This window comes from Scyliorhinus torazame, chromosome 15 (assembly GCF_047496885.1).
Source record: "Scyliorhinus torazame isolate Kashiwa2021f chromosome 15, sScyTor2.1, whole genome shotgun sequence".
In the NCBI taxonomy this organism is placed as follows: Eukaryota; Metazoa; Chordata; class Chondrichthyes; order Carcharhiniformes; family Scyliorhinidae; genus Scyliorhinus; species Scyliorhinus torazame.
The window spans coordinates 32414120-32486208 of NC_092721.1; the positions used below are offsets into that span (position 1 = coordinate 32414120).

Here is a 72089-nt window from a genome sequence, read left to right on the forward strand (position 1 = left end):
GATTAACCCATGTTTAACCCTACTGAATACCTCACCAATGCGTTCCTTAAGCCACCATTACAAGGGTTTTTATTTTGTGTTTATCACATGCTGGGCCTTGAAATGATTTTATTTTGTGTTCAGCACATGTTGGAGCCTGGACTCGAGCTTCTGCACTCCATTGTATGATGCCAGAGTGGCTACTCGCTGCATTTAACACATGTTTCATGTGGGCTTACTGCATGTGTTCAAACATTCCAGAAAAAGCTTTGCACTGTATCCAACTCTTATGCTAACGGTCTCTGGGAGTGTTTGATTAGACGAGTAGAATCTGTGCTGAACAAGGACCTGGAACCCCTGATGTCCCTCCACCTATTGTCTCCTCATTCCGACATTGGAATAAACAAGATTCAGACCAGAAAAATTGTAATATCCCTTATTCACTGAAGGAAATCAGCTATTTCTGATAGGTAAAAGGCCACTTTAATGTAAATATTAAAGCCCAGTCTTTAATACCCATTTCAAAATAAGGATTTCAGTCTTCATAACCTGAGGTCATGACAAAACACATAACGTAAACAGAGGTACAAAGCTTGACACATTTACAAAGCAGTTGAAAATAAAAGCAACATTTCTACCGACAATATGAACGGACTATTGTTCTAATGAACAGATTTAAAAGTAAGTTTCATATTAAGAAATGAGTTGTACCAGTAATCAAGATCAAGGTCGAAATAAGCACCAAAGCAATATGAAGCCACCATTGTTCAGAATATGGATAAAATGAAAGTCAGCAGGAAACCAGTAAAAACCAGACTTGATTACAGCACAAAATCACATTCCATAGCACACACACAAATATTCAAACATGAAACATTTAAAACTTATGTTGCACATTGAGGATTGCCAGTCAACCATCGAATCAAATGTATTTGAAACTCACCCAAACCAATTAGGACGACATAGAGGTATGGACAGATGGCCTCAGACTGATAACATTTTCCTTAAACATGAGAGTTCAGACAGCCATTTTCTATCCAGGATCACTCTATACTTTGATCTAACTACTTGCTATCCTTATTTTCATATTTTCACTTTTCCACTCTAACTCATGAAGTTCACGCAAGCTGTTTTGCTTTAAGCAAGAAACCATTTCTGTATTTTTTTTTTAAGTTAAAATTGTTTTATAAATTACTTCTCTTTAAGCCTTTTGCTGGCAAGGCTTTATTGAGAATAGATTATAGTTTCAATTGTAATCAGTAGAGGCAATAAAAGATTCTTACTTGCATCCGAGAAGTGTAATTCAAATTTCTACCGAGTTTTAAAGTGTAAGCGAGACTGCACTTGAGCCGCATGGTAGATCTCTACAATTGGCGCAGTCGACAGGATGGGGAGGAGCACTGAGTCAGAGGAAATCGGAAGACCAAAGAAAGACCAAAAGGACGGAAGACACAGAGACATCTATCCGAAAAACGGCTAAGACTGGGGGAAGAAAATATCTTTTTCACCCATTAAAAGTCTTAAAGCCGCAACGTCTAGTGCTTTGACCCCTTAAGAAAGGACCTTTTCATAAAGCGTTATTCAATCGGGTGCCAGTCGTAGAAACTAAATAAAACGGGACTGAAGAATAAATAATCGCGGCGGTGTGATCGTCAGATTGCACATAATGTAGTTGACGACCAGAAAATTGGGTGTAAGGCTGAGTTTATGGCGGACAAAAATCCTAAAATGGATTCAGAACCTTCAAATGGTAGAGAACTACTTCCCACAACTTCTATGGGAGGGTGTGCAGTACCAGATGTCTCTGTTGACAATATATTGGGAGACCTTAGATCTTTGATTCATAGACATTTTGGATTGTCTAAAGTATCTACGCAAATTGAATCAAAATATGACATCCCTGAAGGACAGTGGTCCCTTGACGACATCAAAACAATTTGGGGAAAAACCACACGATTGACCAAAAAGAAACCTATGAAGTGGTCTTTTGCAGTAATGGCACAGCTCCATAAGCAACATGAAACAATCACAAACACAAAACACAATTGCGAACTTAAAACTGACAAAGAAAAACTAGTGGCAGTCATTGACCAATTGCGAGCTGGAAAATCTAACCTCGAGAAAACTGATCAAACTGAAACACTATTGGCAGACTCAAAATGCAGAACTCAGCTATTACTATTACAAATTGATGAACTCCAAAAGAGAAATACTGACTCAGAATCCAAACTTCAACAGTTAATATCAGAAAATGATGGTCTTAAACGTCAAAATTGCCAGTTACTTGAGGGAAAAAAGTATTTTGAAAAGTGAAATGTCATAAATTACTGACAGACAAATAAACAACTCAAAAGCCTTCAAATCTGTTTTTAAAACCTCAGTTCAATTCTCCAAAGCAAACAGTCCCACCAACGGGAAGAGTTGAAATGATGTGAACTAAGGCCCAAGGTGTACCAGCGGTAATTAGACCAAATCCTGCATTATTGCAAGCTGCTACTGACATGAAAACAATGAATACGCTGATCGGAATTCCACAAGGGGTGTCTGGCCAAATGGACTATCTGTCCGTTTCGGGTTCAAGGACCCATTTTCCCCAGAACAAACCATTATCTTACTCTGAAACCAACCAAGAAATGCTGCTGGCCCCGATCCAAAAGCCTCTCATGGAGCTTTAATAGACTGTGAGATTGTTAAACAAGAAAAGCCTATTCAGTTGAACAATGAGCCTAGTGGCAAACAAAGTGTAGTACAACTTAACCCATTAAGCACCAAACAGCTTGGAATTGAAGTGATAAAGACAACAGCCTGGGTTTTAAACCATTTAAAAGATCTATCATTTAAAACTCATTTTTTCACTGGTGTAAGACCAGAACTGTCTGCAGCTTTGAACTTGATCCTACCCAGACCTCAGTCCCAGTCCGAAACAGCAACTGCTAAAAATAGCACATCAATTGTTGCTTCTCCTCCTCTGTTAACAACAAATTCAACCCCTGTACTCACTCCAAAAAGGAATTCCAGAAAAGCTATGAAATTCCTTTCCCGTGTTGAAGACGGCCATTTTGTGAATTTCAGATTTCATGATTACTCCTACGATGAAGACCCATCTCCTGGCTACAGGGATACGCCCCAAGTCACGTATCGCCAAAACGTTGCCAAGAACTGTTAACTTGAAAAAACTGTCATTGTTTTGAATGTTGCTTTATTAATTTTAAGAAATTAACACATTTTGTTAGCTGTGTTTTCTTTAACAGCTGGCAAATTCATCTGTAGAAAACTAAGTTCATTCAGTGCAAGATTGATTCAGTCATACATTCAATAAGTTATTGTGTTTGATATTTTAAAATAAATGTTTAAAATTAGCTTGTAAATTAAAACTTCAGACAATCAGGAAGCTGTTTTTAAGAAAAAAAATGATTAAAAGCAAATCTATATTTCAGAACACACTGTTCTGAAGACAGTTGATAAGCAGTAATTTGGCAGCAATCCAACTTTTACTCCCAGTCCATTTGAGTGACATATATAAAAATGTTTAGAGATGCAGATGGCATCATTCCAAGTTATCCACCCACTATACGCCCTTTTTTGTTTCTGCAGGGAAATTAACCCTTTCAACAGGCTTTAGTGTATAATCCAGAAGATGTCAAAGACTTGGCAATACACATCCAATACAAAGTTCAAAAAAAAGTTGACCAACCCTTTCATTACACTCTTTGGGGTTGGCTTTCCGATGGTTAGGTGGCACAGGAATTAACATCATTCAGGGACTTTTCCTATTTTGCATATTTGGACTTATCATTTACATACTAATGTTGCTGATCAGATACTTTGGCTACTGCATGCCTACCCATAGTGCCCAACCAATCCACATGGTTCATATTAATTCATATGCACCACTAGCCAATAACATCAAAATGGAAAGTTTCTGTTGAACTATTATTTCCTGCATTGTTACTCATTCATTAGTGAATTATTGAAAATAATTTTATTACTGAATTACACAATCAATTTTGATAATCATTTTACTAATTATTACAAAATCATATACTCATCTTCAGTTATTTTGCTATATAATCATTTTGTTTGTATACATGAAATTATTATTATTAATTGTTTATTACTGAATTATGTAATTATGTAATTATGATATCAATTTTTAATCAGTATATCAATGTTTTAAGCAATTTCTCAATTTTTACTGAGTAATTTTCCTCATTTCCCTTCTCTATCAGGACTACCCGCTCAAAGAAATAAACATGCCCCTAGTGCACGAAACACAATCTATGCTAAAATTATTCCTTTTTATTGAGAAATGAGACTTGCCAACAAATTAAATAAAGTAACAGCTATCATACAAAACGTAGCTGATTACACCGCCACTGCACGAGATAAAATTTCTGATGAAATGCGAGCAATTCGAACCGTGGCATTACACAATCGAATGGCACTTGACTATGTGCTAGCCGAAAAAGGTGGTATCTGCACCCTGATTGGTGCGGAGTGTTGCACTTTTATTCCAGATAACTCAAAGGAAGTTAAAGATCTGGCAGCATACATTCAAAGGGAAGTCAGAAAACTTGATACACCCTCAGATAACTCTATCTGGGAGAAACTTTGTAGGTGTTTGGGACCCACAGGAATGTCCACAGTTAGAATAATCGGTTTCTTCTGTGTAGCAGGATTCATCATTTACATGACATTGTTGGTGATCAAATGCATTAGACAACGATTCACTAAACGCAAGGGCCCAACAGTCAGAACGATTCACACTAACTCCACTGCATCACCAATAGATGAAATAGAACTACAATATTATTGTTGAACTGTTACTAACCAATCAATTATTTGACTGTCTTACGAACATATTGCTAAAAGATTAATACTGAATCAGTAGAGTCAAATTCAATTAATTGATTAATTGTTATTTCATAATAATAACTCAAGATTCAAGGGCAGCACGGTAGCCTTGTGGATAGATAGCACAATTGCTTCACAGCTCCAGGGTCCCAGGTTCGATTCCAGCTTGGGTCACTGTCTGTGCGGAGTCTGCACATCCTCCCCGTGTGTGCGTGGGGTTCCTCCGGGTGCTCCGGTTTCCTCCCACAGTCCAAAGATGTGCAGGTTAGGTGGATTGGCCATGATAAATTGCCCTTAGTGTCCAAAATTGCCCTTAGTGTTGGATGGGGTTGCTGGGTTATGGGGATAGGGTGGCGGTGTTGACCTTGGGTAGGGTGCTCTTTCCAAGAGCTGGTGCAGACTCGATGGGCCGAATGGCCTCCTTCTGCACTGTAAATTCTATTAATTTTAATAATTTTTGCTGTAATGCTTGAAATGCAAAGCTTGCCCACTCTATAGTTGAAGATTGTTTTGAAACAAAGAAACTATCAATGACGATGTGAATGAGTTCCTCTTCATGCTTTTACCTATCCTTTCGCATTTACTCCTTTGTTTTATCTTATTATGATATATCTCACCATTGTAGAGATCTACCATGCGGTTCAAGTGCAGTCTCGCTTATACTTTAAAACCCGGTAGAAATTTGAGTTACACTTCTCTGATGCAAGTAGGAATCTTTTATTGCCTCTGCTGATTACAATTGAGAGAAACTTAAATCTATTCTCAATAAAGCCTTGCCAGCAAAAGGCTTAAAGAGAAGTAATTTATAAAACTATTTTAACTTTCAAAAATAATACAGAAATGGTTTCTTGCTGAAAGCAAATCAGCTTGGCGAACTTCAAGAGTTAGAGTGGAAAAGTGAAAATACGAAAATAAGGATAGCAAGTAGTTAGAAAATAGAGTGTTCCTGTATAGAAAATGGCTGTCTGAACACTCATGTTTAAGGAAAATGTTATCAGTCTGAGGCCATCTGTACATACCTCTATGTCGTCCTAATTGGTTTGGGTGAGTTTCAAATACATTTGATTCAATGGTCAACTGTCAATCCTCAATGTGCAACATAAGTTTTAAATGTTTCATGTTTGAATATTTCTGTGTACTATGGAATGTGATTTTGTGCTGTAATCAAGTCTGGTTTTCTGCTGACTTTCACTTTATCTATATTCTGAACAATGGTGGCTTCATATTGCTATGGTGCTTATTTCGACTTTGATCTTGATTAGTAGTACAGCTCATTTCTTAATATGAAACTTACTTTTAAATCTGTTCATTAGAACAATAGTCCGTTCATATTGTCAGTAGAAATGTTGCTTTTATTTTCAACTAGTTTGTGAATGTGTCAAGCTTTGTACCTCTGTTGTACCTATGTCTTGACCTAAGGTTATGAATACTGAAATCCTTATTTTAAAATGGGTATTAAAGACTGGGCTTTAATATTTACATTAAAGTGGCCTTTTACCTATCAGAAATAGCTGATTTCCTTCGCTCATTATAAAAAGAAACCTCAAATACATTCTCACCACCAGATTGGTAGGAAGAACACAAACTGACCAATATGAAAAAAGGTGATGCATTCTGGTGGATAAAAGTAAGAGGTAGATATTGGAGATATTTGATATTAGGAGCTCACATTTTAAAGGTGTAGGACTGGATTCTCTGATTTTGCGGTGAAGTGCCGACGTTGGCGTGGGAACTGCGGAGTCTTGCGACACCAAAATCGGCGTCGAACACCCACCGATTCCGGGACCGGTAAGGGGCTACCACTGGCACTGGGTAAAATGCCCGGCTCCCGCCCTAAATACAGGCAGACATGTCCATGGCCGCGCATGAGCACGCCGATGGCTTGCAGCGGTCGCACCATACAACATGACGCTGGCCGTGCGTGGACCCGCCCTGTCAAATATGGCCCCACAGGATAACCCCTTGCCACCTCCTGGTCACCCCCCCACCAGTCCCCCCAGCCCTCGTGGAAGCCCTACCCAGGCAGCAGCACGGCTCCCGGCCGACTCTGGCGGCGCTGGACACAGGCCGCGGCCGCCACGCCGGGTTCCCGACTGCTCAGAACACACGTCTACTGCGCAGTCGGGAACTTAGCCCAACAGGGGCGTAGCATCAGGGGAGTGCCTTCCGATGATGCACGAACGCCGTTGCAACAGTGTGCAGTGCGCAACACGATGACTCCATTTCAGGGGGGGGCAAAGACTCGGAAACTAGCGTCAAACCTGCGCCGCCCCCAATTTAGCATCGGAAGGGATTTTAGACTGCTTAAAGACTCAATACATGGGGAAGGGTTGAAGTTGGAACTAAATTAACAGTGTGCATTCATGCACAGATTGGTTGGGAACCCAGAGCAGAGCCCCCGGGTCATTTGACCATTTAATACATGGTGTGGGAGGGGTTTGTTCTGTTTTGATACATATTTCCTGGTTGGTATGTGATTGGCTGCTGGTTCCTTTGTGATGTCAGCTGTATGTATCCCCCAGTATCCCCTAGTTACACATCAATAAGAGGCAGTTACTGGGGGAGACGAGATGAAGTCAGCAGCTGACACTGAGTGACTTTCGTTCAAATAGAGATATTGTGAAAAAAAACAATTAAATATGAATATAATTTCACTCAATGTCATTAATTACAAATATATTTGAATTAAGTCTAACCTTCATTGTAACCTGACTGTGTTCCAGTTTAAGATTCAAAAACTAATATGAATCACTTTTACATTAAAGGATTCTTGGAGTGTATGTATCTCAAGAAAGTAGAGAGTGAAGTCGGATCATCATCAAACTGACAGACTTGAGAATGTTCGCAGGAATCGGTGATCTGGTGCCCACTCCTTCAGTTCTGTAGATGGGAAGAAACAGCAAGCTCGAAGAATATCATAAAAGGGGAACGGGCTTGGCTGAGATTCCCACCAGACCAGGATTTTACCAAGGTGAGCATCTTAACTAGCTACTAAAATCTCTTTTCACAACTGCTGTCGGGCATGGACTTTGATGTGACAAGATGAATGGAGTTTATCTCTTGTGTAACAGGAGAAAAAACCTCACCTAATCATTCCTGAAGCTGACATGTTGAGGTATTTTTATTTTGTATTCATCACATGTTGGACCTGAGCTGCCGGACCTCATTTTAAAGGACCTTCATGGGATTAGATCGGTTTCAGACCTTACTCCACAGTGTGAGGGTGAATTTAGTTCATACAGAGAAATGGAAAGAAAATATCAATTTAATATTAAAGCAATTCAACCAAGCATCATTCATTATGAATATATTCAAGGCAAATATAAAAGTAACAAAATTATTCTCATTATGTTACAGTTACTGATTGTGGAATTACTATTAAGCACGTTTATGTTCAAAGGTTCGCGGACTGTGAAGCTTTCTCAGCAAGCTGAAGAGTGAAGTTGAATTTCCAACACATGAACTGGAGAAAGGTCACTGGGTTCGCAGCAGATCTCGCGAGACAAGAACCTGACAATTCCCTGGGTGTAGAAGACAAGCTCGCTTCAATTCTTAAGGCGAGGCAATGTGAGTTCAGGACGCGGTGACCATGAGTGATTGGCTCAGCTTTTGGTGTAAAATGTCTATACTCACTTATTGGGGAACATTCAATGCTCACATGTCAAAGGATTTTTAATCTATGCACCTACCATGCTACAGTTAAGCTGCTGTGTTTCATTGGATACCCGTGATGTAGAGATGCCAGCGTTGGACTGGGGTGGGCACAGTAAGAAGTCTTACAACACCAGGTTAAAGTCCAACAGGTTTATTTGGAATCACTAGCTTTTGGAGCATAGCTCATTCATCAGGTTGTTCATCATGGTCACCACAGCAACCTGATAAAGGAGCTACGCTCTGAAAGCTGGTGACTCCAAATAAACTTGGTTGACTTTAACCTGGTGTTGTTAAACTTCTCATTGGATACTGCCACAGAGAATTGGTACACTGCATGTAACACATGAATTAACTGAGTTAGCTTTACTTGGTGCTGCAGTTATGAATGGGTCGCACTGCCAGGGTGTAAGGCTGGTAGTGCCAGGGTGCCACCCTGCTCAGAGACCAACCACCCGGGGGCCTTTGATCCCCTGGGAGACCCCTCCCCAAGTGCCGTTCCGGCTTGTCCCCTTTGTGGGGACCAGTACCGACGGTGCTCATCTAAGGTCTCCTAGGCGAAGGGGTTAGATGGCAATGCCTCGGGTAGATCAGTGGAGATTATTAGAATATTAATAGAATATTAGAATGAGACTTGCTACTCACTCTAATATGCAGATTTGCCAAATATTTATCCCGCCCACAATGGGCAGAATCTGGATCGCAACGTTTCGCGAGATCCCATTAGATCTCACGAGGCGTGGCGAGCCGGGTAAATCCCAGAAGAGGCCTGTCCCGGCATCTACCGGCTGCGCACCGTGGCTGGTAGATCGCACCCATAATTATTGTGGAAGCCTAAGGAATTTCCCAATGTTGGTCTTTTCAATTGTTTCGTTTCAGCTCGTCTTTCAACAGCCGGTGTCCTTCACACACCACGCGTTTCGTGACAGTGAATTTCCAAGCCTGTACAAGAGACAAGGGGCGCGATTCTCCGGAACAATTGCCAAGTGCTATAGCGAGCGGGAATTGCTGTGGGTTTCCTGGCGCTCGGCCCAGTGAGGCCAGCAACACTATTCAACATTAATTGTTCCACTTAACGAGACCTCACAGGCTTTCTGCCCAGAATGTCGGCTCGCCAGCTGATTCGCCGGGACCGCGCACGCCAACCGCCCCACTAACAACGTCAAGCAGCACATAGGTTGCACCTGCTCCGCCAACCCCAGCCAGCTCACAACAATGGCGCCAAGGAGAATGGCCCTAAGATTCAGGGATGCTGACCTGGGGAGGCTCCTGGATGTGGTGGAGACCAGGAGGAATGTCGTGTGCCCCCGTGTGACCTGGAGGGTGAGCTACAAGGCAGCCAGTGCTGCCTGGGACGAGGTGGCACTAGCGGTCAGCTCGGGTAGCATGACCAGGAGGACTGGCCTCCAGGAAGAAGGTCAGCGACCTAAACCCGGCAGCCAGAGTGAGTCGACACCAATGTCCCACCCCCCAACTTCCCAAGGGAGCATCCCCCCAGGCGACCCCCAACCCTCCCTCCATCCCCCTCCGCTTCCACATTTCCTCCACCCACCCCTCCACCACTCTCCCCACCCCAACCCATCCTCACACACCCATTCACAACTGTGAACCACACGTGTGGCTAATGATGCCGTCTCTGTGTCCCGCAGGAAAAGCTCTCCCATAATCGGCGGGAGAGGGCCCGGACTGGCAGTGGGGTGCCGGACATGGGAATCCTCACCTCCTCTGAGGAGTGGGCCCTGGAGGTGTCCGGTGTGGCCGAGGACAGGGCGGCAATCACGCGGAGGCTGACAGACACCACAGGAGGGAGGGACCACCAGGCTCCACCCGGAGGACTTGTCAGACAATAGTAGTGATTGCCTTACTTATAGACAAATCCCTCCCGCTGTCCATGGCGGGGAATCGCTGATCCCCTGCTGGGTCGGAGAATCGCCGGGGGGGGCCGCCGTCGACCTGCCCACTCTCCGGCGCCGATTCTCGGGCACCCACGGGATTGCCGCCGTGCCGGTCGGGGGCCATTGAAAGCGAAGTGCTGAGGTGGCTCAGCACTTCGCTTTACCGCAAGCCCACGGATAACTTCACGATGCTCCACTTCTCCAGCTTCTACTCCAAACACATTAAAGAAGGCATCCCCTATGGACAAGCCCTCCGTATACACAGGATCTGCTCAGACGAGGAGGAGCGTAACAGACATCAACAGACGCTGAAAGATGCCCTCGTATAAACGGGATATGGCACTAGACCCATTGATCGACAGTTCCAACGCGGCACAGCAAAACACCGCACCAGCCTCCTCAGAAGACGAACACGGGACACAACCGACAGAGTACCCTTCGTCGTCCAGTATTTCCCTGGAGTGGAGAAACTACGACATCTCCTTTGCAGCCTTCAACACGTCATCGATGAAGACAAACATCTTGCCAAGGTCATCCCCACACCCACTCCTTGCCTTCAAACAACCGCGCAACCTCAAACAGACCATTGTTTGCAGCAAACTACCCAGCCTTCAGAACAGTGACCACAACACCACACAACCCTGCCATGGCAATCTCTGCAAGACGTGCCAGATCATCGACATGGGTACCACCATTACACGTGAGAACACCACCCACCAGATATGCGGTGCATACGCGTGTGACTCGGCCAACGTTGTCTACTCATACGCTGCAGGAAAGGATGACCCGAAGCCTGGTACATTGGCGAGACCATGCAGACGCTACAGAGAATTTGTTTCCCTTCAGTCCGGATGAAATGATCAATCGAACTCCAAGTCACTTCAACATACGTTTATTCACGGCCGGGGCTGCACCACCGTATTTCGGAGAGGTACAGTAGCATGCCAAAGTTAATACATCCAACAGTCGCTGAAATACAATATATGACACTGTTTCTTTTCTGAGGGCAGCCCCCTTAGAGGAGGCCTAAATTACCGCATTCTGTTGCTCTCAGCTTAGTTATAGTTATCTTTAGAATTAGGAACCATTCCCAAGGCTGTACCTTGTTACTGCAAACTGTCTAGTGCCAAAGCAGAAGCGATTACAAAGCCGTGACATTCCAGTTTACACAAAGCTCTATTTGACATTCCATTTTCCCATCGAGCTATCTTGAGCCAAACTCTCACTGCGACAATGGATGAACGGACATCACGCGACATTCGCCAGGCAGGAATGTTCCCTTCCAGTCGGGGGACACTTCAGCAGTCAAAGGCATTCAGCCTCTGATCTCCGGGTAAGCATTCTCCAAGGCGGACTTCAGGATGCGCGACAACGCAGAATCGCCGAGCAGAAACTTATAGCAAAGTTATAAAGCGGCCTCAACCGGGACCTTGGCTTCATGTCGCATTACATTCATCCCCTACCATCTGGCCTGGGCTTGCGAAATCCAACTGTCCTGGTTTGAGACAATTCACACCTCTTTGACCTGGGATTACCCCTCTCTCTGGATCTGTAAAGACTTAATTACCTGCAAATGCTCGCACTCAAAGCATTGTGTTGCATCTTGGACTTTGTCGATATATATGTTTCTGGAACCTAACTCTTCATTCACCTGAGGAAGGAGCAGTGCTCCGAAAGCTAGTGATTTGAAACAAACCTGGTGGACTTTAACCTGGTGTTGTAAGACTCCTTACTGTGTAATAATTAAGTCACTGTGAAGCACTAATGCGCTGTGCCATGGACTGAGCAAGAAGATTAACATTTCCCACTGCTGTTTATGGAGTGGGTTGACCCCATTAGCTGTGATCCAACTTTCGAACGTCCAATTTTAATTCTGTTTATTGTCATTTTTCCTCTCGAGAGGATGGTGGCACTGACACGGGCTGGGGTAGACTGAAGGGGAAAATTATTCAAATCATTCTTATCTCCTCTCCATACTCGTTGGAGGAAATTTAAGTGGTACTTTTGGGATTCCTGCTCATGCTTGAACCCTCAATACCCTCTCCCCCTGAAATAATTAAATTGCATCTTATCACAGAGAGCTTCATCTGACTGATGTGAGGTCCAATCTCCAGCAGTTTGAGTCAGAGAAGGATCCATTCCAATGGCACCGATGCTGCCCTTGGGCTTTTTACAGCAAACAGTGGCAGAACATTCCTTTACCATCTCCTACATCAAAACAACTGCTTCACTTTAGTGCGCTTCCTTTGATTCCTTTTTTGTGACTGCAGGAAATTGTGCAAACTATTATTTTCTAATTGTCAACCCTGCGGCTGTACGAGCTGGGGATGCTCGAGGAGGAGGAGGAAGCTGCAGCAGTGGAGCGGGCAGCAGAGGGGCAGGTGGCAGCCGCACAGGCTGGAGGGCTGGCCGAGGAGGAGGAGGTGCCAAGGAGGTGCCGCATGAGGCCTCGTGTGTACCAGCACCGCCTGTCATTCGAGGACCTGTCGGACCGAGAATGCCGTCGGAGACTGCAGCAGAGCAGAGAGACAGTGCAACACATCTGCCAGATGATCGCACATCTGGCACCGCGGGAGTATGGGGAAGGACACCCGGTGTCCAGATATGTCATGGGGATCAGCAACTAAGCAGGGTCTCACTTCCTCGCCCTCCGCCGAACTCTGCCTCGCCGACCTCCCTTCCTCCAGGTCGCCGACCACGTCCAGTGCCCTCTGCTCTGGCATGGTGAGTAGCCACTGTTCTGGTTGTCTTCTCCCACTTCCGGCGGTTGTGCGCGGCCTTCTCCTTGAAGGGGGGAACACAAATAGCGAAACAGTTAGAGCCCTCATGCAGCCCAGGGGTTGGGTAGATGGTGGCCTCAGTGGCCAGGGCACCCGGCATGGGTGTTGGCATGTGGGAAGGGTGGGTGTTTAGCTCTCCCCGGAGTGAGGGTGGGTGCTGGGCTACGGGTGTGCGGGGGAGCGCAGCGTTACTGCCAGAGGCATGGAGCAGCCAACTCACCCTGGCCACCCTGAGAAGGTCGTGAAGTTTCTTCCGGTACTGCATGCCAATCCGGGCAACGTTGTCCACTGCGCTGGCAACCTCTGCCACCTGCACCCAGACACGGTGAACAGCTGCGCCTGGAGGCCATCTTCCCGGGCCGAGATGCACAGTCATCCTTCTCTCTTCCACGACATCCATGAGCGTGCCCAGCTCAGCGTCCCTGAACCATGGTGCTGCTCCCCTTCCAGCCACCTTGTTGACTGGGGCGCTGCGTGTGGGGGGGAAAGACCGTTTAAGTGCGGCTGCGGCATATGCTCCTCACGTGCGCCAATCAAGGAACTGGTGAATCTGGCGCCGTTTTGCCTGGAATTGATTGCGTTCCATGTGGAAATGGTGCTAGCCCATTTAAAGTAGCTGAATCGGTGCGGCTGTTGCGTCGTTTTTTCTGTTGTAAAATGCCATTTTTTCCACGCCGGCGTTGGCACTTAATCTCAATCCAGCCCTTAGTCTCAGAAACGGAGAATCCCGCCTCTTGTCTCTTGGAATATATAATACCCAGTCCTTATGTTGGTCAAGGCCGGTCTTTGGTGGCACAGTGGCAAAGTGGTTAGCACAGTTGTTTCACAGCTCCAGGGACCCGGGTTCGATTCCCGGCTTGCGTCTCTGTCTGTGCAGAGTCTGCACGTTCTCCCCGTGCCTGCATGGGTTTGCTCCGGGTGCTCCGGTTTCCTCCCACAGTCCAAAGCTTAGGTGGATTGGCCATGCTAAATTGCCCTTAGGTTAGGTGGGGTTACTGGGTTATGGGGATAGGGTGGAGGTGTGGGCTTAGGTGGGGTGCTCTTTCCAAGAGCAGGTGAATACTCAATGGGCTGAATGGCCTCCTTCTGCACTATAAATTTTATGATTCTTTTTTATCACCACAACATCCTATCCCCATTTGGCTATTTGCACTTGAAGCTCATCATCTTTCTTTACCACACTCCACGCATTCACATACCTGCGTAGTAAAATTAATTTAGACCTCATGACATTTCCTCAGGCCCTGGCTGTTAATACCTTCTTATTTCTGACTCGAGCACTGGCTGTTGCCCAATTTTCTAAGCACCTTGTTTTTTTCTCTCTAATATTACCATCTGGTTCCCACAACCCCTGCCACGTTAGGTTTTAACCTTCCTAATAGCACTAATAAAGCAAGGACATTGGCTCTGGCCCTGTTCAGACTACCAGCTTGTACTCGTCCCATGATCCCCAGAACTGGTCCCAGGAATCAAAAACTGGTCTCCAGTCATGCATTACACACTCATTTACCAATATATACCACAACTATTGGCTATTCACCCTCTCCCTCAGCGTCCTCTCAAGCCATTCAGTGATACCCTTTACCCAGGCAACAGGAGGGCAACATGCCATCCTTTGATTCACATCTATGACCTCAAAAATGCTAAATTCTGCTATCCATGACACTCAACCTCCCAGCTGTACCGCAGTGATGCTATTTGTTGTTTGAGCACCCGGTTTCAGATGGTTGATGACACTTCCTGCACTTCCTGTGGTTGTGCCGGACACAAAAAGTGTCGGAGTCAAAATTGGTTTTGTAATTCCTGAGGAAGCTTTTGAGTTTCATCTGCTTCAAAACCAGAAAAGACTCAAGTTGCTGAGAAAAATACTCATGTGTAGACATATGTAGAGGAGGCAAGTAGCAAACGTAAGCTTCAAGGCTGTTAACTGCATCGACGATACTCCAATTGAACAATCAATCGCGCTTACTTTTCAAAGTCACCCTTAAGAAAAAAGAAGCATTGACACTTTTCATTCATTTGAATTATTCCAACATTATGACTGACATCAGCTTCAATGACGGTTTCTATTCTGTTTCTTTTCCTTTGCTTTTTTTGAACTGCCCTCGAAGCAGTTCATTATTATTATCAGCCCAACTGCACTGCCCCGCTGATCTCTCCCCCACATAATTGCACAGTATTGCACACTGCTTCGGCCAACCCAACAGATCAGTACACTTCTAACTTCCACGCAAAATTCACAAAAAAGCTTCAATCCCCAGAGCTTTTCCTCACTCAAGGCTCCCTGTTGGACATTCCTTTTACCCAGTTTAAAACTTGCCTCAGAGTAAGATTCACCTGAATCCAATCTCCTTCCAAACACATAAGAGCAAGCGTTGTTTTCTTTTCCCCACAAAGGAGGAAGACAGTTGTCAATTCTGTTTTCAGGTCCTGAACCCGGCTATGGTGGGAAATTGGTTTAATTCATGGTTTCGTCAAAGAACTCCTGGTCCAACTCAGAGTGGTGAGTTGTGTCTTGAAGCTTGAGAGTCAACTGGAGGAGCCCTCCAGATGCGAGAGCTATCTCTTACAGATGATGGATGAAAGTTTGCTCCTTCAGCCGCTCAGCAGCAAGATTACCCAATATTAAGACACCATTTTACAAACCTTTCCTGCAGTCTCTGCTGCAGACTCCCACTCCTCAATGTTCTTCTGGGCTTCTCCTGCATTATTTCCCAACCTGCAGAACTATATGACAAGTGGCGAAAGTTCCTGCATGCCTGACATCGATGTGCAATATGTTGGAGAGAGTACAAGGTTTTGGGCTGGTTGAAGGCTCAGCCAGGTTGAAAGAGGCCATGGAATGCACCCACATGGTCATTAGAGTGCCTGCGGGCCAGGCCAACCAGAGAATATTGTCAATCACAACTGAAGGTTGCCTGTCATTCACCATACACTAGTTCCCAGCGGGGGGGTGGTAGGTGAGCTCAGTTTGCTGGACGGCTGGTTGATGATGCGAAGCGCCGCCAGCACCATGGATTTAATTCCCTTATCGGCTGAGGTTATTCATGAAGCGGGGGTCCAGCCTTCTCAAACGTGCCCCCTTGCCTGAGGGTGACCCTTTGATAAATCATCACCATTAAGCTCTCAAATGGAAGAGCAGCCGATGGTCCTCAGAGACTGTGATGACATTTAGTCCCCAGTCCATGCATTAACATTGAAGCACATATTATAACTGACTATTTCAATAAATTGCAAAGAAACAACACAGCACTCCGCTTTACACTTGCATCAAATACCAGTCGTAGCTCCTCCGTGTCGACAGTAATTTCCACGCTTGTTTACGGGTGCTACGTTGTAACGCTCCTCCTGTGGCAGGATCCTCCTCTGTCGCAGTGACATACTGAAACACTCAGTCATTGACAGAGGGGCAGAGGAAAGGCTGTCACTATCAGGAACATTGCCGAGAGCAGATCCAAGGTACAGGCAAGGTGAAGATTGTCTGACATAATGACTGGCACATCCTGCAGATGTGCGCTGCATGCTAGGAGTGGTCATAGAACAAAGAAATGTACAGCACAGGAACAGGCCCTACGGCCCTCCAAGCCCGTGCCGACCACGCTGCCCGACTAAACTACAATCTTCTACACTTCCTGGGTTCGTATTCCTCTATTCCCACCCTATTCATGTATTTGTCAAGACGCCCCTTAAATGTCACTATCGTCCCTGCTTCCACCACCTCCTCCGGTAGCGAGTTCCAGGCACCCACTACCCTCTGCGTAAAAAACTTGCCTCGTACATCTACTCTAAACCTTGCCGCTCTCACCTTAAACCTATGCCCCCTAGTAATTGACCCCTTTACCCTGGGGAAAAGCCTCTGACTATCCACTCTGTCTATGTCCCTCATAATTTTGTAGACCTCTATCAGGTCGCCCCTCAACCTCCGTCGTTCCAGTGAGAACAAACCGAGTTTATTCAACCGCTCCTCATAGCTAATGCCCTCCATACCAGGCAACATTCTGGTGAATCTCTTCTGCACCCTCTCTAAAGCCTCCACATCCTTCTGGTAGTGTGGCAACCAGAATTGAACACTATACTCCAAGTGTGGCCTAACTAAGGTTCTATACAGCTGCAACATGACTTGCCAATGCTTATACTCAATGCCCCGGCCAATGAAGGCAAGCATGCCATATGCCTTCTTGACTACCTTCTCCACCTGTGTTGCCCCTTTCAGTGACCTGTGGACCTATACTCCTAGATCTCTCTGACTTTCAATACTCTTGAGGGTTCTACCATTCACTGTATATTCCCTACCTGCATTAGACCTTCCAAAATGCATTACCTCACATTTGTCCGGATTAAACTCCATCTGCCATCTCTCCGCCCAAGTCTCCAAACAATCTAAATCCTGCTGTATCCTCTGACATTCCTCATCGCTATCCGCAATTCCACTAACCTTTGTGTCCTCTGCAAACTTACTAATCAGACCAGTTACATTTTCCTCCAAATCATTTATATATACTACAAACAGCAAAGGTCCTAGCACTGATCCCTGCGGAACACCACTGGTCACCGCCCTCCAATTAGAAAAGCATCCGTCCATTGCTACTCTCTGCCTTGTATGACCTATCGAGTTCTGTATCCACCTTGCCAGCTCACCCCACACCCCTCGTGTGACTTCACCTTTTGTACTAGTCTACCATGTCAAAGGCCTTACTGAAGTCCATGTAGACAACATCCACTGCCCTACCTGCATCAATCATCTTTGTGACCTCCTCGAAAAACTCTTATCAAGTTAGTGAGACACGACCTCCCCTTCACAAAGCCATGCTGCCTCTCACTAATACGTCCATTTGCTTCCAAATGGGAGTAGATCCTGTCTCGAAGAATTCTCTCCAGTAATTTCCCAACCACTGAAGCAAGGCTCACCGGCCTGTAGTTCCCTGGATTATACTTGCTACCCTTCTTAAACAGAGGAACAACATTGGCTATTCTCCAGTCCTCCGGGACATCAGCTAAAGACAGTGAGGATCCAAAGATTTCTGTCAAGGCCTCAGCAAGTTCCTCTCCAGCCTCCTTCAGTATTCAGGGTAGATCCCATCAGGCCCTGGGGACTTATCTACCTTAATATTTTTTAAGACGCCCAACACCTCGTCTTTTTGGACCTCAATGTGACCCAAGCTATCTACACACCCTTCTCCAGACTCAACATCTACCAATTCCTTCTCTTTGGTGAATACTGATGCAAAGTATTAATTTAGTACCTCGCCCATTTCCTCTGGCTCCACACATAGATTCCCTTGCCTACCCTTCAGTGGGCCAACCCTTTCCCTGGCTACCCTCTTGCTTTTTATGTACGTGTAAAAAGCCTTGGGATTTTCCTTAACCCTATTTGCCAATGAATTTTCGTGACCCCTTCTAGCCCTCCTGACTCCTTGCTTAAGTTCCTTCCTACTTTCCCTGTATTTCACACAGGCTTCGTCTGTTCCCAGCCTTTTAGCCCTGACAAATGCCTCCTTTTTCTTTTTGACGTGGCCTACAATATCTCTCGTTATCCAAGGTTCCCGAAAATTGCCGTATTTACCCTTCTTCCTCACAGGAACATGCCGGTCCTGAATTCCTTTCAAATGACACTTGAAAGCCTCCCACATGTCAGATGTTGATTTGCCCTCAAACATCCGCCCCCAATCTAGGTTCTTCAGTTCCCGCCTAATATTGTTATAATTAGCCTTCCCCCTATTTAGCACATTCACCCTAGGACCACTCTTATCCTTGTCCACCAGCACTTTAAAACTTACTGAATTGTGATCACTGTTCCCAAAATGCTCCCCTACTGAAACATCTACCACCTGGCCGGGCTCATTCCCCAATACCAGGTCCAGCACCTCCCCTTCCCTAGTTGGACTGTCTACATATTGTTTTAAGTAGCCCTCCTGGATGTTCCTTACAAACTCTGCCCCCTCTAAGCCCCTGGCACTAAGTGAGTCCCAGTCAATATTGGGGAAGTTGAAGTCTCCCATCACCACAACCCTGTTGTTTTTACTCTTTGCCAAAATTTGTCTACCTATCTGCACCTCTATCTCCCGCTGGCTGTTGGGAGGCCTGTAGTAAACTCCCAACATTGTGACTGCACCCTTCTTATTCCTGATCTCTACCCATCTCGCATCACTGCCCTCTGAGGTGTCCTCCCGTAGTACAGCTGTGATATTCTCCCTAACCAGTAGCGCAACTCCGCCACCCCTTTTACACCCCCCTCTATCCCGCCTGAAACATCTAAATCCTGGAACGTTTAGCTGCCAATCCTGCCTTTCCCTCAACCAGGTCTCTGTAATGGCAACAACATCATAGTTCCAAGTACTAATCCAAGCTCTAAGTTCATCTGCCTTACCCGTAATACTTCTTGCATTAAAACATATGCACTTCAGGCCACCAGACCCGCTGTGTTCAGCAACTTCTCCTTGTCTGCTCTGCCTCAGAGCCACACTGTCCCTATTCCCTAGTTCTCCCTCAATGCTCTCACCTTCTGACCTATTGCTCCGGTGCCCACCCCCCTGCCATACTAGTTTAAACCCTCCCGTGTGACACTAGCAAACCTCGCAGCCAGGATATTTATGCCTCTCCGGTTTAGATGCAACCCATCCTTCTTATATAGGTCACACCTGCCCTGGAAGAGCTCCCAGTGGTCCAGATGAAGGAAACCCTCCCTCCTACACCAGCTGTTTAGCCACGTGTTTAGCTGCTCTATCTTCCTATTTCTAGCCTCACTGGCACGTGGCACAGGGAGTAATCCCGAGATTACAACCCTAGAGGTCCTGTCTTTTAACTTTCTGCCTAGCTCCCTGAACTCCTGCTGCAGGACCTCATGCCCCTTGCTGCCTATGTCGTTAGTACCAATATGTACAACGACCTCTGCCTGTTTGCCCTCCCCCTTCAGGATGCCCTCTACCCGTTCGGAGACATCCTGGACCCTGCCACCAGGGAGGCAACAAACCATCCTGGGGTCTCTTTCACGACCACAGAAGTGCCTGTCTGTGCCCCTGACTATAGTGTCCTCTATTACTATTGCTCTTCTGCGCTTTGACCCTCCCTTCTGAACATCAGAGCCAGCTGTGGTGCCACTGCTCTGGCTGCTGCTGTTTTCCCGTGATAGGCTATCTCCCCCGACAGTATCCAAAGGGGTATACCTGTTCGAGAGGGGGACAACCACAGGGGATTCCTGCACTGACTGCCTGCCCTTTCTGGTGGTCACCCATTTCTCTGCCTGCACCTTGGGTGTGACCACATTTATATAACTGCTATCTATGACGCTTCCCGCCACCTGCATGCTCCTAAGTGCATCCAATTGCTGCTCCAACCGAACCATGTGGTCTGTGAGGAGCTCCAGTTGGGTGCACTTTCTGCAGATGAAGCCATCCGGGACGCTGGAAGCCTCCCGGACCTGCCACATCTCACAGTCAGAGCACTGCACCCCTCTAACTGACATTGCGTCAATTAATTAGCAAATTAAAGTTAAAAGTTAAAAACATTTTTTTAAAGTTACTGTTAACTATCTGTTTCCTAGCACTAGATTTCTCCTATAAATATGAAAGCTAAATGTAGTACTCTCCGATCTCTGGCTTAGATACCCCTCTAAATTATTATTAAGTAATTATGTTTAATTAGTTACCAATGCTTAATTTTTTTAATTTAGTGTAGTTTCCCACCCAGCCACTCAGGTCACAGCTTTTCTGTGATGTCACTTCAGTTTCCCCCCCCCACACACACAATTTGAAAAGGTAATAAAAGTAAAAATGAGTAAAAATCACTTACCTACCTTCTGAGGGTCTCAGATGTTCTCAGGTTCTCTCCCTGCCAGGGACTGCTCCTCCTCCTCCAAACGGCTCCCGAAACTAGGCCGCGATCTTTTAAAATCTCCGCTCCGACTCGCAGCTCCAGCGCTTTTTAAATTTCCGCCCCAACTCGCAGCTCCCGCGCTTTTTAAATCTCCGCTCCGACTCGCAGCTCCCGCGCTTTTTAAATCTCCGCTCCGACTCGCAGCCTCCGGACTTTTTAAATCTCCGCTCCGACTCGCAGCTCCCGCTCTTTTTAAATCTCTTCTCCGACTCGCAGCTCCCGCGCTTTTTAAATCTCTGCTCCGACTCGCAGTTCCCGCGCTTTTTAAATCTCCGCTCCGACTCGCAGCTCCCGCGCTTTTTAAATCTCTGCTCCGACTCGCAGCTCCCGCGCTTCTTAAATCTCCGCTCCGACTCGTAGCTCCTGCGCTTTTTAAATCTCCGCTCCGACTCGCAGCTCCCGCGCTTTTAAAATCTCCGCCCTGACTCGCAGCTCCCGCGCTTTTTAATCTCCGCTCCGACTCGCAGCTCCCGTGCTTTTAAAATCTCCGCCCTGACTCGCAGCTCCTGCGCTTTTTAAATCACTGCTCCGACTCGCAACTCCGGCGCTTTTTAAATCTCCGCTCCAACTCGCAGCTCCCGCTCTTTTTAAATCTCCGCTCCGACTCGCAGCTCCGGCGCTTTTTATATCTCTGCTCCGACTCGCATCTCCGCGCTTTTTAAATCATGATGTCATGATGTCTATTTGTTCGGACTCTCTGACCTAATGCCATAATTCTTTGTGGCTCATGCACAGCTGGATGGCAATTGATAATAAATCCACTATGATGAGGTGGCTAATGGCACAGAACAGGAACCACTGTCTCCAGTGACAGGAAAAAGGTTTACTGTCGGTCAGGGCACCACCAAGCGTGACCATTGAGAGAATATAGATCTGCTGAAAATGTTGTTCCATTGCTTTGATCACTCATACAGCGAATCCTGGAAAGTTGTCTATCCCTGATTGTGTTGCACACTGCGCAAACTGGCATTGGAAAGGGCGACAGCTTTGTGGGCAAGGAACACAAGGACCATCATGATTTCTCAGATGATGAGTTAAGCGATGATTTGGATGTTGAACAAGATGTAGAACATGACGCTGGCAAATCTCATGGGTGGGCATGAGTGAAAGCATGCCAAAAATTGCTAAGGCATCGATGTGCTCCTGCTAAAACACTGCATGGAGGCTACAATCACTATCTGTACTGGAATGTGCTCCAAATACTGAACACATTCGGAATGATTCTCCTCCAGTTACATCTGCAGCGAAGGCTGATGACCTGTATCCAAAGGTCTCATGGAACTATGCCTCTATGCACAAACACATGTCATGACTGATTAATAAAGTGCAAATTAACAAATCAATACTCTGCCATCCCACACCAGTGATAGTCCCTCTGTAACTACGATTTGACATTGCAAAGAGGTGAAGACCTTATGAACAAGATCATGAGGGCTGCCGTGACTCCTCAGATGATGTGTTGAGCGATGACACAGATACAGGCACAGAAGGTGTCTCTCGAAGACCACATAATGGGCATCAAGGAATGGATACCAAAGAAATGAGAGGAGCTTTCATTCAGAGCTATGGCACTGATGTGCCGAAAAAATGTTGAATGGGAAGGCTACAGTCATCTCCAAACACTGAACACATTCACCTGAGGAAGGAGCTATGCTCCAAAAGCTAGTGATTCAAAACAAACCCGTTGGACTTTAACCTGATGTTTTAACACTTCTTACTGTGCCCACCCCAGTCCAACGCCAGCATCTCCACATCACATTCACAATGATTCACCTCTAGCTACATCCGCTAGTACGGACGATCATCTTTATCAGAATATCTCTGATTTGCGACCCTATCATCGTATGTTAGTCCCCAGTCCACACATTAACATCTAGACAGATCATAACTGATTATTTTAATGAAATGTGAATGTAACAATCTGCTTTACACAGAACAACCAGCACTGACAGTTCCTCTGTATACACAATGATTTCCACTCCTGTCTGCAGTGCAATGCTGCAATGCTCCTGTGGCAGCTGCCTTCTTGGCCACAGTGACATCCTGAGGCGCTCAGTCACTGGCAGAGGGGCAGAGAAAAGGCTGCCACCATCAGGAGAATCCCCAAGAGCAACTCCCAGGTTCAGGCAGCATCCGTTCATCTGATGATGAGCACGTTTTCTGGCATAACCGTCAGCACATGCTGCATGTCTGGGCGGTACCCTGGGAGTGCTCATGTTTATATTGTCTGGCAATCCCTGCGAGAGCCACAGCTCTGTGTGTCTGCTGAACAGCAGGAAGGCAGTGACGGAATATCCATTGAAGATTTGCCAGGACAGGAACCCACCATCGTCTCCGACAGCAGAAAGGTTTAATGCTGGTCAGGCCACCTCCAGGTGTCCCTTAACACAACCCTTAAATAGCTGAAGAAGCTGTTCCCTTGCCTTCTCCTCTCTGCTCTCACAGTCATGAATCAGATGACTAACAAGTCTCAGAACCTGACCCTAGAATCCCACTTAGTGGGCATCGTAAAAGAAATGAGAGGTGCCTTTATTCAGATCTAAGGCATTGATGTGCTCCTAAAACACTGCATGGAGGCTACAATCATCATCTGCACTGAACACAGTCAGTCACCTTTATCGGAATGTCGCATGGAACTAAGCCTCGACGCAAACATTGAAACACATGTCAGAACTGACAATTTTAATAAAGTGCAAATTAAAAATACAACACATGCACCAAACAGCACTGACAGTTCCACTGTGTCTAAAGTAATTTCTACACTTGTTTACTGTGCAATGCTGCAATTGTCCTCCTGTGGCAGCGGCCTCCTCTGTCGCAGTGACATCCCGAAGTGTGCAGTCACTTGCAGAGGAGAGGGGCAGAGGTGTTACCGTCAGGATCACCCTCAAGAGCAGCTCCAAGGTACCAACAGCTTCTGTTCATCGGTCAAGATGCAGGATGTCAGACATCATCATGAGCACACCCTTAGAGGTGCGAATGACGCTGGGAAAGGCTTCTGCACAGTTGGGTAGTAGTTTATAATAAGTGCCCATTGAAAAGTGGCTAATGACGCAGGACAGGAATATACTGTCTCTGGCAACAGTAGAACGTCTTAATGTCGGTCAGGCCACCACTAGTGCGACCATCGAGAGAACTGTAGATCTGTGGCTTGTGCGCTTCCATTGCCTCGAACACTCTTACAGTGCATCCTGGAATGTGTCTCACTGATTATCATTGTGTGCTGTTTATTGCACAAATTGGCATTTGAAAGGGCTGATGACCTTGTGGGCACGGAACACAAGGGCCTACATGACTCATCGGATGATGAGTTGAGCGATGATTTGGATATTGATCAAGTTGTAGAACTTGATGCTGGCAACCCACATGGTGAGCATTAGGGAATGGATACCATAAAAATGAGAGGTACCTCTTTTCAGAGCAACAACAATGATATGCTCCTGCATAAATACTGCATGGAGACCTCAAATCCTCATGTGTACTGAAATGGACTCCAAACACTGAATACATCCACAATGATTGACCTCAAGCTAGTAGGGCCTTTGAACATTCTGAGAAGGTCTCATGGAATTAGGCCCCTATTATTGTACTTTATTCCCCAGTCCATGTATTAGCATTCAAACAGATACATTAAATAATGATTTTAATAAAGTGCAAATTAACAACACAACACTCTGCTTTATACATGCATCAAACCAGCACTGACAGTTCCTCTGTATCTGCAATGATTTCTGCACTGGTTTGCAGTGCAATGCTGCAATGCTCCTCCTGTAGCAGCAGCCTCCTCTGTAGTAACATCCTGAAGCGTGCAGTCACTGGCAGAGGGGCAAATGAAAGGCTACCACCATCAGGAGCATCCCCGAGAGCAGATCCCAGGTACAGGAGGATTCTGTTCGTCTGTCAAGGTGCAGGTTGTCTGACATCACGATTAGCACATCCTGCAGATGTGCGCTACACGCCAGGGGTGGTCATGATGTCTATTTGCTCGGGTTCTCCCAGCTAGTGCCACAGTTCATTGTGGCTCATGCACAGCTGGATGGCAGTTTACAATAAGTCCACTGTGAAGAGGTAGCTGATGACGCAGAACAGGAATCCACTGTCTCCAACGACAGTGGAAAGTTTTAATGCTGGTCAAGCCACCATCAGGACGGCGATCTAGAGAACCGTAGATTTACTGAAGATGTGCAGAGGGGCAGAGGAAAGGCTGCCACCATCAAGGGAATCCCCAAGAGCAACGCCCAGGTGCAGAAAGTTTCCGTTCAGCTGCCAATGAATGTGTTTTCTGACATAACCGTCAACACATGCTGCAAGTGTGGGCGATACCCTGGGAGTGCTCGTGTCTATATCGGCTGGTGTGCCCTCCGAGTGCCACAGCTCTTTGTGTCTGCTGAACAGCAGGAAGGCAGGTGACAAGAAAAATCCATTGAAGAGTTGGCAGAACAGGAACCCACCACCGGCTCCGACAGCAGAAAGGTTTAATGCTGGTCAGGTGTCCAGGTGCCCCTTAACACAACCCTTAAATAGCTGAAGAAGCTGTTCCCTTGCCTTCTCCTCTCTGCTCTCACAGTCATGAATCCGGTGACTAACGATTCTCAGAACATGACCCCGGAAACCCGCTTAATGGTCACCAAGGAATCGATGTAAAAGAAATGAGAAGTGCCTTTCTTCAGAGCTAAGGCATTGATGTGCTGCTAAAACACTGCATAGAGGCTACAATCATCATCTGTACTGGAATGTGCTCGCAACACTGAACACATTCACAATGATTGACCTCCAGCTGCGTCTGCTAGTAGGGCCAATGATCTTTATCAGAGGTCTCATGGAACTACGCCTCTAGCACAAACACTTAAACGCATATCATTACTGACGATTTTAATAAAGTGCAAATTAACACAGCACACGCATCAAACAGCACTGTCAGTTCCACTGTATCTAATGTGATCCCTACACCGGTTCGCGGTGCAATGCTGCAATGCTCCTTCTGTGGAAGCTGCTTTCTCTGTCGCAGTAACATCCTGAAACGCTCAGTCACTGGCAAAGGGGCAGAGGAAATGCTGCCACCATCAGGAACAACCCGAAGAGCAACGCCCAGGTGCAGAAAGTTTCCATTCAGCTGCCAATGAGCACAATTTCTAACGTAACCATCAGCACATCCTGCATGCGAGGGCGGTACCATAGGAGTGCTAATCAGTGCCACAGCTCTTTTATTCCTCTTGCACACCTGAATGGCAGGTGACAAGAAATATCCATTGAAGAAATGGAAGAACAGGAACCCCACTCCTCTGACAGAAGAAGGGTTTAATGCCATTTAGGCCACCACCAGGTGACTATGGAGATGACCTTTCATACTGAAGGAGTTGTTCCTTTGCCTTCTCATCTCTGCTCTCAGAGTATATCCTGGTCCATCTATCCAGGTTGGTTGTGCACTGCACAATCTGACACCATGAAGACGTGAAGACCTTATGAATGAGGAACCAGGGGCAGCCATGGCTCCTCAGATGTAAGTTATGGCAACACTCCATCCGTGCCAGTTAGGGCAACATTACCACAGAAATGCATTACTTACAGACATTTTAAAATAAGAAAGCTTTCTTGCAAATAGCCTGCAACAAAATGGCTGGAAGCAGCCAGACAGAGATATACACATCACAAAAATCATCCCCGAGAAGAACAAAGGGGACAATGGGCCAGGGCAGGGCCAACAGAAAAATTATGCCAGGTATGTGGATGGCTCAGAGTGAGCTGAGGAAGACAATGACTATGGAAACGAGTTTCTGCCCAAACCAGACAGATACCTATTCCACTAATGGCAAAATAATTAAACTGTACCAGTATCTCCTAGGAGCTATTTGCACGCAATCAGGCAAGCTCCGGAGACGTCATCAGCTATTGTGAAGAAACTGATCAGGTCCATTGAAACGTGCGCTTAAAGATACAGGAGACAGACAAGCGAGAGAGCGATCTGGGGTAGATTTTACTCAGAAGTTCCGATTGAGAGGTTTTGCACAGAAGTTTGGGCTGGAGGAAATTTGAGAACTAAGAAGAAGAAACTCTAAAAACCTAAGAAGCGACCACCACAAGGTAGAACTATGGGCCCAACAGGAGAAGCAAGTCTCCATGAACCAGGTGCAGAGGCAGACCGTAACGAACTAGGACCCAAGAAGCCAGAGGGGAGCCTGAAGATTGTGTGTGTTTTTAAACAGACCCATTCAGCTAGGAAGTGGTGAGTATATTTTGTCAGCTTACAGAAACCCCCAATTAGGCTAGGCTTGTTGAGGAGGGGTGGTAAGGGACAGTATATAACAACCTCTTGTAAAACATTGCTAAAACTGTTTAAAGTAAGGATTTTTCATTGTGCCGTTAGTCCTAGTTCTCATAGACATAATTGCAAGCGTGTGTGTGTAGATTTCAATTTGGGTTGTGGATTTCATAAACTGGACTTCCTTTTTCTTGAATAAATTAATTAATTTTAATTCACCTTGGTTGTGGGCTTGCCTGTTCCATTATCGCTCGCCCTGGCCAAGTCACACGTACGTGTCAGGACATAGTTCCGCTGTCGAGAATCTTTGAGGGGGTATGGGCGCCTCGAAACGCTCACCCTGGAGGAACCAGATGATTAGGGATAAACAGGTGAATCTCTCTCTCTTGTGAATCAGCCCTAGCGAGGCACTGACAGGGTGGTAGATTTTGCCACCGACAAGAGAGAAAGTCACACAGGTGTAGGTGGTGGTCAGGATAGCTGGTGTGTCATAAGGACAGGGCCACCGGTCAGGTATAAACGGTGAGCCTTGCTCACTCCCTTGCGAAGCGGTCGCAGTGTGACGCTTCCGGGTCTTTGATTTCAAAGCTTGCAGGGGAGAGACACCCACATTTATCTGTGACCCCCAATTCCAGCCTGTTGTGGGGTAAAAAGGAACACCCTTCTACACAGATCATGAGTTGAGTGGTGATTCAGATGAGGAAAAGGTTTCAGAACTTGATACCAGAATCCCACTAGGGAACAGATGTCAAAGAAATGAGCGGTGCCTTTATTCAGCGCTGAGGCACTCATGCACTCATGCGCTGCTAAAATGCTACATGGAGGCTACAATCATCATCTGTGTTGGAATGTGCTCCAATCAATGAACACATTCACTATGATTGACCTCTAGCTGCATCTGCTAGTAGGGCCTATTATCTTTATTGGAAGGTGTTGTGGAACTACGCCACTAATGTTGGTCCCTTCTCCACACATTAACGTTCAAGCACCTGTCACAACTGATGATTTTAATAAAGTGCAAATAAACAACACAATAAGCTGTCGTACATATGCAGTAAACACCAGTGATAGATCCTCAGTGTCGAATGTGATTTCTACACGTGTTTGCGGTGTTATGCTGTCATGCTTCTTCTGTTGCAGTGACATCCTGAAGCCCTCAGTCACTGGCAGAGGGGTTAAAGCAAGGCTGCCACCATCAGGAGCATCCTTGAGATCTGACCCCAGGTGCAGACAGCTTCTGTTCATTTGCCAAGGTGTGCAGGCTGTCTGAAATCACCATTAGCACATCTTGTGCATGTGTGTCGTCTGCTAGGATTTGTCATGATGACTATATCCTCAGGAGCTAATTCCACAGCACCTTGTGACCTTAGCCCAGCTGGATAGCAGTTTTCAAGGAATACCCGTTGATGACGTGGCCGACAAGAATCCACATTCACCAACAGTGTAAAGGTTTAGTTCAGGTCAATGCCCCACCAGGGTGACCATCTAGAGAACCATAGATCTGCTGATGATGTGGTTCCATTGCCTTGACCACTCTTACCGCGCATCCTAGACTTGGTATCACTGATCATCATTGTGTGGTGTGTACTGCAAAGAGGCATTGCAAAGAGGTAGAGACTTTATGGAGAAGGGTCCTCTGGTCCGTCGTGACTCCTCAGATGAATGAGCTGTGTGATGACTTGAGTGATGCACAAGACACATAACCCTTCTCTGGCAACTCACATGATGGACATCAGTGAATGGATGCAGAGAAATGAGATGTGCTATTATTATGAGCTAAGACATTGTTATTCTCCCACAAAAATACTGGATGGAGGCTACAATCACTGTTTACAAAACACTGAACATATCTGCAATGATTCACCGACAGCTATATCTACCATATCGGCCGATCTTGATCCAAATGTCTCATGGAAATACGCTTCTAAGCACCTAACATTCAAACACACATTTTAACTGACAGTTTTAATAAAGTGCAAATTATTAATATAACATTCTGCTTCACCCTGTGCATTGATGGTCAGTGATGGTCCCTCTGTGTTTCCAGTTATTTATTTGTCCACTTACGGTTGCTGTTGATGTGTTATGTACTCTGGGATAACACAGGCTGCAACTGGATGCAGCTTTAACCAAAAGATACTCCAGACTTTGAAGTTAGTTCAATCTGATTTATTGAACCAGTAGCACAGTTCTCTGTGAGTTTGACTCTCTGCTAACCTAAGTGTGCTTACTCTGTCTGACTGAACCTCATGCCTTATATAATGAGATATCACCCCTGAGTGTCCTGCCTGCTCATTGGTCATGTCCTGTTCTCTGTGTTCATTAGGTGCCTGTCTGTACATCATTATCTGCATGTCTGCATATCATGACAGCTATGACCATCACTGTCACCTGAATGGCCTGGGCAGTTACCCATTAATCTCTTGACGCTGTGGGGGCCCGACATTGGGATGGACTGTTGACCTGCGGCAGGAGCCTCCACTGTCACCGCGACAGTCTGAGACACTCAGATACTGGCAAAGGGGCATGAGAAAGGCTTTCACCATCTGGGGCGCCCCGAGAAGAGATCCCATGTGCAGGCAGCTTTTTTTCCATCTGCAATTGTGAGGTCTAAATGACCTCTCCCTGCGTAGTGGAAATCAAATCCAATGTGACTGCCACACCCAAGTGCCTTCCATCCCGTATACTAAGAATGCCTTGTCAAGGTCATCGGCCCTCTTGCGGGCATCAGGGGCCCTGTTGACACCTGCGAGTAAAAAGGCTAATCAACGAGTCACACATTCACCTGGATCAGCCCGCACTGGTAGGTCACCATTTTCTCATGACCTTCTGCAAAGCAGCATATTAGAGCACTTGGCCACTTGCTTAGTCACCGTCCCAGTGACTAAACTCCACCCGCAACAGTTGTTTGGCTGCAGGAAGATCAGTCGGTGCATTGCTCATACATCCACACCCCTAGTTACATCTCCAAGACCTGACACAAATGAGAGGTGCCCTTATTCTGAGCTAAGACCCTTCAGTGCTACTAATAAAATGGCGCATGGAGGCTACAGCCATCATCTGTACTGGCATAGGCTCCGAATGTTGAATAAACCTCTAGCTACACCTGCTGGAAGGGCCTAATCATCTTTAAATAAAGGTCTTGTGGGTCTGAGCCCTTAACATTGTAAATTAGTGCCCAATTCTCGCGTTAACATTCAGAAACATATTGTAACTGACAAATTTAACAAAGTGCAAATTAATAACACGACACCTCAGCCTTACACATGCATTGAACACCAGTAATGGTCTCTCAGTTTCTACTGTGATTTCTTCACTTGCTTACCGGTGCTATTCACATCACTGCCAGGTTGCTGAATCTCATACCTTGTTGGCCAGGATGACCTGCTTGGTTGCCACTGGTCTAGTGAAGCCTGTGAGGCCCATAGTTTTGTGCAGAGCCCCTGCCCAGTGGCAGGAGCCTCCTCATCCTGACATGCTCAGTCACTGGCAGAGGGTGGCAGATTAATGGCTGTCACCATCAGGAGTAAGTTATGTGTCTTGTGCATCATTCGAGTCATCAGACAGCACATTCACCTGAGGAGACACGGCGGACCAGAGGACCCTTCTCCATAAAGTTTCCACCTCTTTGCAATGCCTCTTTGCAGTACACACCACACAATGATGATCAGTGATACAAAGTCCAGGATGCACGGTAAGAGTGGTCAAGGCAATGGAACCGCATCTTCAGCAGGTTTATGGTTCTCTAGATGGTCGCCCTGGTGGGGCATTGACCTGAACTAAACTAAGTGCAGACAGCTGCTGTTCATCTTCAAACATGAGGTTTGAATGGCCCCTCTCTGCTAACCAGAGATGAATCAGAGCCTAACTGGGACACCCGTGACCTGCCTTTCTCTTACGCCAGCAATGAGGCCTATCAATCTTCCTGTGCCATTCAATAAGTTCATGTCAGATCTCATTGTGGTCAAAGCTCCATTTCCTGCACCCTCCTGACTCCACCCCCATCCCCCCTCCCCCCGCTCACCTCCACCACCCACTCATTCTACCACCCGCTTCCCACATACCCCCATATTTCTATTTTTACCTTTGCTCCAGATGTTCCTGTCTAGAATTCAAATCACTGTTTTATCTTCCATCTGTCTGTGCCTCTAGAATTATCATAGAATCATCATAGAATTTACAGTTCATAAGGAGGCCATTCAGCCCAGCAGGCCTGCACTAGCCCTTAGAAGGAGCACCCTACTTGAGCCCACACCTCCACCCTATCCCCGTAACCCAGTAACCCCACTTAACCTTTTTTTTGGACACTGAGGGTAATCTAGCATGGCCAATCCATGGGAACCTGGATTGTAGTTTTAGGGTAAGGGAGAATGAGAGTATAGAGGTCAGGAGCTCAGATTTGACGTCGGAGGAGGGGGCCAGTGTTCAGGTAGGTGGTTTGAAGTGTGTCTACTTCAATGCCAGGAGTATACGAAATAAGGTAGGGGAACTGGCAGCATGGGTTGGTACCTGGGACTTCGATGTTGTGGCCATTTCGGAGACGTGGATAGAGCAGGGACAGGAATGGATATTGCAGGTTCCGGGGTTTAGGTGTTTTAGTAAGCTCAGGGAAGGAGGCAAAAGAGGGGGAGGTGTGGCGCTGCTAGTCAAGAGCAGTATTACGGTGGCGGAGAGGATGCTAGATGGGGACTCATCTTCCGAGGTAGTATGGGCTGAGGTTAGAAACAGGAAAGGAGAGGTCACCCTGTTGGGAGTTTTCTATAGGCCTCCAAATAGTTCTAGGGATGTAGAGGAAAGGATGGCGAAGATGATCCTGGATATGAGCGAAAGTAACAGGGTAGTTATTATGGGAGACTTTAACTTTCCAAATATTGACTGGAAAAGATATAGTTCGAGTACATTAGATGGGTCGTTTTTTGTTCAGTGTGTGCAGGAGGGTTTCCTGACACAGTTTGTTGACAGGCCAACAAGAGGTGAGGCCACATTGGATTTGGTTTTGGGTAATGAACCAGGCCAGGTGTTGGATTTGGAGGTAGGTGAGCACTTTGGGGACAGTGACCACAATTCGGTGACGTTTACGTTAAGGATGGAAAGGGATAAGTATACACCGCAGGGCAAGAGTTATAGCTGGGGGAAGGGAAATTATGATGCCATTAGACGTGACTTGGGGGGGATAAGGTGGAGAAGTAGGCTGCAAGTTTTGGACACACTGGATAAGTGGAGCTTGTTCAAGGATCAGCTATTGCGTGTTCTTGATAAGTATGTACCGGTCAGGCAGGGAGGAAGGTGCCGAGCGAGGGAACCGTGGTTTACCAAAGAAGTGGAATCTCTTGTTAAGAGGAAGAAGGAGGCCTATGTGAAGATGAGGTGTGAAGTTTCAGTTGGGGCGATGGATAGTTACAAGGTAGCGAGGAAGGATCTAAAGAGAGAGCTAAGACGAGCAAGGAGGGGACATGAGAAGTATTTGGCAGGAAGGATCAAGGAAAACCCAAAAGCTTTCTATAGGTATGTCAGGAATAAGCGAATGACTAGGGACAGAGTAGGACCAGTCAAGGACAGGGATGGGAAGTTGTGTGTAGAGTCTGAAGAGATAGGCGAGATACTAAATGAATATTTTTCGTCAGTATTCACTCAGGAAAAAGATAATGTTGTGGAGGAGAATGCTGAGCTCCAGGTAAATAGATTAGATGGCATTGAGGTAAGTAGGGAAGAGGTGTTGGCAATTCTGGACAGGCTGAAAATAGATAAGTCCCCGGGGCCTGATGGGATTTATCCTAGGATTCTCTGGGAGGCCAGGGAAGAGATTGCTGGACCATTGGCTTTGATTTTTATGTCATCATTGGATACAGGAATAGTGCCAGAGGACTGGAGGATAGCAAATGTGGTCCCTTTGTTCAAAAAGGGGAGCAGAGACAACCCCGGCAACTATAGACCGGTGAGCCTCACGTCTGTAGTGGGTAAAGTCTTGGAGGGCATTATAAGAGACAAGATTTATAATCATCTAGATAGGAATAATATGATCAGGGATAGTCAGCATGGCTTTGTGAAGGGTAGGTCATGCCTCACAAACCTTATCGAGTTCTTTGAGAAGGTGACTGAACAGGTAGACGAGGGTAGAGCAGTTAATGTGGTGTATATGGATTTCAGCAAAGCGTTTGATAAGGTTCCCCACGGTAGGCTATTGCAGAAAATACGGAGGCTGGGGATTGAGGGTGATTTAGAGATGTGGATCAGAAATTGGCTAGCTGAAAGAAGACAGAGGGTGGTGGTTGATGGGAAATGTTCAGAATGGAGTTCTGTCACAAGTGGAGTACCACAAGGATCTGTTCTGGGGCCGTTGCTGTTTGTCATTTTTATCAATGACCTAGAGGAAGGCGCAGAAGGGTGGGTGAGTAAATTTGCAGACGATACTAAAGTCGGTGGTGTTGTCGATAGTGAGGAAGGAAGTAGCAGGTTACAGAGGGATATAGATAAGCTGCAGTGCTGGGCTGAGAGGTGGCAAATGGAGTTTAATGTAGAGAAGTGTGAGGTGATTCACTTTGGAAGGAAAAACAGGAATGTGGAATATGTGGCTAATGGAAAAGTTCTTGAAAGTGTGGATGAGCAGAGGGATCTAGGTGTCCATGTACATAGATCCCTGAAAGTTGCCACCCAGGTTGATAGGGTGGTGAAGAAGGCCTATGGAGTGTTGGCCTTTATTGGTAGAGGGATTGAGTTCCGGAGTCAGGAGGTCATGTTGCAGCTGTACAGAACTCTGGTCCGGCCGCATTTGGAGTATTGCGTACAGTTCTGGTCACCGCATTATAGGAAGGACGTGGAGGCTTTGGAGCGGGTGCAGAGGAGATTTACCAGGATGTTGCCTGGTATGGAGGGAAAATCTTATGAGGAAAGGCTGATGGACTTGAGGTTGTTTTCGTTAGAGAGAAGAAGGTTAAGAGGAGACTTAATAGAGGCATACAAAATGATCAGAGGGTTAGATAGGGTGGACAGTGAGAGCCTTCTCCCGCGGATGGAAATGGCGAGCACGAGGGGACATAGCCTTAAACTGAGGGGTAATAGATATAGGACAGAGGTCAGGGGTAGGTTCTTTACGCAAAGAGTAGTGAGGCCGTGGAATGCCCTACCTGCTACAGTAGTGAACTCGCCAACATTAAGGGCATTTAAAAGTTTATTGGATAAACATATGGATGATAATGGTATAGTGTAGGTTAGATGGCTTTTGTTTCGGTGCAACATCGTGGGCCGAAGGGCCTGTACTGCGCTGTATTGTTCTATGTTCTATGTTCTATGTTCTAACCTGCACATCTTTAGACCGTGGGAGGAGCACCCGGCGGAAACCCACGCAGCCACGGGGAGAAAGTGCAGACTCCGCACACAGTGACTCAGCGGGGAATCGTGCCTAGGACCCTGGCGATGAGAAGCAACAGTGCTAACCACTGTGCTATCATGCCACCCTAAGGCGTTTAATCTTTAATTTCTCAAGCAACAGTCTGCCCGTGTGGGCACTACACCAGGTGTGTGCTGAATTTCTCATTTCACGATTGGTCCTTTTCCTAATCTTTGCGTGAAAAACACTTGGTTAATTAAAGCCCAAGCCACAATTCCCCATCAATCACCCACCCCTCAGCTGTTTTTCCCCCCAGAGGGTGACACAAGCAGGATTAAAAATATAGTTCAGCAAAGGTTTCAGGATAGCAATGAAATTAAATAAGTGTACCGTATTTACCTGAGTTTTTGTTCATTATAATAATATAATGATCGTTATTGTCACAGGTAGGCTAACATTAACACTGCAATGAAATTACTGTGAAAATCCCCTCGTCGCCACATTCCGGCACCTGTTCGGGTACAAAGAGGGAGAATTCAGAATGCCCGAATTACCTAACAGCACGTCTTTCGGGCATTGTGGGAGGAAACGGGAATTCTCGAGGAATTAAGGGCTATGGAGAGAGAGCGGGTAAATGGAGTTGAAATCAGCCATGATTGAATGGTGGAATGGACTTGATGGGCCGAATGGCCTTACTTCCGCTCCTACGTCTTATGGTCTTATGGTCCTAAACCGAAGCACCCGGAGGAAACCCACGCAGACACAGGGAGAACATGCAGACTCCGCACAGATATTGACCCAAGCCTGAAATCGAACCTGGGACCCTGGAGCTGTGAAGCAACAGTGCTACCCTCTGTGCTACCGTGCTACCCTACAGAACAACCCAGTGTTGGGGTGTTTTTTTCCAAGATTATTACAAGATGCATCTACACTTCATGTAGATTGATGAGGACAAAAACAAAGTTAGTTCTCTCCCCACACATAATGGTTTCCTAACCACTGCCGTAATCCCAGTCTTGGAGCTACAACCTTCTAAACATGATCGGTTTGGTAACGGGTTATTTGGGGAACTGCTGCCTCACGGCGCCGATGTCCCAGGTTCGATCCCGGCTCTGGATCACTGTCCGTGTGAAGTTTGCACATTCTCCCCGTGTTTGCGTGTGTTTCGCCCCCACAACCCAAAGATGTGCAGGGTAGGTGGATTGACCATGCTAAATTGCCCCTTAATTGGAAAAAATGAATTGTGTACTCGAAATTCTTTTAAAAAAATTATTTGATTGTTTCAGTTAAGTTTCTGGATAATTGATATGACCCAATCAGTACATTGATGGTGGAGGTTCAATGACCATAATTTAACTATATGACATTGTCATGGGAGTGTACCTTTAAGAAAGGTTTTTGTCTTCTCACATGGCTTCAGTGATTTCATTTTGTGGGTGGAGCTGAGCTGTGGTTGTGATTTTTTTTGAGTGTCACTTTCAGCTTTAACTGCTGTGGACTGCAGACAGAGAAAAGGAGCCTTTTGGGCTGTCTTTGTCTATTTTCATTTTAAATGTCGGTTCCATTAAAAATCACCTTGGTGGTAGCTTTGGGTATATAATTTCTTTCTGGAAGGAGGTGGAATCTGCTGGTTGGAAATTGGATCATAATTTTAATAACAAGACCAGTCTCAGTCAAGTGAGAATACAGTGTGCTGGGCCACGCCCTTGAAAAGGGTGTTTTGGTTTATTGGATTTTGTTATTGAGTTGGAACAGTTAAGTGTTATACATAGATTACTGTAGCTGTGGGGTGGCTTTATGTTTGTTATTGATGAAAATTCTTGCTGTGTGTTTGTATGTATATATGTTAACTAAGTTCTTAGAATAAAGCTTGTTTTGATTAAAGTGTCCAGGGAGACTGGTGAATCTGAAGTGAAGGCTCTTGTGCTCACCCTAGCCAAATTCAACATAAAGGTTGTAGGTCAGGTGGACTTCATAATACACTTTGGAGTTTATAAACCGTGTCCCATAACAACATGAGGAGGTTAAACTCTCCTCTGTTGAAGGGTGGTCATTTGTTTACATTTGTGCAGTGTGAACTTTACTTACCACTTTTTGTGTACCAGAGGCATCAAATATCCAGTGATTTATTCACTCGCTTGCAGGTACTGGGCCGTGCTCCTTCCCATCGCTGCCAGCTGAAATGGGGCAGGCTGCAGACTGTGGGTAACCTGGCTGGTGGTCTACTGGTCCCCTGAGGCTGGGAAGGCCCTGAGTCACTGGCGGAGGGCAGAGGGGAGGCTGCAACATCGAGACGAGTTCCCAGGTGCAACAGCTGCTGTCCACTGGGAGGTTCAAATGGCCACCCTGCTTGCCAGAGATGAATCAGAACCTGACTGGGAAAAGTATTTCTTCCGCCTTTGACGCTGACAATTGATAGGTCAGTGAGTTGATCGTTCCTCTTTGCTAGCATCATGGGCCCTGTTCACCTGCGAGTAAAATAGTAGGTCACTGAATCACATATTCAACTGGGTCGGCCATAGACTGACAGGTTACCATTATTTCTTCCATTTCTGTAATGCACATCAGGTCACGGGATACATATATAGTTGGTCACCATCCGAGTGATTAAGTCCAAACCGCAATAGCTTTTAGGGTCAAATGCCCATATATCCACATCCCTGGCCCACATCATGCAACTGTTCAGGGGATCTTTGCAGCATTTCTCAATCGCCAGCCCAGCACTGTATCAAGGTTGTAATGGAAAGAACATTCAGGTAAGTGGAAACATTCATTTCATCACAGCTGCCGAGAGCCAGGTAGAGTAATGCAAGGAGATGGCAGGCTTTTTCCGATTCATGCCCACGGAGTTGGAGGAATGCTCTTCTGGCTCGTGAGGCTAGGGCGAGCTCCTTCTATGTTGCCAGGATCAGTCACGACAACAGAGGAGCAGAGGACAACCCGTTACCATCAGGAGCACCCCTAGAAGTCCCGGTGCAGCTGGTTTTGGCCTGCCAACTGGAAGTCCAAATGGCCCTCGCTGCTTTGTGGAGATGAATTAGATCCTGACTGGGGCACTAAGTGTCTTGTCCGTCCATCCTTGACAATGCTTTGAAGAGGTCATTGAGGTCACCGCTCTTGTGAATATGATAGGCCTTGTCCCACCTCCAGGTAAATCATATATCCATCTCGATCAGTCATTCTGACAGTTCACCATTATCTCTTCTTTTGCAATGAAAATCACACTGACCTCGTCACCCTCTTTGCGATTAGGCCCTGGCTCCAAGATTTTGCTGGGTGCATACAGTTCAGTTGGTGCACTCCCTTGACATTCAATTCACCTCCTGGATGGCACACCTCCCAGGCACTACATGCAATACCCTCTCATAGAAATGCCTGGATCCTCTCAGGAATTTGCAGGTGATGTGTGTGACATTAATCAATAGCCCAACATTGTATCAATAGAGATGATCTTCAGGAGAGTGGAAACATTCATTTATTTCAGAATAAATGATGAAAGCCAAGTGGAAAATGTATGATTCTTTGGGGAGATGGGGCCTACCCCCAGAGGGAAAATGCCACGGACTAAACCCGTGTGGTAATAAGGCACACCAGCAGGCCAACTAGGAGATTTTGTCAATCAGAAAGCTTTTCATCCTCAACATACGGGTTGTCTGGCATCACCGTCAGTGCATCCTGCCAATATGCACAGTACTCTGGGAGCAGTCATGATACCTATATCCTCCCGGCCACTCCCAGCAGGTGCCACAGTCCTTTGCTCCCCCTGCACAGCTGGATGGACGGTAGGTGACAAGGAATACCCGTTGAAGAGGTGGCTCATGACGCTGAACAGGAATTCACAGTCTCTGGCGGAAGATCTGCTGAAAATCCCATTCCATCGCCTCGGCCACTCTTACAGAACAGCCTGGGACATATCTCTCTGATCATTTGTGTGTTTTGTTCCACGGGAATTGCAAAGAGTTTGAAGACCTTGTGGACAGGAAACCCAAGTGCTGCTGCGCTTCCTCGGATGTTGAAAAAGATGCGGAACCACGACGCTGGCAACCCGCATGGTGGGCATCAGGATTGGGTGCTCCAAACATTGAATACACCCCCAGTGGCTCACCTCAAACTATATCTGCTGGAAGGATCTATGATCTTTATCAGACCGCCTCAAGGAACTGCACCTGTATAATTATAAATTAGTCCCCATTCCACGCAAAAACATTCAAACACATTATAACTGATGAATTTAATAAAGTGCAAATTAACAACTGAACACTCAGCCTTACACAGTGCCCCTCACAGGGATTAGGCCCCAGACCCCAACAGCTTTCAGGGAGAAGACAGTCCAGTTGGCATTGTGGAAGTGCAGTGCCCCATGCATCCACAAACTTGGTTGACACTTCTCATGCCCATTGCGCACACATCCTCTCACAGACACATCTCAGCCCTTCCAGGTCTAGCTGCAGGTTTCTCAATCAACAGCCCAACACTTGTATCATGGTTGTAATGGAGTCATTGTTCAGCAAAGTGTAAACATTGATTGGCTTCATGACGGTTGACAGGAGACAGGTAGGGAGAGTACAAGGCTTTGGGGAGATGGTGGACCTCCCTCAGACAAAAGTGGCCATGGCCGCCCATGGACCAAAGCAGGATTTTGTCCATCGGAAAGATTCTCACTCTCTGAACCTGCAAGGTTGCCTCATCACCATCAACGCGCAGCCTGCAGATGTGTGGGCGGTACACATGATGCCTATATTGTCTGGGGCTCCAGATGGTGCCACATGACCCTTTGTAACAGCAGCTGGATGGTAGTTTATAAGCAATACCTATGAAAAGAAAGCTCACGATACAGAACAGAAACCAACAGCATCCAGCGGAGAAATAAGAAGTGCCTCTATTCAGAGCGAAGGCCAGGCTGTGCTCCTGCCAAAATGCTGCATGGAGGCTACAACCATTATCTGTCCTAGAATATGCTCCAAGCACTGAATACATTCCCAGCAACTCACATCTGCGAGAAGGGTAGGGCCTATGTTCTTTAACACCTTGTCCCATGGCATCACCCCCCCCCCTCCCCCCCCCCCGCCTTACCATTTGGAAATGACTCCCCACTCCATGCATTAACAGTCAAATACATGTAACTGTCTGATGTGCAATCAATTACTCTCGAGACAAGGTGAGTCATAACTAATAGGCTTTAATCAGCTAGAACTGTTCCCAGCAGCTTCGATACAGAACGTGAAGGCTGCTGGGAAGGCATTGGTTCTTATACTCCACCTCTCAGGGCGGAGCTATGTACATTAGCCAATGGTAGACTCCTAGGTCTAGCCAATGGTCATCCACCTCTCAGGTACTGCAATACCTGGTATTACCACACTGACAAATTTAATAAAGTGCAAATTAACAACACAACACTCTGCCTTCTTACACATGCATCAAACACCAGTGATGGTCCTTCTCTGTCGATATTGATTTCTTCACTCAGTTATAGGAACTGTACCACATTTCTCCCACACAGCTGTCGTGAGCTGGTGGAATGTTGCTGTATCTGATGCCTCATTGGTTTGGATGACCTGGGTGGCCATCCTCTGGTGTCCTGAGGCAGTGAGGGTCCCAGCATTGTGAGGGTCTCTTGCCTTGTGGCAGGAGCCTTCTCTCTTCCCGCAACATCCTGAAGAGCTTAGACACTGGCAGATAGGCAGAGGGCAGCTGTTGCACAGAGAGGGGCTCTAGTTACCGCAGAACCTGGTTGGGAAATCAAGTGCTATCCCATCTATCACACTAACAATGCCCTGTCAAGGCAATTTGTAAGTCACTGAGGTAATTTAAACATTTTTAAAATAAATTTAGAGTACCCAATTAATTTTTTCCAATTAAGGGGCCATTTAGCGTGGCCAATCCACCTAGCTTGCACATCTTTGGGTTATGGGGGCGAAACTCACGCAAACACGGGGAGAATGTGCAAACTCCACACGGGCAGTGACCCAAAGCCAGGATCGAACCTGGGTCCTCGACGCCATGAGGCAGCAGGGCCAACCCACTGCGCCACCGTGCTGCCCCAGTCACTGAGGTAATTAATCATCTTGCGGGCAATATTGGCCCTGTTCACTTGCGAGTAAAATGGTTGATCAGGGAATCACACATTCATCGAGATCAACCTCACTGGCAGGTCACTTATCTCTTATCCTTCTGCAATGCATATCAGAGCATTGACTATCTAGTTGGCCACCCTCCCAACGATTAGGCTGCAGTCCCCAACAGCTTTCAATAGGGCAGACAGATCATGTAGTGCCCATGCATTGACATAAACATTCAAGCATGTATCATCATTACCCACGTTTTTAATAAGGTGCAAACAACACAACACTATGCCTTACACATGCATTGAAAACCCGTGATGACGTGAATGACCTGGGTAGTCATCCACTGTTCTCTGGCAGCCGCGAGGAACTCAACATTGTGAGGGACCCCATGTTGAGGTATTCCTGGTGCTGCTCTTGACCTGTTTATCCACAGTTCGCTTTAAACAATCATTAGCTGTCTGCTTTGGTAATAGTAGAGTGAGGGACAGACCAGACTATCTGGTTACATAGTGTGATTGAACATAATACTGTTGTTGCCAATGATGATGATGATGGCTCCCATGCCTCAGGGATGCCCAGTTGTAAAGTGCAAAATGGCTAGATGTGTTTGCTGGACCTTGCTGTTTATTCAGCTTGTGACAGTGTCACACAGCACAGTGGAGGGTTTGCATCCAGGAAGATTCTGTGGTGTAGTCACTTTAATGGACAAATGCAGCTATGACAAGATAGATTGGTGAGGACAAGAATCCCTCATTGGTTCCCTTACCTTCTGCCTATAAGCCCAGTTTGGCAGCTATGTGTCCATCAGGAATTGGTCAGATCAAGCACCGGTGGTCAGTGAAGATGCTGAGCTATTCTGTGCTCGCAAGCCACAGTGAGTGTGTGGGGGAAGGAGCCAATCTTTAAATTGGAGAATTGGCAGGTGATTAGGCAGGTGGGATTAAAATAGCAAATCAAAAAATGAGAGCCATGTAAGAATTATGTCAGTGGGATCAAGAAATTTATGAAAAAAGGAGAGATGAAGGTGGGAAAGTAAAACTTTAAAAAGGATGAAAAGACAGGAACATCAAATAGCAACAGAGGGAAATGAGCAGAGAGAAAAAGAAATACCAGATATAACACTAACCTTTTACATTTGTGCACCAATGGACAAGTAAAGTGATGCAGATTAATTAGGCTAATACTGACTGCTGCGGATGGGAGACTAAAAAACTGAATGATACTTTCAGAATGATACCTGTATGGGAGGAAATGTCATGTGACCCAGGCAGTTCCTGGAGGACACAGAGTTCAAAAGAACGGTGAACCCAAGTTATCTTTCTCTTCCCATGATGCTCTTTTGTCCTCTCTTTGTTTCCGATGCTTTCTCATTGCAGACGTTAAAGTATGGGGGGACCCCCACTCCATTAATGAAACCAACAAAGTGGGAACTTAAACATCTTTTTAATGTTACATTTCATTCTTCATGTCCAGCTTGTGGACACAATAAATACTTCCCTGTAAAAACCTGCTGCTTGCAGCAAATAAAAAAGTATGTATTTATCTATTTGTTGTAGTTTGATGTTTTAATTTCAATTGATTGTCTCATAAATCATAAGTAAGGAGCCTTGGGAGTCCAAGTGAGTGATGTTTTTGGTCCATGCATTCGACAGCAATGTCGCAGAGCTGTTTCCGCAGTTTTACTGAGGGTAATTTTCAATAAGTGTTACTTTAGAAGGTGATATCCACCGGCACATTGTTTTGTGCCCAAGGACATGTCTGAATTCATTCGGCTTGGTGACTCAACAAACCCGCTGAATCTCGCGGGCTGTTTCTTGTGGGATTCGCAACGCTCGAAGTGCCTCGCGAGATTCATCTGAACTTCGCGAGACATCGGGATCTGGATCTCGCCCTCGATGGGCGTGGACCAGGTGCGGGCGGCCCGGTAGCACAGTGGTCAATATTATAAATGTGTTGATTGAATTGCACCCCAAATCTTCATATATAAGTGTTTCATCCTGTTACGAGGGAAAGGGCAACTGAGGTATTATTTTTGTCACCTTCATTGTGGTTTTCTATCTTCAGCTAAGTAACCCTGAATCAGCAGCCCAGTGATTCAAAGCCTGGCGCCGTTCTCCTTGTGTTCCAGATTCCAGAATATTCCAGCAGTGTTTCCAGAGTCCATCACCCCACAGTATGTTTCCAGAATACAGGTTCATTCCCAAATGCTACAAATTCCTAGGTTCAGTCTTTCGTATTCCAATTTCCAAGATCATTGTGCAGCACTGCTAATGCTGAGGACTGCCTCTATTACCATCAGCAGTGCAGTACTGTACTCAAAGTTTGATCATTCTCAATACCTCTTCACACCATATAGTTAAACTACAACCATATACATAGACACATTTATAATATAAACAATATGAAGGACATTGGATTAATTGTAGGTTCACAGTATAGAATAATGTGAAGAGTTGTAAAATTAAATCCCTAAAGCACCAATAAAAAACATTCACAATTCAGTCTTTGTACATCAATTATCCTCATGTTACCTCACATGGTAATAAATACAACTTTATGTAAAAGACTAAATTCTCTCATTCACTCATCATGATCAATGTAAGTATGACGCATTTGCAAAAGTAATTTTCTGAATTAATGTGGACAATGATTTGTTTTTAATGAGAATGTGAGAAAATAAGACCAGAATACATTTCTCAAACAACACGTCCCTCAACCAACCAATACACTGACTGAAATCTGGCCAAACCTGAAGACTACAATTGACCTTGATTCCCTATGATTTTAATACCACGGGCAATTAACCCAATCTTCCTGTCCCTCCCCACCACAGGAATCGTCCCATGAAAGGCCCATTGACCTTGGTCCCCAGTCAGGTGGGTCCGAAGAGCTTTAAAGTAAATAAGCGATTGTCAAAGCATGCTGAAGATACCAGTCTACGTGGAACAACATAGTGTCAGGATGATGCCCAAACGGGTTCGCAAGCAAGATGGAAGGCACAGAAAATAAATCACTGGGAAGGGGGAGGTGGGCGAGGAGGGGAAATGAGGAAAGATATGAGAACAAGAATAAAGAAAAATTTACTTGAAATATTGCAATTCATAATCATTGGAGTCAAAGTGAGTGAAAATGCATAATGCTTTAAAAGGAGCCAATGCGATTTTGTGCTTAATATCAAGATATACTGGATAGAAAAGTAAGGAGGCCATGATGATTCTGCATAAAATGATGCTCAAGTCAGATCTGGACTGCTCTGCATTTTTCTGGGCCCCTAGGTATAGTCAGGATATTGATTTATAAGGGAATCAGGGGTTATGGGAGAAGGAAGGAGAATGGGGGTGAGAAACATATCAGCGAAGATTTAATGGCGGAGCAGACTCGATGCGCCAAAGGGCCTAATTCTGCTCCTATGTCTTATAGTCACCTATTATATGGAGAAAGTGCAATCCCGATCTACCAGGATTGATACTGGACAAATGGAGTCCAGGTGAAAGCTGAAAATCCAAGTGATAAGGTCTGTCAGTAAATTTCCAAGGGCCCCAACCCTTGGTCAATCATCATACGCTCCCATTGCAAAGGCTTCTCAACATACACTGACTGTGGGAGGTCTTGCAAAGGAGAAGATTGAACAGAGATTTGGTAGAAGGCTAATCAAGGGGATTTCCCAAGGTCAACACAGAAAGATTATTTCCATTCGTTGGTAAATTGGGTGGACACCTCTAATACAGTTTAGGCCCCCTAATATATGCAATTTAGGAGCCGAACCACTGTTGAAGAGCCTCTTGCTGAAAATAGTCACGGCTGAGCGAGGCAGGTGTTGAGCCAATTCATTTTTTGAATGGTTACTGTGGTGTTGGGAGAAACAAAATGGCTTCCCGACCCCACAGGAATTGTAATCATCTCCTCCATTGCCAGCTCAAATTTCCCCTCTCAGCTCCTACCCTCTCAGGTTTAATGTCAGCAAGACATTTTCAAACACAATTCTCTCATTACAAACAGAAAAGCTTACTGTTCCTAAACATAGCCAAAGAGCATTCTGATGGAGAATCCCATTAGTCATTGCCATGATTCGCACTAACGGGCTTATAAACAGCACGCACGCGCTGTGCCTGTGAGTCGCAGCAGCTACTGAATGCAAAAACAGAACAAATTGAGCACAGAATGTAATGAATGGCAGTTCTTCTTCATAATGTCCAATCGCACTATCTGCTGTCTCGTCTGTTAGGATATCAGTGATGTAGAGAACAGAAGGCTTGTTGTTCCTCAGTGGCCACACACACTTGCCAAAAAATCACTAAGTTGTGGGTTCTGATGGAATTTTGTGACACGGACTAAACAAACTTCCCTTGTGAGGAAAACATTACAACTAGAGCTTACTCGGCATTCAGAGAGAAAAAAGAACACTTCCTCCTTTAGATCGATATACAATATGCCTGTCTTTAAAATCGCAGCTTAAGACCTTCAAACAATATAGCAGATATATTATAAATCTATATTTAGACTTGCTGTCCAACCATAACTCTTGTCAAATCAATTAAGGGACGCGGGCGAGGATATGCAGATGAATATATAAAACTGTGGAAATCAGGTTTTTTTAATTCTAATTGTAGGTGACCTGAATATAAAACAACTTTAAAAGTAAAATAAAGAAAATTAAGAGGGGAATGAAATTACAACTTAAATGTGAATGCGTATTGTCGAACATACTAAGGAATTGATTATTATCCGTTAGCTTCACAAAGTATCCAACACAGAATTCCCAGGATGTTTGGACTGGACTGTCTCAGTGATTCCAAAGTAACGTAAAATTGGGGGCAGAATGTATACACGTGAAAAGATGCAGCAGCTTTATCAAAAAACTTGAAGTAAAAAAGCAACAGCATAGAAATGGCCGGCCATTATATATCACCAGAATTCAAGATTAAACCATAAAACCTCTGAGAGTGTTCAGCGATTTACTGGGGTGGCAGAACTTTAATCACAGCCAGACATCTTATCTGACTGTGACCCTGACTCCAAGCCTGGGACATTTCTAGCATGGACCAAGTGTTCATGCCGGTTGGGGGCAAAGGGGACATTCTCACTCAGGACACTGGTTTATCGGAATATTGGAAAGCTAAGGATGAGCTCAAAAGGAGCTCAAACTTGACGTCAAGTCAAACTTGAGAGGCAGCTTAATAGATCGAGAGGCTGCAAAGCTAACTTAAACAATCAACAAATGATCTCTCTGATAGTGTGACCATTCAGTCCCTCAGTGCTTTCGTTCACTTGTTTTCAGGATGCATCTGGTGGGATGAATACAGTAGCTGATAAAGTTCCAAGCGCACATCTAGAAACTGAGATCTTCGTAGAATCATAGAATTTACAATGCTGAAGGAGGCCATTCGGCCCATCGAGTCTGCACCATCCCTTGGAAAGAGCACCCCACTTAAGCCCACATCTCACCCCATCCCTGTAACCCAGGAAATCCACCTAATCTTTTGGACATGACAGGGCAATTTAGCAAAGCCAATCCACCTAACCTGCACATCTTTGGAACCAAAAGAAAAAGTGCTGGAAAATCGCAGTAGGTCTGGCAGCATCTGTAGTGAGAGAAAAGAGCTGATTTTTCGAGTTCAGATGACCTTTCAGCTTTTCTCACGCAACAGATGCTGCCAGACCTACTGAGATTTCCAGCGTTTTCTCTTTTGGTTTCAGATTCTAGCATCCGCAGTAATTTGCTTTTATTTCTGTTTTTTAATAAATTTAGAGTACCCATTTAATTTTTTCCAATTAAGGGGCAATTTAGTGTGGCCAATCCACCTAACCTGCACATCTTTGGGTTGTGGGGGCGAAACCCACGCAAACACGGGGAGAATGTGCAAACTCCACATGGACAGTGACCCAGAGCCGGGATCGAACCTGGGACCTCAGCGCCGTGAGGCAGCAGGGCTAACCCTCTGCGCCACCGTGCTGCCCTATTTGTTTTTATTTCTGCACATCTTTGGACTGTGGGAGGAAACCGGAGCACTCGGAGGAAACCCACGGAGACACGGGGAGAATGTACACAATCGACACAGTCACCCGAGACCGGAATTGAACCCAGGATCCTGGAGCTGTGAGGCAGCAGTGCTAACCACTGTACCACCGTGCCACCCTTGATGGGGGCAGAGTTGGGCATGGAATGGCAGAGCTGGGCCTGAATGAAGCCCAGAGGAGAGAGGGGTGAGATGCACATAGGTAAAGGAGGAGACAAGGGAAAGAGTTCTGGCTATTACTGAGGACCTGTGCTGATCAAGACTGCGACTCTCTGTCCGGGCAGATGGTCACAGGCAAATATGTCCTTTTCATTGCAAATCTCTGCTATATTTCAGAGGTGCTGCACATCAGTGTATCACGCGAGCGATAGATGCCCTCTGCCCCAAGGTTGGAAGGCCCATTAGATTCACAGGCTCAGAAGACACCAGAAAGCATCCACAGATATAAGTAGTCTGGGAGACAGTGGCATAGTGGTATTCTCACTGGACTAGTAAACCAGAGACCCAGAGTAATGTTCTGGGTACCCAGGTCAAATTCCGGCACTGCAGATGGTGAAATTTGAATTCAATAAATTTCTGGAATTAAAAAGTCTAATGATGATTGTGAAACCATTGTCGATTGTCATAAAAACCCAACTGATTCACTGATGTCCTTCAGGGAAGGAAATCTGCCATCCTTCCTTGGTCTGGCCTATATGTGACTCCAGGGCCATAGCAACATGGTTGACTCTTAACTGTCCCCTCAAGGGCAATTAGGGATGGGCAATAAATGCTGGTACAGCCTGCAATGCCCACATCCCATGAATGAATTTTTAAAAAGCTTTTGAGTATAACAAATGTACAAATTAAATCAAATCGAACAAACTAACACAACAAATAAAGGGAACAGTCCCTTAACGGGACACGAATAAAAAATAAAATTGTCATGATACATATGTTCATTGTCCAGAGTACCTTGTCAGTGGGGCTTAGCTTTAGATGTCTGTTGAAATTTCAATAACTCAATAGTTGAACGCAGTGCCAGTGAAGCTATTATACTGAGATGTCCTACTTTAGGTGCAGACCTTATGGTTGGTATCATGACCGGTACAGGCTTGGAGGGCCGAAGGGCCGGTTCCTGTGCTGTACTGTTCTGTTTTTTTTTGTTCTTTGTTCTTTGTTCTTATAATGGTCGAAGGTTCTGGGCTCTGCTGTAGCTCTTTAGATTTTGTGACATGAGTACTGAAAGATTATCACCTTCGACATTGAGCCAGTCTTACTACAAAATGTACAGAGCGAATCTGGTTGCAAACATTAAATCCCAGTGCACCTAATACGATGCTTAATGCACTATATATCCGAAAAGAACAAAAGTAGAAAAACAAAACAGATTAATTGTCTAGTGGGTAGATTTTGTGAGGGCCACAAAGAATCCAGCACGAGTTTCAAGGATACAAAGAAATAACATTTATTTACAATAACATAGATATACACAACAGCAGCAACCTCACTTGCTGCTTACTCCTTCCTGCTGGTTCCAAACTGGCCAGCTTTATTTATACAGGGAGTCTGCTAATGATTTCTCCGCCCCCCTCATTGGGGAAGCTCATACCCCCACAGGATTGTGGGATAGTCATTAGTCCCCAGCCAATGGTAAGCAGGCAGGTTGTAACATCCCTCCCCCACAAAGTCCAAGGAATCCACCGAAGACCCTGGCGAAGGAGGGCGTCGGACCCGTTTTGCCGTAGGCCGGACACGATTTGCACGAGGCGCTGGATCGGGCGGCGTGTAACGTGAGGGAGACCGCCGCTTCCGTGATGAACGGCGTAACGGTTGTACATCCACAGCCCGTGGACCCGAGGATTCCCCAAGTGATGCGTCCTGTGTCTCCATCTCGGAGTCAGAGTCTGCTGCCTCTGTCATCTCGGCGTCTCTATCTCCGCGCGGTTCTGTAACGACCTGTGCAGGCTTTGAGTGAGGCACCAGAGGAAGATTGTGAAGACTACTTTCTATTGTCTCTGGTCTCTGCGGCTGTAGAAATGAGCTCCGGGAGCGGGGACTCTTTGGAAGGGACAGTCTTCTGGACCGAATGTGGTCTACATGTTTGCGCTGGAGACGACCCTGAGCTTGCACCCGGTAAGATATAGGGCCCGTTTGGCGAAAGATTACGCCAGGGACCCACTGGGCACCACCAGCAAAATTGCGAACGAACACTTGGTCACCGGGCGCAAACAGCCGAATCGGCCGATGCAGAGAAAAACCCTGTCCCTGCCGTTCTTGTGTGCGGCGTACTTTTGCATCAATGTCCGGGAAAACCATACTAAGGCGGGTGCGAAGTTCTGGCCCATTAGGAGTTCTGCGGGAGCTACCCCAGTCACGGCATGGGGGTGGTCCTATACGAAAACAAAAAGCGAGCCAGTCTCGTGTCCATTGACCCGGAAGACTGCTTCTTTAGGCCTCGTTTGAATGTCTGCACTGCGTGCTCCGCCAACCCATTTGAAGCCGGGTGGTAAGGGGCAGTGCGGATTTGGCGTATGCCGTTCATCTTCATGAACCTCGCAAACTCCTCACTGGTGAATGGAGTGCCGTATCTGTGACCAGCACCTCGGGGAGGCCATGTGTGCTAAAAGACAAACGCATGTTCTCAATTGTTGCGCAGGACGTTGTGCCTAGCATCTTATGCATCTCTAGCCATTTAGACTGGGCGTCGATTAATAGAAGGAACATGGATCCTTGAAAAGGGCCTGCGAAATCTGCATGCAAGTGCGCCCAAGGCCACCCTGGCCATTCCCAGTGATGTAGGGGCACGGCTGGCGGAAGCTTTTGATGCTCCTGACAAATGGAGCAGTTTTGGGCCACCTTCTCAATGTCGGTGCCCGCAACCCGCCTGGGAGCTGTCTAAGCTACCCACCATTCAGGACTATGTGTCGAACCTTTGACAGGACTGGCTCCGTCTGGGTCCACTCACGGATCTGTGATGCCGTGACAGGCAAGGTGTCCATAAAATTTAGGGTTCCAACCACCTCACCAGTCGTGAGGGTTGACATGGGGCCGGTCGATAAAGGCAATCGGCTCAGTGCGTCGGCATTCGCTATCTGCGTTCCTGGTTTGTGCTCCAGAGAATACTCGTATGCAGTGAGCAACAAAGCCCAGCGCTGGATCCGTGCGGAAGCAATGGGCGGTATTTGCTTATCCTCTCTGAAAAGTCCCAGCAGAGGCTTATGATCAGTCATACAAAAAACAAAGAACAAAGAAATGTACAGCACAGGAACAGGCCCTTCGGCCCTCCAAGCCCGTGCCGACCATGCTGCCCGACTAAACTACAATCTTCTACACTTCCTGGGTTCGTATCCCTCTATTCCCATCCTATTCATGTATTTGTCAAGATGCCCCTTAAATGTCACTATTGTCCCTGCTTCCACCACCTCCTCCGGTAGCGAGTTCCAGGCACCCACTACCCTCTGCGTAAAAAACTTGCCTTGTACATCTACTCTAAACCTTGCCCCTCTCACCTTAAACCTATGCCCCCTAGTAATTGACCCCTCTACCCTGGGGAAAAGCCTGACTATCCACTCTGTCTATGCCCCTCATAATTTTGTATACCTCTATCAGGTCTCCCCTCAACCTCCTTCGTTCCAGTGAGAACAAACCGAGTTTATTCAACCGCTCCTCATAGCTAATGCACTCCATACTAGGCAACATTCTGGTAAATCTCTTCTGCACCCTCTCTAAAGCCTCCACATCCTTCTGGTAGTGTGGCGACCAGAATTGAACACTATACTCCAAGTGTGGCCTAACTAAGGTTCTATACAGCTGCAACATGACTTGCCAATGATAGTGAAGTGGCGGCCATACACGTACTGGTGGAAACTTTTCACCGCAAAGACCACTGCCAGGCCCTCCTTCTCGATCTGCACGTACTTTTTTTCCGCTGCAGTCAATGTGCGGGAGGCGAAAGCTATCGGACGCTCGGCCCCGTTCTCCATCTTGTGGGACAGGACGGCCCCAATACCATACGGGGATGCATCACATGTGACGAGCAAAGGCTTTCCAGGATCATAGTGGGTTAGTAACCCAGACGACGACAATTGTTGTTTTACCCGCCGGAAAGCGGTTTCTTGCGGCTGACCCCAAACCCAGGTGTGATTTTTCTTTAGCAGAAGATGCAACGGGGCCAGCGTAGTTGCCAGATTGGGGAGGAACTTCCCGTAATAGTTTACGAGGCCGAGAAAAGAACGAAGATGTGAAGTGTCAGTCGGGGCAGGGGCCTGTTGAATCGCGCGCACCTTCTCTGCGACGGGGTGCAAACCTTTGTGGTCCACCCGATAACCCAGGTAGACTACTTCCTTCGCCTGAAAAACGCACTTTGTGCGACGTAAATGGACTCCAGCCTCCGAAAAGCGTCTAAGGACAGCCTCCAGATTTTCCAAATGTTCCTGCTCCGACGTCCCTGTGATCAAAACGTCATCTAAGTAGACAGCAACATGCGGTAAACCTCTCAAAATGCCCTCCATAACGCGTTGAAAAATAGCGTAGGCAGAAGATACTCCAAAGGGCAAACGTGTATATTCATACGGGCCCAGGTGTGTATTAATTGTTCCATATGGTCGGGAGGCAGGGTCCAGCTCCAACTGTAGGTAGGCATGACTCATATCTAATTTTGTGAACGAGAGTCCACCTGCAAGCTTTGCGTAGAGATCCTCTATGTGAGGCATTGGATATCGGTCGAGTCGGGAAGCCGTATTCACTGTAAGTTTATAGTCGCCGCACAAGCGAACTGTGGCATCTGGCTTCATTACAGGTACAATTGGTGCTGCCCAGTCAGCAAAACGGACAGCCCTGATAATACCCAAAACTTCCAAATGAGTGAGCACCCCTTCTACCTTCTCGAGCAAGGCGTAAGACACAGGGCGTGCCCGGAAATAGCGCGGCGTGGCTCCTGGTTCGACTTGGATACGTGCTACGGCCCCTTTTATTTTTCCCAAACCTGGCTGGAATACATCTGGGTATCGTCCTAGCACCTCAGTCAACCCTCCAGAAACTGTTTGGAGGATGTGCTGCCTCTGCAACCGCAAATGGCGCAAGTGTAGGTGGCACAAAGCCCACTCCACAGCTTTAAATGACAAGATGCTGACCATAAGAATTCAGCTCAGTTGTGGCTCGTTCATCAATATCCACAATCCTGTACATCTTTGTATTATATGGAACTGTGAGCATTATTTTTTGGTTGAGATAAATGGTCTACGACTTGACGGGTTGTATCTTTATTTCCAAAACATAGCCTGAGTATATAAGTCAAATTTTAAAACTGAGTTCTTTGTTCATAATCAAATGATCTAGTGCAGTGTAGCTCCACTGGTCCATCCAGGTATTTTTATTTTTTTTGGTCGTTTTGCAACACAGTGCACATAAAACATAAATTTATGCATTTTGTGATGGGATGGGGTTTACAGAAGATATGTCCTCAATATCTAAGGCAATAGCTCTCAGCGCTGCATATAACAAAACTGAGTATTGAAAGGTACCTTCAGCACAAGGGGCTAATCTGTGTTCATATATCAGTCATATTTAATTCAAATTTTGTTGAAAGGTGTATTTGGCCTTCAAAGGGCCATTTTTAAAGACAATGGCCCATAAATTCCTTACGGGTCCCCAACATAAGTGGCTGGACCATCACTCACATGCTGCACAAACTGGAAGTGCGGACGCACGGGCATGCGGCTGGAAGTGCGCGACTTTCAAACTCCCGGTCTGCGTTTTTTTTGACAGACTGGGTGAAGCTCGGTAGCATTGTGGATAGCACAATTGCTTCACAGCTCCAGGGTCCCAGTTTCGATTCTGGCTGGGGTCACTGTCTGTGCGGAGTCTGCACATCCTCCCCGTGTGTGCGTGGGTTCCCTCTGGGTGCTCCGGTTTCCTCCCACAGTCCAAAGATGTGCAGGTTAGGTGGATTGGCCATGATAAATTGCCCTTAGTGTCCAAAATTGCCCTTCGTGTTGGGTGGGGTTACTGGGTTATGGGGATAGGGTGGAGGTGTTGACCTTTGGTAGGGTGCTCTTTCCAAGAGCCGGTGCAGACTCGATGGGCCAAATGGCCTCCTTTTGCACTGTAAATTCTATGAAAAGCGCTGCCCTGGATCGGCTGTGAATGCAAGTGAAAGGGACAATGTTAACTTTGTCGACTTTCCCTGATATTAGGTAGGTTTTTACATGTATTTATTTGCACTTTTTTACTAGATCTAGGATAATCCAGCAGAGGGCAGTAGTTTGGAGCTGCTGATTGGCTGTTGCTGGGGGAATTTGCATACGTCCGTGTGCTCATCCTAACTTGAAGGTGGTTTGTGGAGGAGCTGTTGTCAAGTGACACTTAAACCCAAAACAGTTCTTCAGTGTTTCCCTCCCTACCCCCTCCTCTGACCCCCAAAAACAACTGCTGTAAAGATCACGAGGAAGGCTCGAGGACAGGTAGAAGTTGAATGAAGTTGAACTGTGACATCACAGCCTGCAGGTAAGGGACTGGCTGGTGACTGGTAAGTAGTTTTCATTTTATTTTCCCTCAGGTGTTATCGTGTAGGGTGCAGAGGTTGCTGAGTGAGTGCTTGCTGAGAAGGGGAGTGAATAACAGGTAAGTTCTTTCTTTTTTTTCTTTTTTTATCTAGACGGGATGGCAGGGAAGGTAGTGCAATGTTCCTCCTGCAGAATGTTTGAGGTGAGGGACGCCGTCAGTGTCCCTGCTGGTTTCATCTGTGGGAAGTGCACCCATCTCCAGATCCTCAGAAACCGCGTTAGGGAACTGGAGCTGGATGAACTTCGGATCATTCGGGAGGCAGAGGTGGTCATAGATAGAAGCTTCAGGGATGTAGTTACTCCAAAGAATAAAGATAGATGGGTGACAATGAGAGGGGCTGGGAGGAAGCAGTCAACACAGGGATCCCCTGTGGTCATTCCCCTGAGTAACAAGTATACCGCTTTGGATACTGTTGCGGGGGGGGACTTACCAGGGTACAGGTCTCTGGCACAGAGTCTGTCCCTGTTGCTCAGAAGGGAAGGGGGGAGAGGAGTAGAGCATTAGTCATTGGAGACTCCATAGTTAGGTGGATAGATAGGAGATTCTGTGGGAATGAGAGAGACTCGCGGTTGGTGTGTTGCCTCCCAGGTGCCAGGGTGCGTGATGTCTCGGATCGTGTTTTTGGGATCCTTAAGGGGGAGGGGGAGCAGCCTCAAGTCATGGTCCACATAGGTACCAACGACATAGGTAGGAAAAGGGACAGGGGTGTAAGGCAGGAATTCAGGGAGCTAGGGTGGAAACTTAGATCTAGGACAAACAGATTTATTTTCTCTGGGTTGTTACCCGTGCCACGTGATAGCGAGACGAGGAATAGGAAGAGAGAGGAGTTGAACACGTGGCTACAGGGATGGTGCAGGAGGGATGGTTTCAGATTTCTGGATAATTCCCGTAACAGTCTCCCCGAATAGGCGCCGGAATGTGGTGACTAGGGGCTTTTCACAGTAACTTCATTTGAAGCTACTTGTGACAATAAGCAATTTTTATTTATTTTTTTCAATTTGTTTTTAATTGGGGCTCATTCTGGGATCGGTGGGACCTCTACAAACGGGATGATCTACACCTGGACCAGAGGGGTACCAATATCCTGGGGGGGAATTTTGCTAATGCTCTTCGGGAGGGTTTAAACTAGTTCAGCAGGGGCTTGGGAACCTAAATTGTAGCTCCAGTATATAGGAGGTTGAGAGTAGTGAGGTCATGAGTAAGGTTTCAAAGTTGCAGGAGTGTACCGGCAGGCAGGAAGGTGGTTTAAAGTGTATCTTCTTCAATGCGAGGAGCATCCGGAATAAGGTGGGTGAACTTGCGGCATGGGTTGGTACCTGGGACTTCGATGTTGTGGCCATTTCGGAGACATGGATAGGGCAGGGACAGGAATGGTTGTTGTAGGTGCCGGGGTTTAGATATTTCAGGAAGCACAGGGAACGTGGTAAAAGAGGGGGAGGGGTGGCATTGTTAGTCAAGGACAGTATTACAGTGGCAGAAAGGACGTTTGATGAGGACTCGTCTACTGAGTGGGCTGAGATTAGAAGCAGGAAAGGAGAGGTCACCCTGTTAGGGGTTTTCTATAGGCCTCCAAAAAGTTCCAGAGGTGTAGAGGAAAGGATTGCAAAGATGATTCTGGACAGGAGCGAAAGCAACAGGGTAGTTGTTATGGGGGACTTTAACTTTCAAATATTGACTGGAAACGCTATAGTTCGAGTACTTTAGGTGGGTCTGTTTTTGTCCAATGTGTGCAGGAGAGTTTCCTGACACAGTATGTAGATAGGCCAACGAGAGGCGAGGCCATATTGGATTTAGTACTGGGAAATGAACCAGGACAGGTGTTAGATTTAGAGGTAGGTGAGCACTTTGGTGATCGTGACCACAATACGATTACGTTTACTTTAGTGATGGAAAGGGATAGGTATATACCGCAGGGCAAGAGTTATATCTGGGGGAAAGGCAATTATGATGCGATTAGCCAAGACTTAGGATGCACCGGATGGAGAGGAAAACTGCAGGGGATGGGCACAATGGAAATGTGGAGCTTATTCAAGGATCAGCTACTGCGTGTCCTTGATAAGTATGTACCTGTCAGGCAGGGAGGAAGTGGTCGAGCAAGGGAACCGTGGTTTACTAAAGCAGTCGAAACACTTGTCAAGAGGAAGAAGGAGGCTTATGTAAAGATGAGATATGAAGGTTTAGTTAGGGCGCTCGATAGTTACAAGTTAGCTAGGAAAGACCTAAAGAAAGAGCTAAGAAGAGCCAGGAGGGGACATGAGAAGTCTTTGGCATGTAGGATCAAGGATAACCCTAAAGCTTTCTATAGATATGTCAGGAATAAACGAATGACTAGGTTAAGAGTAGGGCCAGTCAAGGACAGTAGTGGGAAGTTGTGCTTGGAGTCCGAGGAGATAGGAGAGGTGCTAAATGAATATTTTTCGTCAGTATTCACACAGGAAAAAGACAATGTTGTCGAGGAGAATACTGAGATTCAGGCTACTAGACTAGAAGGGCTTGAGTTTCATAAGGAGGAGGTGTTAGCAATTCTGGAAAGTGTGAAAATCGATAAGTCCCCTGGGCCGGATGGGATTTATCCTAGGATTCACTGGGAAGCTAGCGAGGAGATTGCTGAGCCTTTGGCTTTTATCTTTAAGTCATCTTTGTCAACAGGAATAGTGCCAGAAGACTGGAGGATAGCAAATGTTGTCCCCTTGTTCAAGAAGGGGAGTAGAGACAACCCCGGTAACTATAGACCAGTGAGCCTTACTTCTGTTGTGGGCAAAATCTTGGAAAGGTTTATAAGAGATAGGATGTATAATCATCTGGAAAGGAATAATTTGATTAGAGATAGTCAACACGGTTTTGTGAAGGGTAGGTCGTGCCTCACAAACCTTATTGAGTTCTTTGAGAAGGTGACCAAACAGGTGGATGAGGGCAAAGCAGTTGATGTGGTGTATATGGATTTCAGTAAAGCGTTTTATAAGGTTCCCCACGGTAGGCTACTGCAGAAAATACAGAGGCATGGGATTCAGGGTGATTTAGCAGTTTGGATCAGTAATTGGCTAGCTGGAAGAAGACAAAGGGTGGTGGTTGATGGGGAATGTTCAGACTGGAGTCCAGTTACTAGCGGTGTACCACAAGGATCTGTTTTGGGGCCACTGCTGTTTGTCATTTTTATAAATGACCTGGACGATGGCGTAGAAGGATGGGTGAGTAAATTTGCAGATGACACTAAAGTCGGTGGAGTTGTAGACAGTGCGGAAGGATGTTACAAGTTACAGAGGGACATAGATAAGCTGCAGCGCTGGGCTGAGAGGTGGCAAATGGAGTTTAATGCAGAAAAGTGTGAGGTGATTCATTTTGGAAGGATTAACAGGAAGACAAAATACTGGGCTAATGGTAAGATTATTGGCAGTGTAGATGAGCAGAGAGATCTCGGAGTCCATGTACATAGATCCCTGAAAGTTGCCACCCAGGTTGAGAGGGTTGTTAAGAAGGCGTACGATGTGTTAGCTTTTATTAGTAGAGGGATTGAGTTTCGGAGCCATGAGGTCATGTTGCAGCTGTACAAAACTCTGGTGCGGCCACATTTGGAATATTGTGTGCAATTATGGTCGCCGCATTATAGGAAGGATGTGGAAGCATTGGAAAGGGTGCAGAGGAGATTTACCAGAATGTTGCCTGTTATGGAGGGAAGATCTTGTGAAGAAAGGCTGAGGGACTTGAGGCTGTTTTTGTTGGAGAGAAGAAGGTTAAGAGGTGACTTAATTAAGGCATACAAGATGATCAGAGGATTAGATAGTGTGGACAGTGAGAGCCTTTTTCCTCGGATGGTGATGTCTTGCACGAGGGGACATAGCTTTAAATTAGGGGAGATAGATATCGAACAGATGTCAGAGGTAGGTTCTTTACTCAGAGAGTAGTAAGGGTGTGGAATGCCCTGCCTGAAAAAGTAGTGGACTCACCAACACTAAGGGCATTCAAATGGTCATTGGATAGACATATGGACGATAAGGGAATAGTGTCGATGGGCTTTAGAGTGGTTTCACAGGTCGGCGCAACATCATAGTGAACCAGATGGATTTTTACGACAATGGTTTGACTTCTAATTTCTGATTTTTTAAAAAATTCAAATTTCACCATCTGCCAATTGGGATTTGAACCCGGGTCCCCAGAGCATGACTCTGGGTTAACTAGTCCAGCGATAATACCAGTACTCAACTGTCTCCCCACTGCCTCTTCCATCGTGACACCTATTGCTCAATTGGTAATGCTCTCACCCCTGAATCACAAAGTTCTGCATTGAAGACCCACTCCAGGGCTTGAATACAAAAAAAAAAATCAAAGTTGACACTAGGCACTAAGGGGGAATGCTGTACGTTGGAGATGCTGTTGTTCAACTGAGGCCTCATTTACCTCTTCTGGTGGATGTAGAAGATCCTCTGGTACTGCTTTGAAGAAGAACAGAGGAGTTATCCCCAACATACATCCCAAAATCAATGAGACAAAAACAGATTACTATCACATCGATGTTTGTGGAGGTTTGCTGTGTGCAACTTGGCTGCCACATTTCCTACATCACTATAGTGACACTTCAAAAGTACTTCACTGGCTGCAATGCATTTGTGATAACCAATGGTCATGAAAAGCTTCATACAAATACAACTCTTCCACTTGTGTCTCCTTTTGTGAACCTCAGCAAGGACTTGTTTGCTCCTGTTAAGTGGTTGATCTCGGAAGAGGTCATTAAAATAAACAGTATTCGCAAAAATGACTTTAACAAGTGCTAGCAGGGAATTTGATTGTCAGTCAGAGGCTTTCCTCTGGGCTATACTTCTTAATGAAATAAATAAATCAGTATACCATTTTTAAAATAAAATCTTATCTCAAAGTTAATTTTAAATGTTTAAAAAGCCTTTAAAGCTATAATTAGAAACATATGTTTCTAAATCCAAAACGGTTCACCACAGGAATTAGTTGACAACAGACATTTGTCTTAACCTTTGACCCGGAAGCAGGAAAATGTGAACTTCTGCAAAGTTACAGAACTTTGTAATCTGTAATTACTTTTAAGAATGTTTGAAAAAGATTTTTTAAATAAATTTACCGTACCCAATTATTTTTTTTTCCAATTAAGGGGCAATTTAGCATGGCCAATCCACCTAACCTGCACATCTTTGGGTTGTGGGGGTGAAACTCACGCAGACATGGGGAGAACGTGCAAACTCCACACGGACAGTGATCCAGGGCCGGTATTCGAACTTGGGTCCTCAGCACGCAGTCCCAGTGCTAACCACTGCGCCACATGCCACCTTGTGAAAAAGATTTTTGAGAGGTTAGGGGCGCAATTTATCGGGTTCGCAGCACCCAGCTTGGTGTCAGAGCAAGGCCATTGGATCGAGAGAGAGTCCTTTCGTGAGATTTCCGACGCTCAAAAAGTCTTGCCAGGTTTAGAGGAGTCTCGAGAGAAACTCCCCAAGGCCAAAACAAACAGCAAGTGCATTAAATAGTGAGATGCTTCTCGGTTCTGCAGCCACCGAGTAACAACCTGCTAAAAGAGCCAAAAACTGGACATAGATTTTTTTTAACGGTTAATTGGAGCCCTCCATGACTTGGAAAGGGATCAATTGTAATCTTCCTGAATAATAAGAAACACTGTTCCATGTGATCTGGCAACCATTAACTTGGAAGCAATACCAACAGGAAGGTGGGTAAAAAATGACTTGAAGACACAAAGTGGAGTGCTGCAGCAATGGAGGAACAGTGAAGGCACATTTACAAGGAGCCGTTTTCAGTTAAAAAGGATAGAAATCAAAAGACTGCATTAGAGCAAGGTTTGTGAATTTGAAATACCATGACCATCCTTCAGTTTTGCCAAGGCAACCAGATTGCTTCGGGAGATTTATTGAAGGTGAGCTGAAGGAGTCTCTGTGGAATGTGCGCCATCAAGATATTGTGAACCTAGCTCAGGAGGTTCTGCAAGAGTATGTTCCTTTGGTGACAACTGTTGCTGAGGAACCCAGATAGAGTGGAGCTCCCATTCCAAGTAACTCAAGTAGCAAATCCATCGATTACAAAAAGTGAAAGATCCTACATTCCAGAGGCGGAGTTAGAAAGATTTTGAGATTTCATGTGGTACTACATTTGTGTGGGAAGTGATTGTAATCTCCTGAGATAGTCTTTGTTGCACTTTCTGTGCAATGAATAATTTTTACCAAATGTAAAATTTATATGTATTCTGACTCTTCTTAAAGTAAAAACTACAAAAAAGTGGAATCTTGTTGGTAATTTCTTCATGTGGGGTCATTCAGTAAATTTGGTTGGCTTGGATTACAGTTCCCCAAGGGCAATTGTCACACCTTTACAATTCCAACAATTGTTTTGCCTGGTGATTAAAAAAAAAAGAAATTAACTGCGAAATTTAGAGATTTCAAGGTCACACGGGAAAGTTACAATCCAACATGACTCTGACTATTAACAGACAGGTCCTTTGGATGAATAATGTTACAATCTGACAGATTGGAATGTAGAATATAAATTCATACTAATTATGCATTTAACAGAAGTCATCAGACATAACGCATGTAGTTGATGGGTTGAATACAGTGGACAATTCAGGCATAAGCATAATTACCTGTCAGTGTGCGACTAAAACGCAAATTTGCAGCTTTGCAGAAATGTTATAATATAGTTAACACATTTTTTTTTAATCATTAGAGCTTTGCCAGTAATTAATTAGAAAACATGTTGCCTTTCAGAATATATTTAGGGGCGGTACAATGGATGGCATTGCTGCCTCACAGCGCCAGGGACACAGGTTCGATTCCAGCCTTGGGAGACTGTCTGCGTGGAGTTTGCACATCTCCCCGTGTCTGCGTGGATTTCCTCCTGGTGCTCTGATGTGCTCCCACAGTCCAAAAATGTGCAGGTTAGGTAGATTGGCTACACGATATTGCCCCTTCAGAGTCCAACGGTTGGGTGGGGTTATGGGGATCGGATGGCGGAGTGGGCTCTTTCAGAGGATCAGTGCAAACTTGATGGGCAAAATGGCCTCCTTCAGGACTGTAGAAATTCTATAATATGTTGTTAGCAAAAGTTACTGTGAGCACGGCGGTTGAACAGTGCCTATAGTATTAGTCAAGTAAATGGCCTTTTGACAAAAGCGAAGTGGTTCGATGATGCAGCTGAGAAGTACAACCTCTAATTTAGCAGAAAAGCATTTCAAATTTGATTGATTTGTGGTGCGTTAAAAGTCTTGTGGAACTTCCATAAATCACACAAGTAAATAACTGTCTGAGACAAAGTATCAGAATGAAGGATATGCATATTTCTCAAACAATTAGCTAAATGACATGGATGAACCAGAATCAAAAACGAGTTTAGTGGTTTTGCATAAAGGCCAATAGTTCAAGGAGAAGCAGCTGTCGTATTTCACACAGCAAAAGCGAGTCCTTCTCGCTACTGCTTTCATGAACACCAGTCAATTAACCCAACATGACAGATACATTCGTAATCCAAAAACTGTAAGCGGACATCAAGGGAACTTATTTACAGTGGATTAGGATGAGTTTGTTCAGTCCACTCACCTAGTGAGGTCTGACTGCTTTAGTTCTCGGAGCCTGACTTATTTTTTGACCTTGGAATCCAAGTCGCAAAATCCCGATTGGTGGTCAAGTGCAAGGCTTTCCGCCCATGAAACTAAAAAAAAACAATATTATTAGCTGGAATGTATTTCTTGTATCCACTTCAAGGAACCAGACCATCACAGGAACAGTTTTGATTAACTTTTTTGTCTGAGAAATTGGAAGGCCACATGTAATTTTTTGCAACAGTATTCCCGATCTCAACCACGCATTTTGGGGTAATTTTCCAGTGCTCAGCTACCCCACTGCAATCAGAGTAATGCATAGAGTCACGGATGTTTACAGCATGGAAACAGAGCCTTCGGCCCAGCTTGTCTATGCCGCCCAGTTTCTATCTGAGGCAGTACTGTAGCACAGTAGTTAGCACAGTTGCTTCACAGCTCCAGGGTCCCAGGTTCGATTCCCGGCTTGGGTCACTGTCTGTGTGGAGTTTGCACGTTCTCCCGTGTCTGCGTGGGTTTCCTCCGGATGCTCCGGTTTCCTCCCACAGTCCAAAGATGTACAGATTAGGTGGATTGGCCATGCTAAATTGCCCAAATAGGGTTAGCTGGACTTACGGGGTTTGGGTGGATGTGTGGGTTTGGGTAGAAGAATGGGCTTAGGTAGGGTGCTCTTTCCAAGGGCCGGTTCAGACTCGATGGGCCGAATGGCCTCCTTCTACACTGTAGATTTTATGATTCTATTTTAAAGGACAAAATTGTACCAGCCTCTACCACTGCCTCTGGCAGCCCATTCCAGATGCTCACCACACTCTGTGTGAAGAAAGTTCCTCTCTGGCCTCTTTCGTTCTCTCCCCTTATACCTATGCCCTCCAGTTCTAGACTCCTCTACCTTTGGGAAAAGGTGTCGACTACCTACATTATCTAAGTTCCTCATTATTTTATAGACCTCCATCGGAGCACGCCTAAGCCTCCTACGCTCCAGGGAAAAAAGTCCCAGCCTATCCAGCCTCTCTTTACAACTCAGACCATCAAATCCCGGTAGCATCCTCGCAAATCTCTTCTGCACTCTTTTGAGTTTAACAATATCCTTCCTATAATAGGGTGACCGGAACTGAACACAGTATTCCATGTATGGTCTTACCAATGTCTTGTACAACTTCAACAAGACGTCCTAACTCCTGTTTTAAATATTCTGACCAATAAAACGTAGCATGCACTATTCTCTGTGCCACCAAACCTGGTGTCATCTGCAAACTTACTAGCAATGCCTCCTACATTCTCATCCAAATCATTTGTATATATCACAAATAACAGTGGACCCAGCCCTGATCCCTGAGGGACACCGCTGGTCACAGGCCTCCAGTTTGAAAAACAACCGTCCACAACCACCCTTTGGCTTTGGTCGCCAAGCCAATTTTGTATCCAATTGGCTACCTCACCCTGGATTCCATGAGATTTAATCTTTTGCAACAACCTATCATGCGGTACATTGTCAAAGGCTTTGCTAAAGTCCATGTGGACAATGTAGACCTCACTGCCCTCATCTACCTTCTTGGTTACCCCTTCATAAATCTCAATCAAATTCGTGAGACATGACTTTCCCCTTACAAAGAATGCTGATCTTCCCTAATTAGCTCTTGCCTGTCTAAATGCCTGCAGATCCTGTCCCTCAGAATACCTTCTAACAACTTACCGACTGCAGAAATAAGGCTCACCAGTCTGTAGTTCCCAGGCTTACCCCAAAAGTCGTTCTTAAACAAGGGCACAACATTTGCCACGCTCCAATCTTCAGGCACCTCTCCTGTGGCTGTCAATGATTCAAATATCTCTGCAAGGGGGCCTGCAATTTCCTCCCTAGACTTTCACAACATCCTGGGATACATTTCATCAGGTCCCGGGGATTTATCTATCTTGATGCACTTTAATACCGCCAGCACCTCCTTCTCTGTAATACTCCTCAAGACATCACTTTTTATTTCCCCAATTTCCCTAACATTTGTGCCTTTCTCAACAGTACATACTGATGAGAAATATTCTGTTTTTCTCCGAATTTTTAATCAAAAAACATTCTGTCAAGCTTGCTGTCCGATGAATCAGCTGTTGGGTGCTTAATTCAATGAATTCCACTGCGGTGTGAAAGTTTATTACTGAAGCACAGAAATGAAGTAATCGGGCAGGTAGGACTGAAACGTTTGATCTACCTGTGACCCACTCGGAGGGTTAATTTAGGTTAATGCTATTTGGAATGCAGATATTTTCAATTTAAAAACAGGTTAATTCCACTCTAGCCTGCAGTGTGCTTCAGCATGAATACAGATTAATTCCAACTGCAGTGCATATAGTCCAAAGCCAAACATGGGTTCATACAAGTCACTGAGTAAAAGTCTGGAACAGTCAGCTTCCAGAGTAAATCTTCATTTTGAAAATGAAATGAAATGAAATGAAAATCGCTTATTGTCACAAGTCGGCTCCAATGAAGTTACTGTGAAAAGACCCTAGCCGCCACATTCCGGCGCCTGTTCGGGGAGGCTGGTACGGGAATTGAACCGTGCTGCTGGCCTGCTTGGTCTGCTTTAAAAGCCAGCAATTTAGCCCAGTGTGTTAAACCAGCCCCTGCAGTTTTTACAGTTACATCCGATTTCTAGAAGCAAGTAGGAGGCAAACTACCTGTCGATTTGGCTGCCGTTTACATCCCCTGAAATAAGAATAGTTGGGAGTCATTGAGCAGATTCTCCAGCCACCCAGCTGCGTGTTTCTCACCGGTGGGAGGAGCCGTGCTGCTCCTTAGTGATGAGATTCTCTCGTCCCACCACGTCAATGGAAATTTCCACTGAAGTCACTCCACGCCACTGGGAAACCCGCCACAGGGGGTGCACTGCAGACGGGCCAGAGTACCCTGCCCGTGTGAACGGACGGCCAATTCTGCCCGTTGTCGATCTGATAAACCATGGATGCCAGACATGGGAATCTTTAGGCTGTATTCGGCGGCATGATCTTCCAATCCCGCAAACAGCGAAGACCCCGCTGCTGGGATGCATAGAACGGGAAACACCGTTGGCAGTGGTGACATCAGAAGATCCCACCGCCAGCCAATGGCAGTCCACCTCTGCCTCTGCCACCGCGAAACATGCCATGGGGTGCAAAAAATCCGGGTTTGAATCTGATGAACAGATCAGTTCATTGTTGATACAGACCAGGAAGCCCCAAGTAGTTTTCCTTTCTCCACATCTGCTCAGTCAGCCCCATGCTTTTAACACTGCATTTTGTTCCAGTCTCTGATCCTGCCTAAAACATCCACAACTTTTGAAAAGCTGTGAAATCCCTAAAACCTTTGTTTTCAATGTCACTGTCCATTACCTTTAGTAGCCTTTGATTGACAGCTTAATGGTTCTTACACAGCAAGCATTAGCTTTGTTTATTTACCTTATCCTTCATTGGTAGATGCATCTGAAGTACCCCCCACCCACCCCGCCATTGATCCTAACTGCAATGTTTATAAACACCCAGACACTGGGTTAGGAAAGAGGAACTGAAAGCACTTAGCTCCTTTGAAGTTGCCTGCAGCTGTCAACAGAGCAGTTGCAAGTGAACAGGCCACTTCACAGTTTTTACAGCACACAGATAAGAATAAAGATTTTGATCAGAGAGCTGCCTGAAATCACCGTGCCAGGAGTGACTTTCAGGTTTCCCAGAGCTAGCACGGGTAGTCCATCCATGAGACCTTCATCCTAGGGGAGAGTTCCGAGGCCAATCACTTGCCTCCTGCCTGAGCCCATTCAAGACTCAGGACCCTTGGAAGACCCTCCCTTGGCAGCCTGGTAGTGGCAGAGGGCAAATGGACACTGGATGTCCCTCCTTGCCCCCACCTCGGGGTCCAACATGTCAGGCCAGGGTGTCACTGCCACGGTGTCAAGGGGCAGTGCACCATTGGCACAACCAAGGGGCAGGGCCTGAAAGGCAGGATCTGAAGTGGGGACCTGGGAGTTGGTTGACCTCCTGATCTTTTTTTCCATTTTCTGTCTGGGTACATTTTTGCTGGCCTAAACTGATCCTGATCAAGAAAAAGTACACATTCATAAAGTTAAATTTAATACAGAGCCCTTGCACATTATGAAACCTAATATTTGGAATGGCTATGGGATCAACACTGGTGTAGCATTACAGAAAGGTGTGGTTCTGTTCTGTTTATTTTGTGCATTTTAGAGAAGGTGGTATTACAATGAGGACTTCTCAGATGATGACACAGCTAACATGAGGTATTTTGGCGTGGAGGGAAAGCTCTTACAATTCAAGTTATGAGCACTTAATTGGGTCAATCAGTCACTCTCTGCTGGGTGGATAGCTGGTGGATAGCTGGTTTATACCAACAAAAAGGAAGGACGGTAGAAAGAGAGAAAATTGACCGTGGATATGTGAGGAAATAAGGGAGAGTATCAAATTGAAGGAAAACGCATACAAAGTAGCAAAGTTTAGTGGGAGACTAAAGGACAGGGAAATCTTTAGGGTGCAACAGAAAGTTACTAAAAAAGCTATAAAGAAGAGTAAGCTAGATTATGAGAGCAAACTTGCTCAGAATATAAAAACAGATAGTAAAAGTTTCTACAAATATATAAAACAAAAAAGAGTGGCTAAGGTAAATATTGGTCCTTTAGAGGATGAGATGGGAGATTTAATAATGGGAGATGAGGAAATGGTTGAGGAACTGAACAGGTTTTTTGCGGTCTTCACAGTGGAAGACACAAATGACATGCCAGTGACTGATGGAAATGAGGCTATGACAGGTGAGGACCTTGAGATGATTGTTATCACTAAGGAAGTAGCGATGGGCAAGCTAATGGGGCTAAAGGTAGACAAGTCACCTGGCCCTGATGGAATGCATCCCAGAGTGCTAAAAGAGATGGCTAGGGAAATTGCAAATGCCCTAGTGATAATTTACCAAAATTCACGAGACTCTGGGGTGGTCCCGGCGGATTGGAAATTAGCAAATGTGACACCACTGTTTAAAAAAAGAGGTAGGCAGAAAATGGGTAATTATAGGCCAGTCAACTTAACTTCGGTCGTAGGGAAGATGCTGGAATCTATCGTCAAGGAAGAAATAGCGAGGCATCTGGATGGAAATTGCCCCATTGGGCAGACGCAGCATGGGTTCATAAAGGGCATGTCGTGCCTAACTCATTTAGTGGAATTTTTTGAGGACATTACCAATGCGGTAGATAACGGGGAGCCAATGGATGTGGTATATCTGGATTTCCAGAAAGCCTTTGACAAGGGGGGACACAAAAGATTGCTGCATAAGATAAAGATGAATGGCATTAAGGGTAAAGTAGTAGCATGGATAGAGGATTGGTTAATTAATAGAAAGCAAAGAGTGGGGATTAATGGGTGTTTCTCTGGTTGGCAATCAGTAGCTAGTGGTGTCCCTCAGGGATCAGTCTTGGGCCCTCAATTGTTCACAATTTACATAGATGAATTGGAGTTGGGGACCAAGGGAAATGTGTCCAAGTTTGCAGACGACACAAAGATGAGTGGTAAAGCAAAAAGTGCAGAGGATACCGGAAGTCTGCAGAGGGATTTGGATAGGTTAAGTGAATGGACTAGGGGCTGGCAGATGGAATACAATGTTGACAAATGTGAGGTTATCCATTTTGGTAGGAATAATAGCAAAAGGGATTATTATTTAAATGGTAAAATATTAAAACATGCTGCTGTGCAGAGAGACCTGGTTGTGCTGGTGCATGAGTCGCAAAAAGTTGGTTTACAGGTGCAACAGGTGATTAAGAAGGCAAATGGAGGTTTGTCCTTCATTGCTAGAGGGATGGAGTTTAAGACTAGGAAGGTTATGCTGCAATTGTATAAGGTGTCAGTGAGGCCACACCTGGAGTATTGTGTTCAGTTTTAGTCTCCTTACCTGAGAAAGGACGTACTGGTACTGGAGGGTGTGCAAAGGAGATTCACTGGGTTAATCCCAGAGCTGAAGGGGTTGGATTACGAGGAAAGGTTGAGTAGACTGGGACTGTACTCGTTGGAATTTAGAAGGATGAGGGGGGGGATCTTATCGAAACATATAAAATTATGAAGGGAATAGATAGGATAGATGCGGGCAGGTTGTTTTCACTGGCGGGTGAAAGCAGAACTAGGGGGCATAGCCTCAAAATAAGGGGAAGTAGATTTAGGACTGAGTTTAGGAGGAACTTCTTCACCCAAAGGGTTGTGAATCTATGGAATTCCTTGCCCTGTGAAGCAGTTGAGGCTTCTTCATTAAATGTTTTTAAGATAAAGATAGATAGTTTTTTGAAGAATAAAGGGATTAAGGGTTATGGTGTTCGGGCCGGAAAGTGGAGCTGAGTCCACAAAAGATCAGCCATGATCTCATTGAATGGCGGAGCAGGCTCGAGGGGCCAGATGGCCTCCTCCTGCTCCTTGTTCTTATGTTCTTATGCTCTTATGTAATGGTGACGGTTCCTCTGTCAGAAGTGCGACCTTCAGAATTCCATAGGGCCCTCAACATTCAGGCAATGGTGTTGAATTTGCTCTTCTCCTGACCCATTGCATTTGGACTAAATCCTTTGGCTTTTCCCTCAGACTCACCTAACCTGCATATCTTTGGACTGTGGGAGGAAACTGGAGCACCACGCAGTCACGGGGAGAACATGCAGACTCCGCACAGCCAGAGACCCAAATGGTAATCGAACCTGGAACCCTGGCGCTGTGAAGCAACAGTGCGAACCATTGTGCTACCATGCCGCCACACGGAGTCTGGCGTGACGTCGTGATCTGGATCTCACGCTCACTGGCCGAAATCCAGATGAGTATATTTAAATGACCCATGAGACTCACTTAAATATACTTTGCGGGATTCTCCCGCCGCCCGGGACAAATGACCGCACCTGGCAGACCTCGCCAGGGCATCATTTAGTACTGGTTTCCACCAATGCGGCCCAGTCGTAAAGGCACCTAGGATGGTCACCTAGGCCTTTAGAAACCCCTGGGTGGTTGGGGACAGGTCAGGGTGGCACACTGGCGCTCCCTCTGGCACCTTGGCACTGCCAGCCTCGCACCCAGGTAGTACCAGCCTGACACTGCCAGGGTGCCAAGGTGGCAGTGCCAGTTTTCCAAGTTGCCATTTTGGCACTGCCGAGGATCGGACCCGCGGAGCCTTACCTGGTAGAGTGGGGTGGGGGGGTGGGGGGGGGGGGGGGGTGAAGGGGTTTTCCCAGTGGCCTACCCGAAGCTGGGGAGAAGGGGTGATTGAAAATGCTGGGGGGGGGGGGAGGGAGTGCTGAAAGATGGTGGTGGGGAGATCTGGGCATCAAGACAAAATGGTACCCCCAGCCTCTAAGTGCGGCCTTGGGGAGAGAAAATTCCTGAGGTCAAAAGAAAATGTCAAAGTTTCGTTAAATAGCGGAATATTTCTCGCCGCTGCAGCCGTCGCAAAACATCCCGCTAATCGCAGCTGAACCGAACATAGATTTTTTTTCCGGTTAAATGTCGCCCGTGGGTTCAAAGCTGATACATTTTTCCAGTTCACCTGATTTACTGCTCCATTAATAAAGAGTTGGTTGAGGCCGTGAGATGGAAAAGGAGCATGTAACACACACCTGCCCAATTAACACTGGGTAAGGCTAGGTTAAGATTGGGGCCTCACGGGTATTTTATTTAAAATATGGCATGAGAACATTGTTTGGCAGAAACAGCTTAAAATCCAAGGTAACTGGTTGCTGACAGCCTTAATAAATAAACTTAAGTTCCTGAGCTAGTGTGTCAGGTGCTGCTGTGTAGAATCCAGTGTATGGGAGAAGCACTCGATTCATTCTGCTTGGAAAAGACGCCTCAGGCAGCGGGCTGTGAGCTTTTGAAATCGGTGTGACTTGTGTAGCATTTAAAAAGGTGCTTCTTGGCAAATTTTGTTCATTAAACTGACCTCTGTAAATCGTTTTATATTAAACAAAATTGACTGACAAGGAGGTTAATGGGAGTCAAATGAGAACAGTATGAATTACTCAAGGGATTTTTCACAGAAGTTAACACAACTTGGGACAATTAAAAGCTGCTTGCATTCACTATCACAGCTTTCATCAGGAGTGAGGTCACAGGCAGGGGTTCAGTGTTAATAACCAAAACGACTATTGCTGTTCGGAATGAAAAAATACACTAATGTACGTTTGAAAGCTAAAAGGCACATTGATTAGGGATAATTGGCCTCATTGCATTTTTATCGGAACTTTATTTCCATTGAGGTGAATCGAGAGAGATATAAAAGGGGCTGCTGATTGACTGTCATTCAGTTTCACTATCGCATAAACGACAAGATTTAACCCATTGCGAGTGGAATTTAATGGTGAGTTGGTGGCACGGGGCATTTATTCAGTGGGAGGGTGGTGGGTGTGGACCATCCTCCCTCTGTCTTCCCGTCTCCACCCTGATTAAGTGTATGCTGGGAAGGCCGAATGACAGCCTCCCTGCCCCACTGCCAATTGAGGCCCTTAAGTGGGCCATTCATCTCCCCTTAAGGATCTCGTCCTGCTCCTGCTGGTATTGAGTCAGTGGAGGGCAGGGGGACTTGCCATGCCGAGCTGGGTGGGGCTGCTTGTAGGCTTCCAGGAGGATGGTGTGGGGGCTGGGCGGTGGGGAAAGATAATACAGGCCCTCAATCAAAGGTGCCCAGTGCCTGATCAAGAGACCTGGCATCGGGAGGTGGGTAGGGGGTGGGGGAGGAGGAATGCTGAGAGCCAACCCCTGCCCTTGATGCTAAACTCCTCCCAGTTGGCTCAGCACTGTAACACTCCTTCTCACTGTCACTCACCAGTGGCCTGGGATTTAGCAGTGTTCCTGGGCCTTGGGTGGGCATCCCACCAGCAGAAGCCACCACTCCCCGATGGCACTATTATATCAAAGAACTGCTAGCCTCTGATCAGCCAGTAGTTCTTGGCGGGTGAGATCTCTGCCCCTGGGGCCCTTGATCCTGGAGGAAAGCCCACCGCTAGCCTGTCAAGTGGCTGAGTGGAACAAGATGCGGCAATTCTTTCTGAAATGAGGGAATGCGAGGTTCTCACCAGCTCTCCAGCCTGCACCATTGAAAACATCAGAGGAGAGATAGCAGACACTCTGGCCATGTTTCTTCAGTATGTCATAAATATGGAAATTATGCCACTGGAGTAAATAGCAGTGAACCCAGCACCAACATTCAACGTAAAGCTCTCTGGAAAATTAATTTGCAAAATATGTTTGGTCCCATTTCCTGGAACAAGATGCTCTGGAACCAATTAGGGATACAATTATTTTAGATCTAGTATTGCACAATGGGACAGGTTAATTAGTAAGTTTATGGTACAAGACACTCTGGGAAACAGTGATCATAATACAGTGGACTTTTAATTTAAGTTGAAATGTGTCATACTCCACTTCCGTGGAATTTTAAACTTAATCAAAACCTTGCTTTATGAGAAAATAGCAGCTAAGGTCGATTGATTAAACAGACTGAAAGGAGTGTTATATTTCATTGTTGCCACAAAGAGAAATGGTATGGAGATGCACACACTCTGGATTCTTGTAATACACAATGAGAGATTCATTAGGGGTGCTGCTCATACCCATCAGCAAAGAAGGACCAAAGGATTGATAAAGAAAGGAAAAATTGAGTACGAGAGTAAGCTTGCAGGGAACATAAAAGCTGTCTGTAAAGGCTTCTATAGGTACATGAAGAGTAAAAAGATAGGTGAAGTAAAATGTAGGTCCCTTACAGATACCAGAAATGTTGGGGAACGCAGGTTTAGTGAGGGAGAGAGATCAATATTAGTGAAGGAGATCAATATTAGTGGAGAAATGGTGTTGGGGAAATTGATGAGAATGAAGGCTGATAAATCCCCAGGGCCTGATAATCTACATCCCAGAGAATTTAAGGAAGTGGCTCAAGAAATAGAGGATGCATTGGTGGCCAGCTTCCAGGATTCTATAGACTCTGGAACAGTTCCTGCAGATTGGAGGGTAGCTAATGTAACTCCACTATTTAAAAAAGGAGGTAGAGACAAAACAGTAGTGGGGAACATTCTAGAATCCATTATTAAAGGTTTTATAGCAAAGCACTTAGGAAATAGTGGCAGGATCAGACAGAGTCAGCATGGATTTATGAAGGGGAAATCATGCTTGACAAATCTACTTCAATTCTTCGAGGATACAACTCGTAGAGTTGACGAGGGGGAGCAGTGGATGTGGTATATTTAGACTTTCAGAAGACTGTTGATAAATTCCCGCAAAAGAAATTAGTGTGTAAAATAAAATTGCATGGGATTAGGAGTGGTGTATCAAGATGAACAGAAAACTGGTTGGAAGATAGGAAACAACGAGGAGGAATTACCGTTGTTGGGCAATCTAGAATGAGAGGTCACAGATATCGGTTGAGAGGTGGTAGATTTAGAACTGAGATGAGGAGGAACTACGCCTCGCAGAGGGTGGTGAATTTTTGCAACTCGCTGCCCCGTAGTGCGGTGGAATCTGAATCATTAATGGTTTCAAGGAGGATAAATTTCTGAGTAAAAAATACAGGTTGAAGGGATATGGGAAACAGATAGCGACGTGGATTTGAGACCAGGAAGAGATCAGCCACGATCTGATTGAATGGTGGAGTAGATTCAAAGGGCTGAATTGCCTATTTCTGTTCCTAATTCCTATGTCCCTATAAATTAATGGTTCTTTTTCAAATTGATAGGCAGTGACTAGTGGGGTACTGAGGGATCAGTGCCAGAGCCCCAGCAATTAACAATATATATATTAATGATTTAGATGAGCAAACAAAATGTTACATCTCCAGATTTGCAGATGGGTGGCACGGTAGCACAGTGATTAGCACTGTTGCTTCACAGCTCCAGGGTCCCAGGTTTGATTCCCGGCTTGGGTCACTGTCTGTGCAGAGTCTACACGTTCTCCCAGTCGGTTTCCTCTGGGTTCTCCGGTTTCCTCTCACAATCCTAAAATGTGCAGGTTAGGTGGATTGGCCATGCTAAATTGCCCCTTAGTGTTTGGTGGGGTTACTGGGTTATGGGGATAGGGTGGAGTTGTGGACTTAAGGAGGTTGCTCTTTCCAAAGGCCAGTGCAGACTCGATGGGCCAAGTGGCCTCCTTCTGCACTGTAATTTCTATGAAATCTATGACACCAAGTTGTGTGGGAGGGTGAGCTGTGAGGATGCAGAGATCTTTCAGTGTGATTGGGACAAGTTGAGTGAGTGGGCAAATGAATGGCAGATGTAGTATAATTTAGTGAAATGCGAGGTTATCCACATTTGT

General features: G+C 45.9%; 2 long non-coding RNA genes across 2 annotated transcripts in view; both read left to right on the top strand.

The window, feature by feature from the left end:
- LOC140391379 (uncharacterized) overlaps positions 1–403 on the top strand; it is a 900-nt gene extending 497 nt beyond the window's left edge. The window contains exon 2 of the long non-coding RNA XR_011935028.1: positions 1–403. This exon is cut by the window's left edge and continues 290 nt beyond it. This is a non-coding gene — a long non-coding RNA (uncharacterized lncRNA).
- A 7046-nt stretch (positions 404–7449) lies between these two features.
- On the top strand, positions 7450–43717 carry LOC140391380 (uncharacterized). Its single transcript, XR_011935029.1, has 3 exons — positions 7450–7804; positions 8234–8390; positions 43516–43717. It is a non-coding gene; the product is annotated as an uncharacterized lncRNA (long non-coding RNA).
- Positions 43718–72089: the final 28372 nt, after the last annotated feature.